Source organism: Salvia miltiorrhiza, chromosome 8, assembly GCF_028751815.1.
Source record: "Salvia miltiorrhiza cultivar Shanhuang (shh) chromosome 8, IMPLAD_Smil_shh, whole genome shotgun sequence".
NCBI classification, from domain to species: domain Eukaryota; kingdom Viridiplantae; phylum Streptophyta; class Magnoliopsida; order Lamiales; family Lamiaceae; genus Salvia; species Salvia miltiorrhiza.
In genome coordinates this window covers 55,159,921-55,217,327 of record NC_080394.1, presented here as the reverse complement: position 1 = coordinate 55,217,327, position 57,407 = coordinate 55,159,921, and the positions used below count along the sequence as shown (strand labels likewise).

Sequence of the window (57,407 nt, the reverse complement as noted above, 5' to 3'; positions counted from 1 at the left end):
TCGCAGGGCGTCCTCTCTTAGGTGGCATTCTGATAGCAATGATGTGCCAATTAGTACACCCTAGCATAATCTAATACAAACCTCAAAAGAATTCTTGTAAATGTCAACTTAATATAACTTGTAAACAAGTCATGACTCCAATGACATCATTGATCATTGATGTAGTAAGCTTTAAGGGTCCTTAGCATCTCAAATCTATGAGTCATAACAATCCTTAAGCATATAATATCTCATCATCTAAATTGGATACTTAAGCATAAGTCATGGAGATTCATAGCGGCTATAAAATCATGAGCTTAAGAATTATTCTATACGTATCACTTATCTTGCTGCCTTCACTATAGCCACCAAAAGATACAATCTAATTTCTTCTATGTTTGCTTCTATGTTCTGTCGTAGTGGTGATCTCATATCTTAATAGCTCTATGTTCATATGAATTCATTCCATAGGCATACTTAATCGTGCTTGCGTAAATCATTTCATTCAATAACAACATTACATAGCTATTGACAGTTACTCACTTTGTTATTACGATAATTCTCACTTTTTGTAAACATTAACTCAAAACTTGGAAGAGCATACCATTTTGCATCGTTGAGTGTGATGCGATGAAGTGCTGAGCTTTGTCGATTGAACTCTAGACTCTTTAGTGATCCATTCTAAGTTTGGCTTAAATAAACTCTTAGGCTCAGAGCAAACGAACTGCTCTGATACCACTCTGTCACGACCGGCCTTAATTAGGGATAATTAAGCCGGGAAATCATGACTGGGGAAGGGAAATTAAGAAGCGGGTTGAGAAAGGGGCGCATAAAAGAATACTCAAAGGACTTGAATACGCGTGAAATATTCCTTAAAAAGGAAAAAGGCATAGGTCGCATAAAAAGGGTACTCAAAGAACTTGTATACGCGTTATATTCCTTAAAAGGAAAAAGGCATCATTAGGGGCTTGGCTAAAACATTATCAGAGTTTGCAACGGAAGGCGTAACTGAAATAATCAGTGTTTACAGCGGAAAACATAACTGTGATACATGTATGAAGACATGTATCCTTTCTGAGCCTACTTTAAGTTCGACAAAAACTCCACTCAGCAACACTTCATCGCCCATCACAACTCAACCTGCACAAACATAAACATACGAAGGGCTGAGTACAAGAGTACTCAGTGGGCAGTGCCAAGCATATAACATAATATCAACAACAAAACACAACTTCGCATAAGAGGCATAAGTTTCTTTCAAATCCTTTGCTCATTAAACATTTCCATATTCATAAATAGCATAAGGGCATTCTTCATCATCAATCTTCATTAACAAACATCGTGTCGTGGAGAAGGCCTTCCCCAACGAACACGGGCATCGCACCGTGAAGGGGGCCTCCCTCAGCGGTCACGGCATCGTACTATTGAGGGAGGCCTCCCCCAATAGACGCTGTAATACTGGCATACTGCATACTGGCATCGCGCCGCTAGGGAGGCCTCCCTAAGCGGACACGGGCATCGCGCCGTGAGGAAGGCCCTCCTCAGCGGACACGGCATCGTACTGTTGAGGGAGGCCTCCCCCAACAGACGCAAGCATCAAACATAAGCATAAACTTATCAGCATAAAGCATTCAAGCGTAAATAAGCGTAATCAAGCGTAAATTACATAGGCGTAAATCATTTAACGTGCAGCATAATAAAGCTTAACTCATTTAAGCGTAATAAAGCATACCACACTTGAAGATCCAATTTGCATTTTAAAAGCATAACACTTGCATAACATTTTATTTACGCGTAAGAAATTGCCCACCTGATAGCAAAGTTTTGCTAAGGTACTGTGACTTCTTGAATAGTTCTTACTCTCGCGCTTGACCTTAATCATGAGAATGTAAAATAAGACATTGCCTCGAGGAAAATTCTCAATTAATGAGAAAGCGTAATTAACTATGCATGAATCTGGTATGCATGAACTAATCTTTTGAGCGATAATTGGGAATTCTACTATTAATCCTCATTAATAGATTTAGCTAATTCTCGTCTAGCGCGGTCGAATAAAACTGTGATTCTTCCTTCCTCATCGGAATATTCTAGTCGTGAAATAAACCTCGCATTTGTACTTGATTGAAAAATGACTAACTCGGCTTTAAACGAGGTGTGACATTGTAGAAATTATCGAGCTTTTCGATAGAAACATCATTACTAGCGTAACCTCAAATAATTAATAGGCTCAAAAGAGAGTAGTCAATTAATTAAATAAACCAGTGGCTTAAATGAAATAAACAATAATGGCTTGCTTTAAAGTCGGAAGTCCAAAAACATTAATTAATAAACTGGGCGGCTCATTACTGATAAATAATTGGGCTCCATCAAAAATTGATACTGCTAGGCTTAGCTCAAAGGAGTAACTTCAGCTCAAGCTTTTAAAAAAAATTAAAGCCCAACTTAAAAAGTCTTCGACCCAAAACAATTAAAATAGGGGTCCAAATAATAATTAATGTGGACTGAAAAGAATTAATCTTAGCCCAAAAAGGCAATTTAATCGGCCAAAATGATGAATTAAACTGGCCCAACGAAATATAAATGGGACTAGAATAATAGCCCATCATAAAATATGCATCAGCCCAACTCCTTAAAAAAAATTCGAGCCCAATGTAATGGCCCAACAGTTCAACTCAAAGCCCATTTGAATTTAATAGTGAGGCCCAAGTCATTAAAATTGTGAAGTCCAAAATAAATAAAAGAAGAGCCCAACAATTAAAATAGAAAGCCCAATATCAAACAAAAGAGGAGCCCATTCCAAAATAAAAGAATGGCCCAAGAAAAGGCCCAATTCTCTTCCTTCTACACCCAACTCTCGGTCTTCACTCTCAAACGTGATTCTCATCTTTCTCTCTCTTTCATCGTAGACCCAAAAACGAGCCATGAAATCTGGAATGTCGCTGCTGCCGACTGGAGTTGCTGCTCTCGACCTTGCTCTCTGTTTCTCTACTCCCAAGTCATCTCCCCCTCTCAATCTATGGAGCGGAGGAAAATCCTTCTCCTAATTCAGAAATCGCCTCAGCTCGACGCCGCTCTACTATGAAATTCCGGCGAGCAGGAGAGTGTCCGACGCCCTCATCGATTCTCCGATGAGTAGTAAATCAGGGTAGGGCGGCGTCCGCTGCTCTCCTCTTTCACTCGCGTACACGAACGAGGGAAAGGCCGAGTTCTCGGTCCTCTTAGCTCAGACGAGAGAGTCACCGCCGTGGTTCGACGCCGTTGCGTCTCCCTGGCCCCCTTCCTCTTCCGTGCGGTTAGCGTCGAGGTCAAGCCGTCATCTATCCCCGTTTAAATGAAACAGGTACCCGAATAAGCCTCCCTCCCCTTCTAAATGCTAAGTTCAATATTTAAGTATATGTGAAGTCTTGGTTTTTGCTACTGATTTGTGAGAGTTTTCTCATTGCCTTTATCTCAAGTGGAGAAATATATATGTAATATTTGATTTCTGTATTATGCTTAGTCCCCTTAAGCATATAATCATTTGTATACTGAACGTGTGACTTGTTGGCTCCAAAAGCATATATACCCGTTTACACTTCTATATTCCTACTCAAACATGTGTCTGATGGTATGATGAGAAGATAGCTGAAATGCATTTTATAGTATTTACCTGCTATGCTTGGTGTTCGTTAGCTGTTTGTTGCTATTGAATTCAATGAGAAATTTAGGCTTGTAATTGATGTTGGCTGCTGTGGTGTTTGAATCGGTGGATAGAAACTGAAATAAATTGCTTATTTGCTTAACAATTGCAGGATGAACTTAATCAAAGGAGAAGAAAGCATTGAAGCCAAGCATTACCTTGAGAGCTTCGGCTGAAACGAACTGGAATTGGTCCTCTGAACTTTCGGATGAAATTAAAATGAAAGTGAATATTGCATTTGTTGGGTGGGGAGCAAGTGGTGGTGGAGTTGATAGTTAAAGGATTGGAGATATTGGAGATAGTGGTGGTGGTTGGCTGAGGGAGGAAAGCAAAAGGTTGGAGTGGTGTTGGTGGAGTAAATACGTGTACATCATTAGCAAAAGATGGAAATAAAAATTTCATCTAAACTTTAATAGATAAAAAAAACTTTTGCTTTTGCTAATTGATTTGGTTGTCTTCTTGATTGATTCTGTATATTTAATTGCGTTTTTGCAATCAAATACTGGCTTCTGCTCATTATTCGTGTATAAATTAAATACGTAGATTTAATTCACTTCACAAGCAATTTAATATCTAGATTAAATCCGTAGATTTAATCTGAGTTGGAGTCGGAATAATTCCTCGACTTCTAGTAGCACTAATAAAATATAAATGCTTCTGTTTTTCGATTAATAAATAACATGACTTTGCTAAGTCAGTTATAACTTGGAAATAATAATTATTGAATGGCTCAATAATCCTCGTCGCGTTTTTCTCATACGTTATAAAAATATAACGCTAAAATAATAACTCCGTTTCTGATAAAAAAAAATAAAAAAAATTAGGACCATAAATTGGATTTATATATAATAATTGCATTTACTAGTTTTAATCATAAATAAAAGAGCGGGCTACTACACATATAGATTCAAACGCAAGGAACCGCAAGTTGACTTGTTGAAGAGTAGTTTCTAGTGAATCACTATAAACCTCAGTCACTACTCTCAACAGTCTTGATTTACATGACAGCAGAGCTGGACTTTCACATATCAGAGTGCGGGCTAGTAATGATGATTCCATAGCATGAAAGAATTGTGGATCTTTATGCTTATCCGCAATACTTTTTTTTTTTTTTTTTTTTTTGATCGGGCAAAGTCATGTTAGATGTTAGTAATTAGTTTCCCATCCACTCCAAGAACCACCTTATCTCTCCATTCACCAAATTCACCTTATATCTCCAATCTCCAATTCGCTCCCAAGAGGGATCGAACCCGGGTCACTTCACTTAAGTGAGGACCCGGTGGCCAGTGGGCTAAGCCCCCTGGTTGCTTATCCGCAATACTGTCAAGAGCTACATAATGGCGCTCGCTATTTGTGCCTGCCGGAGTACTACCTGTCCCCACGAAAGAAAGAAACTTCTCCATGTACACAATCCTTAAACATAACTCTCTCACAGGATCAAGAAGTATGCAGTTTTTAGGCTTCCCATTTAATCCTCTAGTGGAGACAACAATGAGGCTCCTATCAATGAGCTCCTTCATGTAACCCTCAGCAACATCTTCTAACGTTCGGCCTACATGTGGTTTTAGGAATCCCTCACCAACCCAAAGTTTAATGATCCGGGAAACACTAAACTCCTGGTCCGCAGGAAATATTCCCAAGTAAAGAAAACAAGGCTTCAAATAAGCAGGCAAAGCATTATAAGACAACATTAATATGGCATGGAATCCATCTTCCTTCAGCCCTGAACCAATATTTTGTGCAACATGCTCCCAGTATTCTCTCGTCATAGATGATTCTCTAAGTAACGCCCCGACCAAAGTAACTGCTAAAGGGAGTCCCATGCAGTATTTAGCAATTCTCTTTCCAATTTCTTCCAATTCAAGAGGACAATCTTTATGACCAAATACATTATGACATAATAGGTTCCAACTTGAATACTCATCCAAAAGATGCATCTCAAGGGAGTAGCTAAACTGAGAAGCTAATCGTAGGACCCTAGTGGTGATAATGATTCGACTCCCATTGTTATTGTCCGGCAAGAAATATTTTATTTGATTCCAACATTCCACACTCCACATATCATCTAGTATAATTAAGTATCTCCTATCCGTTAGATGTTTGTGTAACCTTTCACCCAATTCGTCTACAGTGGATTCAACTACTTTATTGGTGGATCCTATTAGGCAAGAAAGAAATTCAAGGAGAAGCCCTCTCACGTAATCTTGAGATACACTAGCCCAAGCACGAACATCGAAATGTTCTTTAGTGAGAGAATGTTCATAACATTTTTTAGCTAACGTAGTCCTACCAGAGCCACCCATACCAACAATTGGGATTATATACCGATCAAATGTACCACCAGTCAGCCGATCCAAAAGTTGAGGAAGCAAATCATCAAATCCCACCATAAGATTCCTCTCAGAACTAACACGTCCGGCTCGAGAAGGTGGCGTGGGTTGCTGGACTTGGAATGGCCTCTTCTCTCCAACCTTAGCAGCTTCTTCCTGTATAAGACTCATACGTTGTATAATCATCTGCAAATCCATCGAGAAAACTGGAACGTTTTCCTGCAATCCAGCATGAAGTAGATCCACTACGCGCGATTCAATTACATCCTCTGCTGCGTGAGCAGCTGATGCGATTCGCCTCTCCAAACGTTTAACTTTTCTCCTTGTAATTCCGACGCCCTCTAAGAATTCCAGCAAGAAAGCTAGGTTTAGGCGAAGAGATTGGATCTGGTTGTCGTCGAAACAACTGGAGAGGCGAGGATGATTCCCGATCTGCTCCAGATTATTCATAAGAGAAACAACAGCTGCGTATGCTGCCATCTCTTCCAAAACAAATTAGTCAACGGAGGAAAGTGTTTAGATCTGAGCTCTATTTCTGCAAATTATGCGCAACTTTCAACTCAAGCAGTGTTAAGAGTAAACGCGGTGTGGAAACAAACCAAAGTCGTCTGCTCAATTATTAGAATTCTTTATTTACTTGACAGCTGTTTTTTGACTGGTACGTATAATGTCAAAACGTGCGTGCATAGATTACACTTCCCGTTTGATTCCGTTGATGTGATAAACTAGCGTTTCAGCCGTGGGGATACGTATTTTATTGAAATTTCATATATTTAATTCATTTTTCAAAATATACACAAATATTATTAAAATTAAATACAAGTTATAAGATAATAAAAAAATTCTTAATTTATTTTAAAATTTATCTATTTACATAAAAATTCATAGTACGTTTATAAGTAGTTGAGTAAGACATCAAATAAAAGTTATAAAATTGTTATACAATTTATATTACTACTAAAAATATATTTTAAGATTAACATTTTAAATTTCTCAAAAAAAATATAAAAACAATACTTCCTCTGTCCATGAAAAAATATGACAATTTTGTCATTTTTGTGTCAACCAAAAGTATGACACTCTACTTTTTAGAATATGATTCCACATATTTTTCCTTATCTTTTACATTACAAATACTCCTTTTATTTACAAAAAAAGTTCACCTTAATTCAATCTCAACCACTCATTTCATATAATGGTGGGACCCTTTCTCAAGTGTATAAAAATCACCAACAATTTTTGTGTCAATCAAAAGTGTCATACTTTTGGCGGACAGGGGGAGGGGGTAACATATCAAAAGACAACTGCAACATCTTATTATTATAAATTTTGAAAGACTTCTTTATATACAACATTTGTAGTAGACGAATAACCTACGTTGTCTTTATTACATATCAAGATTTTAGACCTCTTCAGCTTGTAACTCTAAAAACAGCTACATAAAATTGATCATGCCTAAAATAGGCTTTTTAAAAAATAAACTCATGTGAGAAAGTGATTGACCTTGACTTTTGTCTATAGTCATTGCGTAAGAAACTATAATAACAAACTACCGCCGTTGAAACTTGAACGATAGTCTTGGATCAGCTGGTTCCTGTGTCATCTTTGGTATCAGGACTTGATGTTCTGCATTATGGCTCGTGAGAATTTTCCATTCCAAAACATGTATACCGAGTTTTGGGTGCAATGTATAAAGCTGTTGTTTTTTGCTACTGCTTCGGATCCCATTGTCAGTTCTCATCAAGTTTTAGAATCTGTAACCCATTCAATTGTATGACTACAAATATACCAAAAAGCAGATTTAGTCAAATTTTAAAAGAAAAATTTTGTTAAGGAACATCCATAAGTAAGTGGGTTATCTACATCCTACACAAGCATATCATAAAAATAATTTTATAGAAGTCTATAGAAACACAAAATCACAAAGTCTTTACAATGTCACAGACATTGCAATCATGAATTGAAGAAAAAAAGCACCATATAGTAAATGCATGAGTTACAATACTATTGGAGTCAATCATCCAAAAGAATTAAAAACCAGAGGAACATTATAGATGGAAATATAAACTTCAGAAATCATAGATCAAATAATCAAAAGTGTGACATCGTTTAAACTCTTAGAGCCAAGTCAGATATAAATAAAAAAAAAGATACTCGAACAATTTTAGTGAGCTGGATTGTTTAACGAAATATCTACATTTAACTATTTAGAGTGATTTTAGTACAAACTGAGACATTAATTTCCACAATAAATTATTTAGTATTGATTATTATGCATAATTAATGGTGGTAGCTTTTGTTAGATATATTGTAACCGCTTCGAAAATTGTAACTGCTTCATATATTAATCAACCTTCTAAATACATACTGAGTAAAAAGGCGGGAAAAAATTTTAGCCAACGGACCAACTTTTATATATGTATAGATAGATAAGATTAATAAGATTGAAGAGGTGATTAAATAATTCAATTAATTTTAGAGTGATCAATAATTATTTATTTGGGTGATCAGATGTGAGCCGAGTTATCAATCATGTAAATCAAACATTTGATTAAGATGAATTATTTTTATTAATTAATCATACCTTATCATTCAAACTAAACGTCTTTGAAGAGTGTATCACATTTCAGATGATGCGAGTTTGAAGAAAAAGTTGATAGATAATATGTTGAGTAAAACTGAATGATTATGATTGAATTGATTATGGAATTATGTAGAAACGAGTGGTTGTAGTTAAAAAAATTAAAGTGAGGTTATGTCCTAAAATAGAAGTAATACACTCTTATGGGAAACAGGCGAAATGAAAAATGTGACACTCTTACGAGACAGATGAAGTAAAAGTTCGTTTTTTTTAAAGGTTAATAGCTTATAAATACACTAATTATGGATTATATTGATTAATTTTAATTTTTACCACAAACTTAGATTTCTAATGTTAAAAAATATACTCCCTCCGTCCACCAAAGATATGTCACTTTATTTTCGACACGGCTTTTAATAAAATGTGAGTGAAGTTGGTAGTGGAGTAAGGGTCCCAGTTTAAATATGAGTTTAATGGTGTGGGCTCTAATACTAAATATAGATGTGACATATTTTTTGTGGACGGACGAAAAAGGAAATTATGGCATATCTTTGATAGACGGATGGAGTAATTGATTTACTAATTATAACAATTTTAACACAAATTCAATTTCCACCCAAATTAAACTAATGTGACACGTCGGGATATGAATTATGAACAAATCAGACGCTCGCAAAAAAAACGACATCATGGACACATAATCTCAACGTCGTTGTTTTTTTAAAAAAAAAATTAAATAATCAAGCTGAGATATTGACATTGAGATCAATTTCGTTCTATTTGATACTAAGGTCATTAAAAATATAAAAAAATTTAGAGTTATGTTTGAGTTTAATTCATATAGTTAATTTCAGAGTTAATTTATCAAAGTCAACTTTAATTTGACCAGAAATAGAATTCAATGTTAAAAATTACTCTAATCTATACTTTTCAAAGTTCATATTTAAAACTAGAATTAGTCCAAAGTGTTAGAACATGGTATTATCATAATGCATAGAGAAAGATAAAGAGAAGCAAATGATTGTTATTGTATTGCTTGATGATCTTCCGTATTACAATGATACTTATTTATAGGTTCAGAAATGTAGTAAAGTCATGCATAATCTCACTAAAGTCATACAAAATATTTCTTTTGACTTTGCTAAATATTTCTACTTCTAGATGTTGTTTTTCTTGACTTTGATTATTGAGTATTTTCAACACTCCCCCTCAAGTTGAGTGACGAGAATTTCCGATACTCAACTTGGAAAGAACATCTGAAAAAACTTTTGGAGTTTACAGCCTTGTCAGCATCAGTGTAGGCTTGTATCTCGAGATGTCCAGTTTTCCTGAACAGTACTCCATAGTCAAAGGTTCCTTTCAAGTATCTCACAATTCTGAGCGCAGCTTCCATGTGGTCGGCTTGTGGTTGGTGCAAGAATTGACTCACAACCCCAACAGCATATGCAATATCCGGTCGATAAATGCATGAAAATCAAAAGATTCATTTGATTTTGAAATTTTAAATAGTTTATACTCATATTTAGGAGTTCTTCATTTGATTTTGAAATTTTAAATAGTTTATACTCGTATTTAGGAGTTCTTCATTTGATTTTGAAATTTTAAATAGTTTATACTCGTGTTTAGGAGTTCTTCATTTTGATTTTGAAATTTTAAATAGTTTATACTCGTGTTTAGGAGTTCTTCATTTTGATTTTGAAATTTTAAATAGTTTATACTCGTATTTAGGAGTTCTTGAATTGAATTTTGGATTTTTTTTTTTTTAATTTTCAAATTGGGCTATGTTGTATCTGTGGCCCCACAATCAAAAATCCATTTTTTTTATCTCTATCTTGTTTATCACTAGAGATTTGATATGCAACGGAAGTAATTTTAGTATTATGTAGAAAATTGGGGTGTTTCTGTAATTTCTGAAAACTTAGGGGGGCAGATTTTAAAGGGTGGTGTATCTTTTGCAAATAAAGAGAAGAATGAGGGTTTAGCGTCAAAACACCAAACCTTATACCTAATTCCCTTCTCCATCCGCCTCCCCTTCCTTCTCCATCCACCTCTCTCTCATTCATCATCATCACATTGGATTCTTCACAGCCCTTCGATTTCGCCGGCTCCGCCGCAGAGTTCTGGCTCCGGCGGCGGCATTGATCGACGACGTCCTCCACCTCGTAAATGACGCCACTTGCCTGGCGGATGAGCTCCTCAAAGACGGCGTCGTCGTCGTCCTTCACCGACTGCGCGGAATCTGCAAGGAATGCTCTAAAGACCCGGAGATTCATCTCCAGCTTCTCCAGTTGGGTCTTCACGTTCTTCACCAACTGGGCTTCGTACAGCAGTAGCTGCTGGAGCTTATCCAGCAGCCATTCCAGTGCTGCATCCGCCATTAATTGCGTCTCTACCCTCTTCTGCCCAACCGGAGATGTCCGATTTGTGGCCGCCTCCGCTGCTCCCGCAGCCACCGCCGCTGCTCCGGTAGGCTTTTGACAGTTAGCCACGCCGTAGTAATGATTCGGCGGCGGCAGCGAAGATTGGGCGGCGGCGACGACCGAGACGCCTGGGTTCTTTCCTCCGCCTTCTTTGCTTCTATCGGCGGTGATTTGTTGCAACCGCACTTCCGGCCGTGTTGCAGGGCGGAATGTGGTGGTAAGTTCGGTCCCGGTCTCTTCCGATGATGAAATGTTGGTTTTGAAGCGGTTGGTTGCCGACTGCAAAATCTGTAGTCGGGCAGCCTCCCTTCTCATTTTTGAGAAGGCCGATTTTATTTGAGGTATTTGGAACCGTGATGAATGATTTCTGAGTTCCCAGAATCATGCCTGCTCTGATACCATGTTAGAACATGGTATTATCATAATGCATAGAGAAAGATAAAGAGAAGCAAATGATTGTTATTGTATTGCTTGATGATCTTCCGTATTACAATGATACTTATTTATAGTCATGCATAATCTCACTAAAGTCATACAAAATATTTCTTTTGACTTTGCTAAATATTTCTACTTCTAGATGTTGTTTTTCTTGACTTTGATTATTGAGTATTTTCAACACAAAGATCACGTATTTATACACCAATATTTATTTTTATACGTAACTATGGAAGGCATACTTTGTGTTGCTAAAAGAGAATATCGAAAGTAAATTATTACAAAAACTGACCCTGCAATCTGCAAATGATATGAGTGGAGATTCAGCTTCCCATATTTTCGTTACATTATTCAAAGATTGGATATTAAAATAATATATTTTAAATTTTGGAATATTTTTGTACATCTTTCCAATTTTTTCTCATTGAAAATGTAAAAATAAAATTTTTAATCTTAAAACCGCAACGAAATTTATATTCATCATCAATTATTGAACCGGTCCTCATCGGAATGAGATTCAATGTACCACACTTTATGTCCCACTTTGTATGCCACTTTCAATTTTATTTAATTTCTTATATATTTTTTCTTCAATTTCAATTTTGTATGTGTTAGTTTAATTTTGTGATTATTAACTAGGGTTTATTCCATCAATTTAGGGTATATAATTATTTTTTATCATTTAATTTCACTTTTATTAGCTAATAATAGGTTGATAAATTCAAAGTCATGGTATATACTTTTTAAAAAAATTAATTTTTTGAAATAAAAATTAAATATAATTCATAGTATTATAATAAATTTTATTTTTATAAAAAATATTTTTAAAATAATAGATATAAGCATGAGACATAGTGATACACATAAGATTGTGGGACACTGGATCTCATCCCGTCTTCATCAACAAACGTGATGAATATACATAAAATTAAATAACCACAAAGTTGAAATAAAGTTTCCCTATTAAGTTGGAGGTTTGTATGGGAGCCGAGAAACTGCCACATATGCCGACAACCCAAACACTCGCACAAGTTGGTTACCTCGTACAATAAATAAGTAATACTTCTTCTTCCACACACCAAGAAAACATGAGGTTAACTTTTCCAAATAAACAAAGAATCAAAGAAGTTCAATTTCCTCTTGGGTTAATTGCAAATAAAAACCCAATCTATTTTTTGCAAATTGAGAAGGACGAATTTGCTACAGATCGAAAGGTTTCGACATTCACAAAGCTTTAAAAGTTGGGTTTTATTTTGCATAAACGCTTAAAAAATACTCAATTTGCAATTAACCATTTCCTCTTCAAACAACTTCATCACAGATTTATTTATCTTCCTCACATATACATACAATGAAATATATATATCTACAGAATACATATTTTTGTAGAGAGAGAGAGAGAGTACCTGACTTCAGGGTTGATGCAGATGTTGCGGACCAGAGAGAAGCTGCAGATGCCCACAGCAATCCCCATAGCTGCAAACAGTGGATACACCTAAAAACACACACATGCAAAAAAAATCCCTTCAATTATACACCAGATTTAAAAAATTCCATTAAATCAATTCGAAACACCTAAAAAGAATGAATCTTGACACACCTCAGGTCTGATCCAGCGGCTGCCACCCATTTTCAAGATTCTTCCTTTTTTTACTTGAATTTCAAGAGTGACTAGCTAGAGGAAGAAGAAGAAGAAATGGGCTTGGTTGTGCTACTCTAGGATCTTGTGAAGTTTCTAGAATGCGCCCTTGTGATTTATTCAATAAATTTACTTTTACTTTTTTTTTGAAGGAGATGTTAATTATTGCTGTATAGTTGCTCTCTTGTAAGTATACTATTGCAGAATGGATAAGGTTTTTTTTTGGGCAAATTGCATGAAAATACCCCACTTTTTTTCAAATTTGATTTTTTGACAAACTTTTTTTTTGTTGCAAAAATTTGAACGAGCTTTCAATTTGTTGCAATGTCCGGCCCGTTAAATTTTCGGGCCAAATGAATGCCAACGTGGCATTAAAAATGCCACATCACACTCACAAACCCCCCACGTCACCCTCTCTCCCTCTCTCTCTCCACGACCTGTTTCGCCCCCCTCCAAATTCTCCCATCGTCTCTCCCGCTCCCTACTTTTCTCAAATCGCCGGTTCTCATCGTCTCTCCTGCTTCCTCATTTTCTCAAATCGTCGGTCGCCGTTCTTCTGAGAACAAAACAGGTAGTGGTGTCCAAATGGAAACCAGTGCCGCCGCCTGAGAAAATGGGGTGAGCCCTAATTCGCTTGCTCGCCGCTCTTCGGCTAGAGAAAACGTCGGCCCTCAAGCCGGTGGACCCGAGAATTTGGGCGGTGGAAAACAGGAAGTCGGAGATGGTGATGTGGGGAGACCCGAGAATCTAGACAGATTTGGGCGGAGGAGGAAGTGGCGCGACGGGGTTGAAAGGTATTTGGGGCGGCGCCGCCCCTCTGTAAACCCTAACCAAGCAGCGCCGCTGCCCCTCGATTTTTCTTGAAATCCTCGCCGGGAAAAAGGTCGATGATGAGATGATAACATCTCTGAGACCACTCCCCCTGAAATTCTCGATTTTTCTTGATTTAGGAGCATTTTTTTGAAGTTTTTTTTCTTTCTAGAATTGAAAGTTTTTCTTCTTCATTCTTCAATTTTTGATTTCGGGACGGCGTGGTTGTTGGGTATCTGTGGCGGTGGAGGGAGGAAGTCCGGCGAGTTGTTTGGAATTTGGGGGCGGTGACCGTTGCTGTGGAGGTCCCAGAATTCCGGGAGGAAGTGGCGGCGATGTTGTTTGGAGGGGGCGGAAACAGGGCGTGGAGAGAGAGAGAGAGAGAGAGAGAGAGAGAGAGAGAGAGAGAGGGAGAGAGGGTGACGTGGGGGATTTGTGAGTGTGATGTGGCATTTTTAATGCCACGTTGGCATTCCGGGCTGCCAACTAAGATTTAATTTGGCCCGAAAATTTAACGGGCCGGACATTGCAACAAATTGAAAGCTCGTTCAAATTTTTGCAACAAAAAAAAAGTTTGTCAAAAAATCAAATTTGAAAAAAAGTGGGGTATTTTCATGCAATTTGCCCTTTTTTTTTCTTGTTATTGGAGAAGACGAAAGCTGATTGGTTTGTTGGTTGGGGTAGTGGGTGAGATGTGGGGCCCACGCTTGGAACCAATCGGAGATTGACGCGTGCTATGCATGATAGTGATTTCATTTTTTAGTTTATCTTTTTAACCTTGTGTTTTTTTTATAGTGGAATCAAGTAATTTATTCATTCATCATATCCATTTGTTCGTTCTTCCATTATTATTTAATCCTGTTGGAATCTTGATTTTGCTGTAATAATAATAATACTTCTGTATAATAAAAAAATAAACTCAGCATCTTTTTTAGTTTTGTTTGAAAGTCCTTTAAGATATGTCGACTATAATAAACCTCCGAAAATACCTAACAATGAACACACAGTTTCCTCTACATCGCAAATATAATGACAATTGTTTTCTAGGATTATGTTTCTCTTTAATTATAAATTTATTATAAAAAAATAAAAATAAAGAAGACATAAGTTTCTTTCCAATTAAGGATAATATTACTCCATCCGTCCCACTAGACTTGGCACACTTGCCTTTTTTGTTTGTCCCACTAAAATTGACACTTTCCTAAAATAGTATACGGTCCCTACTTTCTCTACTCACATAAAATAAGTGGACCCTACCTACTTTACACTCTTAACCCTTTATTCTTAATCTCCGTGCCCAACTCAAAAGTGCCAAGTCTAGTGGGACGGAGGGAGTATTATTATAAGAAATATGTGAACTTTTTTTTTCCAACTACTCCATCCGTTCCATAAAAATATGCATAGTTTTCTTTTTTCGTTTGTTCCATAAAAACATGCATAGGTCATTTATAATAATAATTATCCCACTAAATATCACAATCAATATGGGATTCTTTCAATGCATGAATAACCTGTTCAAACCATTGTAAAAAATATTAGAAATAGATATAGATTTATGTGTGTGCATGTGTTGTTTGATAATAGTTTAAGATAAAAAATTATAGGTTCAAGTGGTCTTTAAGAGTTTATTTTATACTATAAAATAAATATATACTTGTATGTTCGAAAAATATTTAAAAAAAATATCATAATTTGTGAGATAGATAAGCTTTAGTACGTAAAATTTCATCAAATACTCTATTCGGCTCATAAGATTGTGCATTTTTTGTTATTTTGGGATGTTCTATAAAAATGTGCACTTTATTTTTGTACTTTTTCTTTCTCTAATAAAAGTGGATTCCTTCTTCATAATACACTCATTTAATATTTACTAGCAGTAAGAACGTGCGATGCACGTTAAACATGTGTGATTTTGTACTATGTAAATAAAATTCATATATATTATTCTTTAGTTTTGAATATTTGTATTAATTAATTGTATTTATTAAATTGTCTTATTCATTTGACTATAATTGTAATTTAAAAAAGGAATCAATGCAACTATTAATGAATAAATTTAAATGCAAGAAAGTAATATTCATAATATACCTCTAAATAAAAATGTAAAAAAATCTATGATAAACATCCTGTAAGCATCGTTTTTGATTCATGATCTCATAATAAAAGCTTCTGCAGATTTTGGGATGCGTGATAGGATACAAATTGTTTATTAGGAAGGTGACGCTGTAAGTTGATAACTGCTGGAGAAATATCATTCAAACCAAATTCATAAATTCTTCACATTGCTTCTTGTGTAGATACCCATCGTGCATCTTGAAATTGTTTGATTTCATCAACTTGATGCGGCTCGTCATCTTGGGTTATATGAATGCCACCCTATCATGTCTCTTATAGATATATTTGTACAAATACTTAACAACTATGATACCAGAGCATACCTCGACATTAATATGGCAGTTGTATCTGGACAATAGATGTGCATTATATGGTAGATCCCATTGGTTGTCTAAGTCTACATTCCGAACACGTATAGTTGATTCACTTTTTCTTCTTCTGTAAAGTGGATATCCATCTTTACCTTGTTGTGTGCTTTCACAGTATGGTCGTGGATAATGGCATTTGCATTTTCCTTTCACCATACAAGGATATTTAGATTTTTCTCTCCACAAGGTCCATGCATCATATATTTTTTCACGAATTCAAACAATTCGGAATTGTTTTCTTCATCGGGAAGTTCGACACTTACAAACTTATCTATTTCACTTGTTGTATTCAACTTATACCCAGACTTGAAAATTATCAGCATATGGACATGTGGTAACCCTCTTTTTTGAAATTCAACTACATCAACATGTGCAGCTACATGTCCAAAAATTTTCCTCTTAAATAATTGATCTTTCAAGTCTTGCAGTTTTGCTCGAAATACTCAGGTGGTTAAGTCTGGACGATCTTGAGCTGTTTGACCATCATATAATGCTTTTTGTATTTCTTTCCACTCTGGATTGCAAGTCATTGTAATGAATAGATCTGGTTTTTCAATTTTTTGTACTAATGTCAATGCATCAAGATATCTACGACGCATATCTCTTGGCCCTCCTATAAATGTTGCTACCAACTTCATTCCCTCTTAATTCTCCATACAATTCCTTGATACAATTATGCTCTCGTACTTGATTGGTTTTGACGAAAAAAATCATGTCTTGTTGTCTCTAATTTTATATACATATCCACTATATATTGCTGTAATAATCTTCCAGCTAATAAAAGTATGGATTGTCTTGAATTTCTAATCTATATCTTATAGCAAATATATTCTATGCACGATACATTTTTAACGTTTTCTCTTCTAACACCTAAAAACATAGAAAAATACTATATAAAAATAAAAAAAGTTATATTATAGTGATTAGTGAAATAAAGTAAATATAACAATATACAAAATAAATATATATGTCAACAATTGCTTAATTGTATTAAAGAATCTCAAACCAATTAACAACTATTTTCCATCTAATTTATATTTAGAAATTTAATTAAATGTATTCATTATCACCTAAATACTCTAAATACAAATCAACACTTTATCGATTCATCTCATTCATAGGTAGGATTTATAGATTATGATTAAGTAGGGATTTCATTAAGACATATGCGTAATGAGAGAAGTAAATAGCCTTAAGCTAAGGTGGAGAATAAATATTTACAATTTGTAATTGTAAAATTCTGAAAATCAATTTATATAATTGTTTATATGATTAGTATGCTACAGTTAATGGGTGGGAATGAAAAGAATGTTCTCTACTCATAGCGAATTATAATCTCATGATTCGAATAATATAACTTTAGAAGAATAAAATTATCCAAAAGTTTAATACTACAATTTATCAAATTAGTAAAATCAATTATAAACATTATACAATCAATTTATAAAAAGTTAATAGAGATACCTTGTTCTTCATTGGAGATAATATCGCCTGCAATTATAGTGTTCTTGCTAATACAGTAGAAGTAGAAACAGAATTTGTGTTATGAACCAAAGACGTTGGATCAATCTTTCTAATGTTTTGATGCCAACCTGTTTCGCTCATTGGAAAAAGAAGTGAATATTGCAATGGATCATAACATCCATAATAATGCTTTATTCTATGTCTATCGTCGGAAAGAGCATGAACTACAATATCCCGCTCCAATGAGATATTTTCATTATTTCCCTCAACCCATATAGCTGCAACTTGATCTACATGTGGAGAATTTTATACTCGTTGATCTAAGTTGACATCTTTAGAAATATGAAGCTGAAAATTGCCCATTGAAGGATAATCTTTCAATCTTCAAAAGAATTTTGCATACGGGTTGATCTCTAAAATTTTCATGAGCATCTGTGCAACTGCTTCTGAAAAAACTTGATTTTGCATTATATTAATTCTGTTCTCGACCTCACTTTGTGTGTCATAAAAGTATAGCTGAAAAAACATTGGAGACATATATTGTGGGATCAATCCATGAAAATCATGATAAACCATGCCTTGTGCTGGAAAAGAATAAACTCCCAGATTGTTGCAGATGTACGAAGTAAATGAGAATATACTATTATAAGCACGGATATTCTTTTGAAATTAATAGCTTCTTCTGACTGGACTGTAAACAATTCATCCAACTCCGGAGGAATTTCAGAAAATGCAAGTTTAATTTTTCCATTATCACAACAAAAAGTAGGAGATTCATATTCAAATCTTCTTGCACCATAATGAATGCAATCAGACACATTTTTCAATTCATATAGCAATGAACCTAAATAAATAAACAATATAATTAAAAAAAGAGGGTTAATTCGCTCTAAATCCTTAAACTATAGTCATTTTCCATTTTTCCCTCAATGTTTGAACTTTCCACAAATAACACCCACTATTGATTTTTCCTAATTTTTCCATGACGGATTTTTCGGCCAATTTCGATCACACGTGGAATCGGAATTAACTGACGTGGACACGCCGGATACTTAATAAAACGACGTAGTATCTAATGTACATAAACGACGTCGTTTGTCGCTTCTTCTTCTTAAATTAAAATTAGGGCTCGCGCAAGTCAACCCTCATTCAACAAATCTCACGAATTCCTTGAAATCTTGTAAGGATTGAAGTAAATTTCTTATGCGTTAACTTTAACTGAAGAATTCACAGGTATTGATGGGGTTGAATCGCTCTTTCGGCAGCTCCACCACAAAATACGATTTTGAGAGAAATCAACAGAAGATGTGTAAATGCTTGTTGCCTGCCGTGATTTTGAGGTCGAAGACGACGGCCAATCCGTTCTGACGTTATTATTATTGTGGGTACTATCACCAGTTGAGTTATTAGCTTGAATTTGTGAGCAATTAACCTAAATAGATAAATAATATAACTAAAAAAACATTGATAGTTTATCATAATATATTAAACGTATTTTTATCTTAAAAGAATGTAATACATACAATTCAAAAATAAGATAAATAATATAAATAATAAAACATTAATAGTTTATCATAACGTATTAAATGTATTTTTATCTTAAAATAATGTAATACTTACATTTCAAATCACTTGCATTTCGTTTACGTTTCTTTTGCTTTTGTAGATTTCTTCTTTGTCTATATACTTCATTAACTGCAATATATAAATATAAATATACTCCCTCCGTCCCGGCCAAGACGCTACATTTACCTTTCGGCACGGGATTTAAGGAGTTGTAGATTAATGTTTTAAGTGTGTAATGATAAAGTGATAAAGTAGGAGAGAGAAAGTGATAAAGTAAGAAAGAGAAGGTAATAAAGTGATAAAGTAGGAGAGAGAAAGTGATAAAGTAAGAAAGAGAAAGTGATAAAGTGATAAAGTAGGAGAGAATGTAATAAAGAAATATTTAATTAGTGTTAATTAAGTGTTTAAAATTCCTTATTTTTGCCAAATATAGAAATGTAGCATCTTCGTTGGGACGGCCCAAAAAGGAATATGTAGCATCTTGGGCGGGACGGAGGGAGTATTAATTAAAAAAATATTTTGATTTGTGCTCATGTTGTGTGACATGTGGTGATTATAATATAGACAATTATAATATATATACCTGAAGATGAGCTTGTTTTGCGCAATGTAACTTCCATGCTCATAGTTAGTACTATATAAATTTCAAAATCCTGCAAATAAATATTTATTCTGTGACGCGACAACAATAAATAATTAAATGTCACATCCATCATGAAATATAATAACCAATTCTTTGAGCTCTAAGCTGCTCATAAAAGGTCCAGTGTTCCAAATTCTACAACCAGTTCTATGTTCGGAGCAGAATCTATGATTCTCGTGAGAGGGAAAAAAAAAGGATCTCCTAGGACACCATTTTCTTATTTCAAGATTCTCCTTGTCTCAAAACTCAATTGAACTTCTTTCTTTTTGGATTAAAGAATATACGATCAAAATTCCTTTCACATGCACCCAGGAACACAATTTTCCATGCCTAACATATTCATCCCACAAATATATTCAGATTAGCAAGAAAAAAAGGTTTTTTTTTAATCTTTAGCACTGTAACTACTCCAATTTATAAAGCTGCCGCATAATCCAGCCATCTTAACAGCAAAAAATATCAAGATAGTGAACGTTTCCTCTCATCACAGAAAAATTCAAGTAGATTTCAATATCAGCAAATCAAGGACTTCAAAATCCCAAAAATCGAATCTTTAATTAGCCATGATTAAAGCACTGCTCAACAAAACAGAGATGGGCTCCAAGAACTGCATTCTAAAAAGTGAATATATGCCCGATGCTGAAGACACACGACATAATGGGAACGATGAAGCTGAAGAAAGATCAAGTAGTAGAAAGATAAAACCCCCTAAATCTTAACACAGAGTTCACTAACATAATTCAGTGGCAAATAAAACAAAAACACTAATAAAAAAAAGAAGCAGCTCATATTACAAACAAACAACATGCAGATCGAACCAAACATCACAAGACAAATGGTTACAATCAACAAAAGGGAATGTTAATAATAATTATAAGTATAATTCTAATCAAAATAAATATAAACACGTCCAATTCATTTACCAAAATAATGCTTATTAACAGACGAAGCGAGAATCAAAACTAACCTCAAACGGCCTTCGAAGAGGGGAGGCGGCGACCGGAAAAAGACTAAGAGCAGCGGTGAAGCACGGTGGACCGCAGGCTCAGAGCGGCGGCAAGGTTGTATGCGATGGTGTGGAAGGATGGGTTTGAGGTTAGTTGTGAGGAGATAATGGATTGAGTTGGAGAAGAATTAGAACTTTAATTAATTTTTATTTATATTTAGAGTTTAGTTTAGTTAGTACATAAGATAAAGATTTTGATATATATAAATATATACGGAATTATAGTGAATATCATACGCATTGCACCTCCAAAGTTCAAAAAGTGTCCTTCCATAGATAATTATATGATATTCCTTAATTCACTCAACGTCATTCTCTTTAAAAAAGAAAAAAAAAGTTAAAATCAATTGAAAAAATCGTGAGGGTGATAATTATTAATCTATACTAACAAATTTATATTTTAGGGATAGAATAGGCAATCCATAAGTTGTCCCTTAGATTGTCATTCACTCTTTTTCTATTAGTATAGATTAAAATTTGTGTCATCAACAGATGAGCATATTATTATGGGACAAATGGAGTATATAGACAACTAATTATGAGAAAAGTGAAGCATAAGAAAATAAATAAACTAAATGAAGCATGAAAAGATGGAATTACACCTTACAAATGCATTTGGAATAAATAATTATGGCTGCACTTAAAATTGATTTTTTGTTTTTGTTTTTTTTGCTTGATACGTCACCGTTTGGAGGATCCCAGCCCCCACCCTTCTCTTCACTCTCGGAAGAAAGTTGAAAGAAAGTTTACGAGTTAGCTAAACACAAAAATCAATGTGAGAATTCCCACAAGTAACCAAAATGAGATAGTTTGTGACTTATATAGCCACCAAACATAAATGATGACTTTAGGGGTCAAAAGCCATTGAAATGACAAACACACCCTTACTAATTAGTAATAAAAATAAAAGAAAAATAAAATTGACTTTAGGGGTCAAACAATGGCTCTCTCTCTTTCGAATTCAGCAACAATGACTCTCTCTCTCTCTCTCTTCGAATTCACCTTCTTCCTCATAAATGACTCTCTCTCTCTCTTCGAATTCACCTTCTTCCTCATAAATGACTCTCTCTCTCTCTTTCGAATTCAGCCAACAACTCTCTCTCTCTCTCTCTCTCTTCGAATTGAGCTGATTCCTCATAAATGAAGTTATCTTCCTCAGCCATGAGAATTTCGCATGTTAAGGATTCACCGTACAAATCAATAAATGTGATAGTAAATGCAAATGTTAAGGTAGGTTGGTGAAGAAATAGATGAATATTTGGGTGTGTGTTCATTCTTCATCTCTTTCTTTGTTTTTTCTATCGAAAACCCACGAAAATTCTGAAAAAAGTATCGATTTTTTATTTGGAAAAGCTTGGGTCGGACGAAATTGTTTGGGCATTCTGATTGTATTTAGGTATGTATGTTAAATTCATAGCAAATGTATTAATTGTATGTTTTATTTTCTGATTTTGGTGAGAAAATTTCAGTACACAGTAGCCTCTGCGTAAATGACACAGTTAAGACTATATTGGAATCAAAATCGAGATTTATTGTTGCGTATTGATAAAATTTAGTTTTTTCACGTCTAAGACCACGTTGAGTGTGAAAAATATAAAATAAATGCTTGATTTTGAGGACACAGTTGAGAGATATGAAGGTGTTCTTAGCTACACAGTTGAGCTAAATTGCACAGTGTAAATAATATGCACAGTTGAATAATATACACAATTGGGAGATATGAAGGTGTTCTTAGCTACACAGTTGAGCTAAATTGCACAGTGTAAATAATATGCACAGTTGAATAATATACACAGTTGACTATAATACTTAAATAGTTGTATAATAATAAAATTCACTAATCAATACTATTTAATTTATTTAATTTAGCTAGTTAATTAAATTAATACGTGCACAATAATTGATTCTATTTGTACACGTTTGATCAAAATCAACCGTATAAATGTTGTGCACATTTGACTATATACACAGTTGACATATTATTAATGAATTATCTTAATTATTTCTTATTAAAATTTAATTAATATTTAACTTTGTTAATATATCTAGTTAATTAATTTACTAATTAATCATATTATTTAATTTTATTATAATATTTATTTTGAGCACATTTGACTATAATGCGTACACAGTTGATTCATTTTGTACACGTTTGATCAAAATCAACCGTATAAATGTGTGCATAGTTGAACAATATACACAGTTGACATATTATTAATTAATTATCTTAAATATTTATTATTAGAAATTAATCAATATTTAACTTTGTTAATTTATCTAGTTAAATAAATTACTAATTAATCATATTATTTAATTTTTTATTAATTAAGTTACATATTTATTTATTATTATTATAATATTTATTTTGAGCACACTTGTCAATAATGCGTACACAGTTGATTAAATTTGTACACATTTGATCAAAATCAACCGTGTAAATGTGTGCATAGTTGAACAACATACACAGTTGAGATATTATTTATGAATTAGCTTAAATATTTCTTATTAGAAATTAATCAATATTTAAATTTGTTAATTTATCTAGTTAATTAAATTACTAATTAATCATATTATTTAATTTTTAATTAATTAAGTTATATATTTATTTATTAATATTATAATATTCATTTTGAGCACACTTGACTATAATGCGTACACAGTTGATTTAATTTGTACACGTTTGATCAAAATCAACCGTATAAATGTGTGCATAGTTGAACAATATACACAGTTGACATATTATTTATAAATTAGCTTAATTATTTCTTATTAAAATTAATTAATATTTAATTGTGTTAATTTAGATACTTAATTAAAATACTAATTGAGCTTATTATTTAATTTTTTATTAATTAATTTATATATTTATTTATTATTGTTATAATATTTATTTTGCGCACACTTGACTAAAATGCGTACACAGTTGAGTTTAATTATTGTGCACAGTTGAAAACACATTTACTAATTTATATGCACTTCTTTTGCAGATATGTCATCAAGACGTGTAGCAATTCGCCATGGTGGTCATTGGGAGAGATCCAATTACATAGGTGGTGACGAGGTTCTTTTATTCATGCCTGTGGGTTTGTTATCCTATGATAATCTAGTACGAGGGATTAACGAGCAACTGGATTGTGATGAAAGCGCCTCTGATTATTTGTTTCATTATCTGACGAGCATGAGCGATGGTAGGAGAACAAAAATTGCCTTGAAAAGTGATACAGATTTTTTTCGACTGCTTTTGGAACAGAATGACTATCCAGTAGTCTATGTTGTCAAGAAAGGCAAGCAGCCAACCGGAGATGATGGATGAAATGCTTAGGCTATTTGGCATTCAGATGGGCTACAAGTTTGCTTTGCGGTCCAGGGATATTGCTCTAGAGATGATGTATGGTGGGTTCGAGCAGTCTTATCAGAGGCTCCCGACTTATCTATACTTGTTGGGGGAGCGTAATACTGGGACCATATATGATGTTCAGACTACTCAGACGGGTGAGTTCCGCTACATGTTTTTAGCTCTTGGACAGTCTATTCACGGCTTTCAAAATCATCTTAGGCCTGTCATTGTAGTAGATGGAACCCACCTTAAAGGAAAGAACAAAGGGGTTCTCTTTGTCGCAGTTACCAAAGACGGTAACGAAGGGGTCTTTCCACTTGCAATTGGTCTTGGTCCGATCGAGAATGACGAATCATGGACATATTTTTTCTCGATGCTACGTGCGAGCCTAGGAGATCCACCGGATGACTTACTGATCGTGTCTGATCAACACACGAGCATCCGGAGTGCCATTGAGTCCATATACCCGAATGTTGCTCACGGGTTGTGCTTTTATCATATACAGAAGAACTTGGCGCGATTTGGCCGTCACGTAGCTGAAATATACAAAAATACAGCCTACAGTTATCGACATGAAGTATTTAACTTGAGTTTTGCTGCTTTGGAAGCCCACCACCGGGCGGGTGCTTACAAGAGACTGACAGATATTGGGATTGAAAGGTTAGTTTTTTTATTCACATACTGTACACAGTTGATTCACAGAGCACACACTCAATTGAATTCTTTATACACAGTTGATTCACATAGCACACAATCAATTGAATTCTTTATACACAGTTGATTCACAGAGTACACAATCAATTGAATTCTTCATACACAGTTGACAGATTATTATTTATTTAATAAGGTGGGCAAGATCGAAGTGTCCGGTACGGCGCTACAGTTTTATGACGTCTAATGCAGCTGAAAGTATGAATGCTCGATTGTTATGGGCGAGACGTCTGCCGGTTTGCGCCATGTTGGAAGTGTATCGCTCAACTGTAGAACAATGGTTTGACCAACGACGCGCAGAAGCTTTAGCCAGAGACCACGAGATGACAGAGGAGGCTTTCAGAAAACTATCTTTATCTGTAGAATCGGGTCGTCGCTATACTGTTCGGGGAACAACGACACATGTATTTAAAGTCGAATTAGAGAACAAGACAACCTTTGTTGATCTACAAAGCTGGACATGCGATTGTCGTGAGTTTGATTTGGACATGATACCTTGTCGTCACGCTTGTGCTGCTATACGGTATCTCAGTTATTTATTTCGTATAATGTTTCCAAGTTATTGATCTTTTTTACAATTGATCCTTTTTTATTTTTTGTTTTTATTTTAGGCATGCCAACCTCAACGTCTATGACTTTGTGGGACGTTATTTCAAACAACATGCCTTATTACAAACTTATGCAGCTCGGGTAGAGCTAGTTCCACAACCTGACACGTGGGATGTGCCGACTGTTCGCTATTATTTTCACCACGCCGCAAGTATACGGTGTAGTTGCAATATAAGGGAAGCAAGGTCGTATTCCACAAGGATTGGTGAATTTAAACTTCTTTACACTATTAATAAGTTGTTTTTAATCTATTTAGACAACCAAAGTTCAAGAGGTGTTGATAACTAAAACAAAACTAAATAAAGCAAGAAAAGTAAATAACAATAACATAAACTTAGTGAATAAATTGGGGAATGACTCGAATGAAAGTTATCCTAGGGACTAGATTTCGATGGATCGTAATGAACTTCAATCTAAATCAATATAAATCTTGATATGGCCTACTTATCTAGGGCGATCTCCCCACTAGTTTTAGCCCCCTCCCGGACGACTAAAACAGTAGATTACGGGTCATAATTGCCGTCCCCGGTCAATTTCTAACCTATAACTCCCAAGAGCACAAAAGATCAACAAGCCCTCACCCACCTCTCAACCTCCCGGTTTATTGAGATGATATGTATCAAACTCCTAATCTATTGTAATTATCCTCTCCCGATTCAAATCACAAATTAGAAATGCACAAAAGGTGGCCAACCAATCATACAAGAGATAAATCTAGGACTTGAAAAGATAACAATAAGCACAATCAAGATATATATTGAACAAAGAAATCAATCCATTACAAATCCATCTAATCTAATCCCTAAGATAAGAGATTTTAGCCAAGCATATTCATAATAAAAGCAAATCTCAAGTCATAAGAAAACATAAATAAAGATATAGAGAGATAGAGATTCATAGACAAATCCTATAATCTTGATCTTCAATCATGTAGTCTTGATGAGCTCATTTCCAAGTCTTCCCCTTCTTTATTTGATTTTGGTGTTGTTTTTGTGTGTGGAAGAGAGAAAAAATGGTAGAGAATGGAGGCTAGGGTTTGGGATTGGAGAGTTGGGGAAGATGAAGTGGGTGTGTGTGGTGAATGAATGGGGAAAAAAAGAGAAAAATGGAGTTTTGAGGCTAAAATCGCGTTTGGGGTCCATTTGGGGGAGCCCCGCCCTTTTCCCGCGGTCACGGCCCGCGTCCGCGGCCTTCAAACGTGGGGGATGCTCAGGGGACCCGCGGTCCCACCCCGCGGCCGCGGGTGGTGACCGCGGGTGTCTCCTGAGTCGGGAACAGCTGACCCGCGGTCTTACCCCGCGGCCGCGGGTGGTGACCGCGGGGGTACTGGGCGTTTTGCACAGTCCGCTCGTTTTGCTCCGTTCTCCCTCGTCCGGACTCGGATTTGGTCGCCGTTTGCGCTCACGAATTCCTCTCGAGACGTACTTCAATATCATATCTTCAAAATCCTCCAATTAATCCTTGATTTTTCCTGAAATTACTCCAAAACTACACAAAGATATCAAATCTTCATAAAACTAAATATTCGGGCACAAACAAGCATTCACAAGCAAAACATGAAGGGAAATGACAACAAAACATGTGGAATTGAGGTACGAAAACCATGTTTGTCAACCCCCCCAAACTTAAAGTGTTGTTTGTCCCCAAACGACGAAGAGAAGAGAAATAAAAGTAAACAAACATGTAAGCATGAATTGGTGTCATTTCAAGGGCTTCAACAATTTTTCAAAAAATCTTTAAAAAGTGTATCACAAGTAGAAATGCATTCCAAGAAATCACAAGTGATGAAGAGTTCAATATTATGGCCTCCAAGCTTGAATCCTCACAAATGTGGATGTTTCAATGATGCACTCAACTCTCAAGTGTTTAGATTGGACGTGTTTGCACTCAAATTGAACCATGTATGCAATCTACCATAGGCTTGCCATTTATCCTAACTCTCTATACTTCAATGTGTTATAAATAATGATCAACAAGGGCTTTCATAAGGTTGTAATGAGGGCTCTTTGGTGAAGTGAGGTGTTTTTAGGCAAATGACTCATATCCCACAATCTAACAATCACAATGAACAAGTCAAATTCACCATTTCTCTTTTTTAATCAATCAAAAACCAATATCCCCACATTTCTTCTTTTCACCCTTAGTGATACTTATCATGATATGATTCAAAAGGCAAATCACTCCCCTTTATGCTCTTTTATTCACATTCATTTTTATTTTTTTTTATTTTCTTTTTCTTTTTCTTTTTAAGCTCAAAGGGAACTAGTGATTTTCACTCAATCAAAGCTTGATAAGCAATTTCAATCATTTCCCAAACATTTTTATCAAAGTAACCACTAACAATCTAAGTTCTACCCATCATTGGTTAATTCAAAGAAATGCTACAAGGCATAAAGAGGGTAAACTAGGATCATATGAGAATTTGGACACAATTTAAGTCAAGTGGCTAACAAGGATGGCCTTAAATCACTTCAATATTAACAACACATCTACTTTTATTTTCAAGAGAGGACTCATGGCAAGTTCTAGAGATCAACACACATGCTCAAATGATTTACACTCAAGAACAAAATGAGATTGTAAATGTATGACAATCAAAGGCTCAATTCTCACAAGCTCATTTTCGTTTTCAAGTTCTTGGAGGTACAACATTTAGCTCATTTGTCACAAGTTCAAACTCTACATGCAAAATCAACAAGTGAAACACAACAAATTCTTTTCAAAAACAACATTCATATCATAAGCCCAACACACATTTCATCCAACTCATGTTTTTCAACAATCAAGCTCAAAAATAAAAGACAAGGAAAAGCTCAAAAACATAGACAAAACTAATTATTGTAAAATAACTAAACTAAAGTAACTAAACAAGAAAAAAAAATAAAATAAATAAACAACGGATAAATGAGATAAGTAACCCGTCTTCACCCTCCCCCCAAACTTATTTCACACAAAGGAGAAATAAATTTGGACGAAGAAGAAGAAAATGGCTACTTGTCTCGTACTCACAAGGAAGGTGGAGGCTTAGGCGGTGGCCATTTCTCATCAAATTTGTATGCTCCATCCACCGCGACCCAAAAATATGGTGGCTTTGCAATTCTTGAGACATCACGGGCGTCATGGTAATCTCGTTCACCATCTAAAGTACCACAACACTCAAACAATTCCTTATTAGATAAATCAAAATGAAAATCAAAAGATGAAGATAAATAAAAGTGAAAGAAGCAAGCCTTCATAGAATCGCCCGTGTCGAGGTAAGGATCGACAAAATTTTTGACTTTGCTTTCTTTAAAGCTTGTGAAATCTTCATCTTTTTGGAATTGAAGAGGTTGTGTCGGAAAAGTTGGGCTCTCGACTTCAAGGGGTTTGGAGAATTGATCCTCATCTTCTTCATACTTTTCTTCAACTTCTTGAGGCTCTTCACTTAGCATTAGCATTGGTTCCTCATACAAGGTTCCATTTTGAAGGCTAATGGTCATACACAAATCATCAATTCGCTTTTGATTTTCCATAGTGGTAGCCAAAGACCTTCTTTGCTCTTCTAGCATAACCTCCGATTTTGCTAGACTTTTTTCTATCCAAGCTTGTGTAGCTATGAAGCATTGAAGGAGATCGTCTTTTGAATTTGATTTCTCCTCTTGATAGTATCGATTTCCCCCTTGGAAGCCTTCTTGAGTGGAATAAGAAATTTCATAATTCCAACTATTGAAATGGTCCTCATACTCCAATGGTGATTGCCACTCCATGGCATTGCACCCCATGTCATAAAAGTCACCATAGGAAGGTGTTGGTTGGAAGGCTTTTTGGATCATTGGTTGCCTACAATTTCTTTTGGCTTCCAAAACACGCAACTTAAGTTGCATCAACGCCAATTGTAGTTGGAGTTGCTCAACCAACTCATTCCTTCCATCATCCATTTTTGGTGCCGCTTTTACGGTTGTGGAGCAATTTTCTCTAACAAAAACAAATAAACATATAAATAAACAAACATAAAAACAATATCTAAATTAGATAAAAACAACTTTTCACAATATCAAAAGTAAAAACTCAACCAATCCCCGGCAACGGCGCCAAAAACTTGTTCGCTATTATTTTCACCACGCCGCAAGTATACGGTGTAGTTGCAATATAAGGGAAGCAAGGTCGTATTCCACAAGGATTGGTGAATTTAAACTTCTTTACACTATTAATAAGTTGTTTTTAATCTATTTAGACAACCAAAGTTCAAGAGGTGTTGATAACTAAAACAAAACTAAATAAAGCAAGAAAAGTAAATAACAATAACATAAACTTAGTGAATAAATTGGGGAATGACTCGAATGAAAGTTATCCTAGGGACTAGATTTCGATGGATCGTAATGAACTTCAATCTAAATCAATATAAATCTTGATATGGCCTACTTATCTAGGGCGATCTCCCCACTAGTTTTAGCCCCCTCCCGGACGACTAAAACAGTAGATTACGGGTCATAATTGCCGTCCCCGGTCAATTTCTAACCTATAACTCCCAAGAGCACAAAAGATCAACAAGCCCTCACCCACCTCTCAACCTCCCGGTTTATTGAGATGATATGTATCAAACTCCTAATCTATTGTAATTATCCTCTCCCGATTCAAATCACAAATTAGAAATGCACAAAAGGTGGCCAACCAATCATACAAGAGATAAATCTAGGACTTGAAAAGATAACAATAAGCACAATCAAGATATATATTGAACAAAGAAATCAATCCATTACAAATCCATCTAATCTAATCCCTAAGATAAGAGATTTTAGCCAAGCATATTCATAATAAAAGCAAATCTCAAGTCATAAGAAAACATAAATAAAGATATAGAGAGATAGAGATTCATAGACAAATCCTATAATCTTGATCTTCAATCATGTAGTCTTGATGAGCTCCTTTCCAAGTCTTCCCCTTCTTTATTTGATTTTGGTGTTGTTTTTGTGTGTGGAAGAGAGAAAAAATGGTAGAGAATGGAGGCTAGGGTTTGGGATTGGAGAGTTGGGGAAGATGAAGTGGGTGTGTGTGGTGAATGAATGGGGAAAAAAAGAGAAAAATGGAGTTTTGAGGCTAAAATCGCGTTTGGGGTCCATTTGGGGGAGCCCCGCCCTTTTCCCGCGGTCACGGCCCGCGTCCGCGGCCTTCAAACGTGGGGGATGCTCAGGGGACCCGCGGTCCCACCCCGCGGCCGCGGGTGGTGACCGCGGGTGTCTCCTGAGTCGGGAACAGCTGACCCGCGGTCTTACCCCGCGGCCGCGGGTGGTGACCGCGGGGTACTGGGCGTTTTGCACAGTCCGCTCGTTTTGCTCCGTTCTCCCTCGTCCGGACTCGGATTTGGTCGCCGTTTGCGCTCACGAATTCCTCTCGAGACGTACTTCAATATCATATCTTCAAAATCCTCCAATTAATCCTTGATTTTTCCTGAAATTACTCCAAAACTACACAAAGATATCAAATCTTCATAAAACTAAATATTCGGGCACAAACAAGCATTCACAAGCAAAACATGAAGGGAAATGACAACAAAACATGTGGAATTGAGGTACGAAAACCATGTTTGTCACCGACTTCAGTATCTGGCTACATTATTCGACCACCGGTCATTAAGCGACAATCTGGACGACCGAAAGACAGCAGAGCTCAATCACATCTTGAGAAATCGTCGTCCACCACACCGCGTCAAATCTGTGGCAGGTGTAAAGGCCATGGGCACAATAGGAGATCATGCGCGGCATCTCTTCCTACCGAGGACGTGGACCCTCAACCACAGAAGGGCCGACAAAAGAAGAAGTGCAGTATATGTAAGAGTACGGATCATACGAAGAAAAAATGCCCTCCTCCTCCACAAGAGGACTGTTAGCAATTGTGTATGCATTCAACTGTGTACTCTATTTGAGCGACTGTTATTGTGCACCGGATAACTGTGTATGCATTCGACTGTGTTCTATCATTGTGCACTGTCATTGTGCACCGTATAACTATTCCTTTTTGCCGATTTGAGGGCGTTTGGGCAATGGAAATTAAGAACTTGAACATCCTAAGTTAATTTCAATGGTTAACAAATCAAATTGAATACTTATTTTTAATGAAACACGTGTAAATTACTAAGATGCTATTATATGTACACTAACATATACACTTACTACACTTAAGTTACATATGATATATGTTCAATATGTTTGAGCGAGTGATGGATATGAACACAATTAACTCATTTTATTGAATATAATGTTTACCAATACATTTCAATACTTAATTTCACTTAATTGCATCTCAATTACTAAAATATGCCCCGTTTAAAGGGTAGTTAGCCCGCAGCTGTGTATGCATTCGACTGTGTACTATCATTGTGCACTGTCATTGTGCACCGTATAACTATTCCTTTTTGCCGATTTGAGGGCGTTTGGGCAATGGAAATTAAGAACTTGAACATCCTAAGTTAATTTCAATGAAAATTAAGAACTTGAACATCCTAAGTTAATTTCAATGGTTAACAAATCAAATTGAATACTTATTTTTAATGAAACACGTGTAAATTACTAAGATGCTATTATATGTACACTAACATATACACTTACTATACTTAAGTTATATGTGATATATGTTCAATATGTTTGAGCAAGTGATGGATATGAACACAATTAACTCATTTTATTGAATATAATGTTTACTAATACATTTTAAATACTTAATTTCACCTAACTGCATCTCAATTATCAAAATATGCCCCATTTAAAGGATAGTTAGCCCACAAATGTGTATGCATTAAACTGTGTATTGTCATTGTGCACTATTTTACACAATTGAAGAATCGTACACACTTCAGAATTTGGTACACAAATGAAAATTGGTGCACAGTTTATCCAATTTGTACACATGTAATTTAATTTCCTTAATTAATTAGTACACAGTTCAGTGGAAGACTCGTACACACTTGAGAATTTGGTACACAGCTGAAAATTCATGCACAGTTCATCCAATTTGTACACATGTAATTTAATTTTCTTAATTAATTAGTACCTAGTTCATTCAATTTGACCACAGTTAATACAATTAATACAAATGAAAATTCGAAAACAGTTGAAGACTCGTACACACTTGAAAATTTGTGCACAGTTAATTAGCACAAATGATGTAATAAGTGCATAATTGATAAATTCAAAATATGTGCACAGTAGGTAAATACGTACACAGTAGCTAAATACGTTCACAGTAGCTAAATACGTTCACAAAAACAGCCCACAATCCAAAGCAGAGTTCAACATCCAACCTAAATATCAAATAGTAAGAGAAAATATCCGACGAGCAATACGATGCCTATACTGGGACAAGTATATCTCGTCGATAGCCCCTCGGTGATGCTCTGTGCGCGTCAAGAGACGATCAAGTATCATGGTGCAAAAGGGGCCGCAACTAACCGAGTCCGTCTGACAAAATTGATCACGCGAAGGCATCACGGTCAATGGGATCTCGTACAGTTGCTCCAGTTTGGAATCGTGATGCTGCCAGTAACCTGCCTGCCTCAAGAGTCGGGGAAGGAGACGAGTAATACATTTCAATTCCGAAGTCCGAGCGGCTAATGAAACCCCGACCTCAGTGTCGTACTTGAAGGCCAAAGAATTGTACAACTCTACAGTCCATTCGTGCAATAGTACACGGACGATGACCCAATGACGACCACCGACATTACATATGATAATGACCTACATTACATATAGGAATTTGTGTTAGTGTTTCAATGATAAAAAAATTGACAAAGCATTAGAAATACATACCTGATTCGCCTTCCCCCATTTACTCACGTCTGTCACCAATCCCTTCGGTGGAGTCCAATAATTGTACAGGCTTTTCACACCAATACCAACTCCACTCGGCTTTGGTCTGTGGAGTTTTTCAAACTCAGTATGCAATACCAGCTAAATATGTAAAAATGAGTTAGATTCAACAAAAAATATTTAAATTGCTAAACAAAAGAATATCAAAGATTTTTGATACTTACATTGAAATCACATCCAAAAATTACTGTCGAGTTATCTTTCACCGCCGAAGATATGCTATTTTTCTTCCTTAATCTCTCTCTCATATAGATCAAATACAAATCAATGATCTGCACAGTTAAGCAATTTAGAATGTGCACAGTTGAATTAGAATGTGCACAGTAGAATTAGAATGTGCACAGGTGAATTAGAATGTGCACAGTAGATAAAATTAAAATAATACCGTCCCGGTGAACTCGGCAGAGCTATCCTCAATGACATCAAATGTGGAATTACTCAGCTCATGCCCAGTAGAGATAACCTTAAGAGTTTCATCGGCATCCTTTGATCGAAATTCTTTGTATAGCCTTTTCAACGCAACAGGGGTAGTAGGAGCACAACCAATCGCACCCGACATGTACGGGCTCCTCAACGCAGCAGAGGGCAATTGCACTCGTGGAGCCAAAGCCAGTACTCCGCAAGACACATCCTCATCCGTGGGAAGCATATCTTCCTCTGGATCAGGGGAAGGCTCACGAGTTGGAACCGAAGGCGTCTCAGGCTCGTTCTCGGCCTGCTCCTCCACAACCTGCTCCACGGGCTTCTCCAAATCAACCTCCAGTCGCTCATTCACCACAACCTGCTCCACCTCAACCACCTCCTCGGCAGCCTGCTCCACCTCCACCTCGACCTCGGCAGCCTGCTCCACCTCCACGTCCACAAGAGGACTGTCTGCAGTTGGAATAGCTCGACTCACTGATTGAGTCGCACTGATGGAGGGTGACTCATCAGATCTCTTCGCCACAATGTCAAGAAATTTATGCGCGAGACGGGCAATCCAACCACTCTCCAAGTCATCCAACGGTATGCGAGGAGCTACTCTTCGAGCCAAGCGGTCCAAGTGAGCCTCCTCGTCATCTGCATGCTTGCATGGCAATCCATGCAAGCAACAAGAAGTAGATGGTTGTGGTGGCTTTGGAGAATGTGTCCTCTGCCACTTCTCGGCGGCTGCACTACGGCGTGAAGAATCGCTGAGTCGGCGGGTGGACTTACGTGCAGTCTAACGCCCTGGCTCCTTTCTTCTCTTCCTATTCGGTCGCTCTTCTTCAGACCTCTCAATGATTTCAATGTCTTCATCAACAAGTTGTTTCTTTGCTGCATGCCTCTTCGAGGGCTCAAAGGTAACCGCCATGTGATCATCTCTCCTAACGCTCACATAGAACTCCTGGGCTTCCTCCATAAGAGTAGGAACCATAGGCTCAATCGTCAGCTACACAAAATCAATGAAATGTGTTAACAATTATCAACTGTGTATCAAGTAATCAAATGTGTAACAATTATCAACAGTGTATCAAGTAATCGACTGTGTAACAGTGTAATCAATTTTGTGTCACTGTGTAACAGTGTAATCAACTGTGTATCAAGTAATCAAATGTGTTAACAATTATCAACTGTGTATCAAGTAATCAACTGTGTAACAGTGTAATCAATTTTGTAAATGTATTCAACTGTGCAACCGTGTATCACTATCGAAAAACATAACAAAAACTCAATACCAATAAAACAACTTTAAGAAAGGTTACCTGACGATCGAAAAACTCAGAAAAATCATCGGAAGGAGCAGCATGTGTGTCCCAATGCTGACAACGAGGAATGCCCATTTCGCTGTCACGCTTCCCACAAGTGTTTCCCAATTTTGGTATCACCTCATAGGACCATATCTGCAATGCCCACACAGGACCGAAGATATGATACGTCTTTCTACTATTCTTGATGTAGTTTGGATGTTTCACCACCACACTCAATTGATGGCATAAAATAGAGAAAGTGTAGGATCCCCATGGAAAACTCGCCCAACCATCTTCGTCCTCTACTAAGGCCCATACCCAGTCATCAATCCATATGCTATCTCCACGACAAATCAAAAGGTTATATAGGCATAGTATGTTGGCAGCCTTCAACAAATCCTCCGGATCCTTCAATGATCCGGCATTGAAGTCAAATTCCAGGCCGCAAACCCTCACTTTTTTGCCTTTATAATGGCGCGTGTAGAGGCTGCTCTCGGGGACGACATGGTCATCTTTATGGTCGAAGCCGGAAGGGCCGAACCTAAGACCCGTGACCAAGGCGTACTCCTGGGCGGTGAATCTAATCTCACGTCCACCCACAAAATATCGCTTCTCGAACTCTGAGAAGCTTTCGTCAGTTATTTCCCGAGCAATAAGCTCGGACAGCGCATTATTGGCGCTAGCCAAGCGCCTCAACTGGACCAGCCGTCCAAATACGCCCTCTAGAAACCTTTCTTCTAAGGCATGACCACCAACGTCGTAGAGTTTTTTCCTAATTCGATTGACCACCTCAACTCGCACATAAAGATTTATGCGCGCTTGGTATCCTTGCATTTGTTGCCTAACCCATCGAAATCGGCGCTGCAATGAAAAAATAACAACAATTAAGCATAATCACTTCAACTGTGTACAAAAACGTGTAACTATGTACTCACAAGTTCAACTGTGTACTAAGTATTGATTGTGCCCTCATTTGATTCAACTGTGTACAAATTTCAATTGTGTACAAGAAATAAATTGTTCATTATTCGATTCAATTGTCCACAAAATCAAGCATAATCACATACATTGCTTAAAAATTACCCCCAAATAAATTACCCTATTCAACTGTGTATTAAAAGTGCAACTGTGTACAAGTAATAAATTGTTCATTACTAAGTATTGATTGTGCCCTAATTTGATTCAACTGTGTACAAGTAATAAATTGTTCATTATTCGATTCAATTGTCCACAAAATCAAGTATAATCACATACATTGCCTCACAATTACCCCCAAATCAATTACCATATTCAATTGTGCCCTAATGTATCAATTGTGTAGAACCAATTTCATTAAATCAATTGCAATATCTCTTCAAACACCACATGCATTGTAACACAAATCATCTAAACAACACCAAATCCTCATATTACAAGTTTACAACTCTCAAATAGTCAAATTCGACCTGAAAATAAAAACCAATAAAAATTGAAAACTCACTTCTCCAATGGCCGTTTGCTCTTCTGATTGTTGCTCCGATGGAGCAGATGCCGTCGCCGTCGTGGATGGTGCTTCAACAGCGGTGGTGGGCTGCTCCGATGGAGCAGATGTCGTCGCCGTCGTGGATGGTGCTTCAACGGCGGCGCTGGGGTGCTCTGATGGAGCAGATGTTGCCGCCGCCTGGGATGTGGTGGTGTGCTCCGATGGAGCAGATGTCGCGGTGGTGTTGTGCTCAACCATCTTTACCCAGAGAGAGGCGAGCGGCGAGAGAGAGCCCAGACGCGAGAGAGAGGCGAGCGGCGAGAGGCGAGAGGCGAGTGGCGAGAGAGAGAGGCGACGGGCGAGAGAGAGAGGCGATTTCTGGGAGGGAGAGAGTTGGAGAATATGAACCGCGAAGAGAGAGAGTGTGTGACAATGACTGCAATTCAAATCATGTACTCTTATTTAGGCTTTAGTTTTCTTTTATTTTTATTCAATAATTAGTAAGGGTTGTTTTGTCTTTTCAATAGCTTTTGACCCCTAAAGTCATGTTTTATGTGCGGTGGCTATATAAGTCCTAAACTATCTCATTTTGGTTACATGTGTCTTTCTCCCAAAATCAATTTACTGCCATTGCTGAAACTTGAAAGGAAGATTACAAGTTGAAGATGGCAGCTTACGCAGCTCTAGTTTCTCTTCTCAACACCGTCGACAACATCCAAAATCATCCTCACCTTTCTCATTGCTTTCTCCACAAACAGATTCAAACTTTAACCGCAAAGCTCGATTCCTTGCTAGCTTTTGTGGAGAAGTACACTTCTCAATCTCATGGAGAGTTGGAGAGCCAAATAGCTTCAGCATCTCACGCCGCTGAAGATGCCATCGAATCTCACATTGTGGATCATATTCTCGCCGGATCTGCCGAGAACACCCCGCCGTCGTTGCTGGATCTGCAGAAATCAATACAAGAGATGGATTCCATCGAAGAAAAGCTGAAAGAGGAAACTAGATCGGAAGATCTGCAGCCAACGTATTCGACGCCTGCTCCTCCATCGACCGAAGCTGTCACAGCTAGAAAGTCAACTACTATGGTAGGATTTGAAGAGTATTGGGAAGAAGTTATGGATAAGCTTACAAGCGACCAACGCCAGCGACAAATTATCCCTATCACCGGTATGGGGGGAATCGGTAAGACTACTCTTGCCAGAAATGTTTATGAAAATTCAACTATTGTACAGTGCTTTGATGTGCGTGGTTGGGTTACTGTCTCTCAAGATTACAGTGTTAGGAAAATTCTCTTCGAAATTCTGTCCAGTTTAGGAGAATCCACGCGTGAAATGGATGAGAGAACGGAATATGAATTGAGTGAGAAGCTTCATAAAACTTTGTTTGGTAGGAAATATTTGGTTGTGCTGGATGATATATGGAGCATTGATGCTTGGAAGAGGGTTCAATTTTTCCTTCCTGATAATTACAATAAGAGTCGGATGATTGTGACTACCAGGCAATCGGATGTGGCTAAAGAGTTTAGCGACTCTGCACTTGCGCTGCAGTTGCTAGGTGAGGATAAAAGTTGGGAGTTGTTTTGTCACAAAGCATTCGAGCAACGAGATTGCCCTTCTGAATTGGAGACAGTTGGAAGGGAGATTGTTCGGAGGTGCAAGGGGCTCCCTCTTTCAGTTGCTGTGATTGGGGGGCTTCTTGGGAGATCTTCCATGACGAGAAGATATTGGGAGATCGTGGCAGAAGATATTAGCTCGGCTCTTGATTCTGCTGGGGATAGTCAATACCAGAACTTATTGTCTTTGAGTTATAGTTACTTGCCCGCTTGTCTAAAGCCATGTTTTCTTTACTTGGGAATATATCCAGAAGATCACGAGTTTCGTGTTTCCCGACTCATTAAACTTTGGATTGCTGAAGGACTTCTGAAGCCGAACAAAGAGCTGAACTTGGAAGAGATTGCTAGAGGTTTCATAAAGGATCTTGTTGATAGGAACCTCATTTTGGTTTGTAGTGTAGGGTCTAATGGGAAGCTCAAAACTTGTAGAATTCATGATCTCCTGAGAGATATCTGCATAAGGGTTGTTGAGAAGGAGAAGTTCCTCAGCATCATCACCACGAGGGTGCACGACGCTCCAAGAGACATGAACATGGAGCGTCGCATTGTGAATCACGGGAAGTATTCTCCCGGTGGAGTTCTTGACACTCTGGAATCCACAGCACTCGCCCGGTCTCTGATCTGTCAGAGCCCAGCTCTGCTTCCATTCAAATCTCGAATGCTGAGAGTGTTGGTCGAGGCCTACGGTGACTCTCTAGCTCCCACTTTCCAGCAAGTCAATTTGAGGTTACTCGCCTATGAATCTGTCCGCGCACCATTTGGTTGGATCCGAACCTACGAGCTCCCCCCCTCTGTTTCCCTCCTGTGGAATGTGCAGACGCTGATAGTTGACAGAAGCATTGACAAAGTTGTCGCGCCATCTGAGATTTGGGAGATGCAGCGGCTCAGGCATCTCGAGTTCTACAGAATCTGGCTTCCTGATCCTCCTCCCAGTGAAGGCGGATGCGTTCTGCAAAACCTACGGACAGTTAAGACCGCGTTGGACTTCAAATGCAGCGAGGAGGTCTGCAAGAGAACGCCCAACATCAGGAAATTGAAAATCTTCTATCAAGATTTCTCTGAAGAGACTCGAGAAAGTTCACATTGTCTCCACAACATCTGCAGCTTTGACAGACTTGAGTCACTGTCGTGCTGCTTCCACACAGTGCCAAACCGCGATGATTTGCTGCAAAGCTTGAACTTCCCAAGCTCACTCAAGAAGCTGACGCTGCAATACTGCGAGCTTCACTGGGACGACCTAACAATCATCGGTGCATTGCCCCATCTTGAGGTTCTCAAACTGAAGTGCCAAGCTGTCAGGGGGCACCAATGGTGCCCAGTGGAGGAGGGATTCGCCCGTCTCAAGTTTCTCGAGGTTGATTCGTGTTACTTGATTAAATGGGATGCGGATGACTCGTGTTTCCCAGTTCTGGAGACGCTTGTTCTTGGCGGGTTGTACAAACTGGATGAGATCCCTGCTGATATGGCAGACATAGCAACGCTGCAAAGTGTTTGTGTGGTCGAATGCAGCGTTTCTGCGGCCATCTCGGCGCTCAGGATACTGGAACAGAAGTTGGATAACGGTGACGACGACCTTAGAGTTCGGATTGGGTTTAGGGAGAAGGCGGAGCTTGAGGAGTTCAAGGAGAAGATGAAATTTTATGACCTTTCAGACCTTAGTTTTCAAGTTGATCGTCTGTAATTTTATCCTATTTCTACAGGGCTGAATAACTCTACAATAGAGTGTACTTCACTCTATTGCAGAGTTAAAATGTGGAGTTTCTTCATTTTTATTTCCAACAATCAATTTTATATTTCACTCTACAATAAAATATTCCATTTTTATGCTTTTTATTTTTAAATTATTTTATCAATTTAATTGTTACACTCTGTAAGTCCACAAAAAATAATCACTTTTTGTCATTTTTAAGTCTGTCCACAAAAATTAATCTATTTTCCATTTTATTAATATATTGATAAACTAATAGTTTATTAATTTATTGATAAATTAATACCTTTTTAATTTATTAATTTATAATGTGTAAAGAAAAATGAAAGATAATATTTAAATTAAATAAATGGATGTAATCGTCAATTCATTGTGACTGATATTACTAGAGATTCTAATGATGATCAAGGTGAAAATGATTCAGCAATAGATTCATATTTTTACAAGTTATCATAATGTTCATAATTGTAAATTTTAACAACTAGTATTAATAATATTAACAGGAGCTATATTATTCATAAAGGGATTCTCTGAAAAATTTTACTTAATTAAAATTAGGGTTAATAGTGTTTTATGTTCCGAACTTTCAGCATTTTCCATAAAATATTCCGAACTTTCATTTTCTATTAAAAAGTCCCGAACTTTCAACTTTTTTCATAAAATATTCCGCAATACAAAATTTGGTGACAGAAAGATAACTTATCTCGCGCGGATGAAATATTTTGAAAATCTTCATTGTTGAAAAACCATATTAGGAACCATCATTGGTGGAAAATGTTGAAAGTTCGGATTTTTTTGTTATCTTTCCATTACCGAATTTTGTATAGTGGGACATTTTATAGAAAAAAGTTAAAAGTTCGGGACTTTTTAGGAGAAAATGAAAGTTCGGGATATTTTATAGAAAATACTGATAGTTCAGGACATAAAACACTATTAACCCTTAAAATTAAGGGTTAATTGCCGGAAAAACCATATACTTTTTCAAAATTTGGTTTTTTCCCATGACAAAAAAAACCTGAACAGAAATACATAAATTGAACAACTTATTGCATATTTCCCCCGCGTCTGTTTTCCGGCGATCTCCGATGGAGGTCCGATCCAACGTGGCTGCCACCTAACCATAATTTTCCACCTCACCCTAACACCTAATGTTCCACCTCACCTCAACCCAAAACCCTCACAGCAGCCCTAAGCATCGAAAATTCTCCATCTTCTTGCCACGGCCTCGGCGAATTTGAGGATGTGCTTGGTGATCCCGCAGGTGAGGCCGCGGAAGAGGGTCTCCGGAATGGTGGGGTGGGCCGGGAAGACGGAATCCAAGAGATTCCGCTCGGCCGGAAACTGGTCCTTGGCGAAGGTGGTGAATTCGGATGAGATCGGAGGTGATGTCGGCGTCGTCGGCGGTGTATTCCTCCAGCAGCACCTTCAATTCCCCCTCCAAATACGACATGGCGCGCTGCACCACGCTGCCGGCGCGGTTGATCGTGTAGGCGTACTTGTAATCGGATGCCAAATTGGCCAGCGAATTCGACAACGACGTCACGCGATCCACGGCGTCCAGGAACCACGCCGCGTCTTCCTCTCTCAGGCGCCTCCATTTCACGTGGCTCTCCATCGAATCGTAGCCGTCCATTTTCTCCTCCACGAGCATCAGGAATTTCTCCATGACGATGGGCGCGGCGTCGCCGCCCGACTCCAGCGACGAGATGTAGCGGTCAAAAAATATGAAACGACGTCGTTTAATTGCCGGCGATGACACGCTGGAATTCCGATTGCCACCTCTGATTCAATTTCGCCGGAAAACGGACGCGGGGGAAATATGCAATAAGTTGTTCAATTTATGGATTTCTGTTCAGGTTTTTTTTGTCATGGGAAAAAACCAAATTTTGAAAAAGTATATGGTTTTTCCGGCAATTAACCCTAAAATTAATGATCTTTTGAATTGACCAAGATTGAAACATAAGAAATTTATTAATTTATAGAGTTTTTTTTTTAATTTATTGAGTAATATTTTAAAAAGAATTTACTATAGTTGTAGAATCAAATAGACCAAATTATTAATTGAAAAATGAAATATAATAGATATTAAACATGAAAAATAATCAAGATAAAACAATCTCAAATATGTCTTTATCAGGTACTAGAATGCAATGACAAAAAATCACAATTCATCAATTTGAAGACGATAGCTTGCGAGGCCCTCTAGTTCCAGCTTTGCCCTGAATTCCGCCACTTCCTTCTCTTTTCTGAATCCAACTCGAATTACACAGTCCTCCTTCAGCATTCGAGCTGCTGAAATGGCTGCAGAAATGCTGCATTCAAACACAGAAATATTTCCAAGTAGAATTCCCGCATATCCTATTTCAGAAGGAATCTCATTCAGCCTGTACAATCTACGAAGAACGAGTTTCTCCAACCTAGGAAAGTGGCTAGACTCTGAAAACCAGTAAATGAGATAGCAGGAATCAATTTCAAGTATCCTCAGAGAAGGGAACTCCCCTTCAACAGTTTCCCACTTGGCTCCTCTAACTGATTGGCATTTCAATTTGAGAACTTCAAGATTAGGGAGCGAACCAATGACTGACATGTCATCCCAGTGAAGCTCACAGTCTTGCAATATCAACTTCCTGAGTGAGATCGGGAACTTGAGGTTCTGCACCAAATCATCCCGATCTGGCACTCTATGGAAACAGCAGCTTAGTGATTCCAGCTCGGTAAAGTAGCCAACATGATCGATACAGTACCAAGAATTATTCTCACCTTCCCCTGAGAAATCATCATAAAAGATTCCAAGCTTCCTAATGTTTGGCATTCTCTTACAGACCTCTTCACTACAGTTGAAATCCAGTGCCGTTCTGAGTGTTTGTAGGTTTCGTAGAACTAGGAGATCATCATCATCACTTGCAGGAGGTTCAGGAAGGCGAATCCTGTTGAAACAAAGATGCCTAAGTTGTGGCATCTCCCAAATTTCAGATGGTGCAACAACTTCCTCAATGTTTCCATCCATTACTAACGTCTGCACATTCCACAGCAGAGATATAGATGAAGGAAGCTCGTAAGTCCGGATCCAACCAATCGGGGTACATATAGATTCAAAGGCAAGGAACCGCAAGTTGACTTGTTGAAGAGTAGTTTCTAGTGAATCACTATAAACCTCAATCACTACTCTCAACAGTCTTGATTTACATGACAGCAGAGCTGGACTTTCACATATCAGAGTGCGGGCTAGTAATGATGATTCCATAGCATGAAAGAATTGAGAATCTTTATCACAGTCAAAAGCTGAATAACGGCGCTCATTATACATGTCTGCCAGAGTCCAACGTGTCTTCATGAGAGAAAGAAACTTCTCATTGTAAACATTACTTAAACATAACTCTCTCACAAGATCAAGAAGTTTGCAGTTTTTAGGCTTCCCATTTAATCCTCTAGTGGAGACAACAATGAGGCTCCTATCAATGAGCTCATTCATGTAACCCTCAGCAACATCTTCTAATGTTCGGCCTACATGTGGTTTTAGGAATCCCTCACCAACCCAAAGTTTAATGATCCGGGAAACACTAAACTCCTGGTCCGCAGGAAATATTCCCAAGTAAAGAAAACAAGGCTTCAAATAAGCAGGCAAAGCATTATAAGACAACATGAATATGGCATGCAATCCATAATCCGTCAGCACTGAACGAATATTTTGTGCAACATGCTCCCAGTATTCTCTCGTCATTGATGATTCTCTAAGTAACGCCCCGACCAAAGTAACTGCTAAAGGGAGTCCCTTGCAGTATTTAGCAATTTTCTTTCCAATAGCTTCCAATTCAAGAGGAACACCTTCATCTCCAAATACACTTTGACAAAATAGGTCCCAACTTGTACTATCATCTAAAAATTTCATCGCAATGTAGGAGAAGCTTAACTGAGAAGCTACATCTATTGACCAAGTGGTGATAATGATTCGACTCTTATTGTTATTGTCCGGAAAGAAATATTTTATTTCATCCCAACATTTCAAACTCCACATGTCATCTATTATAATTAAGTATCTCCTACCCGTTAAATATTTGTGTAACCTTTCACCCAATTCATCTACAGTGGATTGAACTACTTTATTGGTGGATCCTATTAGGCAAGAAAGAAGTTCAAGGAGAAGCCCTCTCACGTTGTAATCTTGAGATACACTAGCCCAAGCACGAACATCGAAATGTTCTTTAGTGAGAGAAAGTTCATAACATTTTTTAGCTAACGTAGTCCTACCAGAGCCAAACATACCAACAATTGGGATTATATACCGATTAAATGTACCACCAGTCAGCCGATCCAAAAGTTGAGGAAGCAAATCATCAAATCCCACCATAAGATTCCTCTCAGAACTAACACGTCCGGCTCGAGAAGGTGGCGTGGGTTGCTGGACTTGGTATGGCCTCTCCTCTCCAACCTTAGCAGCTTCTTCCTGTATAAGACTCATACCTTGCATAATCATCTGCAAATCCATCGAGAAAATTGGAACATTTTCCTGGAATCCAGCATGAAGTAGATCCACTACGCGCGTTTCAATTACATCCTCTGCTGCGTGAGCAGCTGATGCGATTCGCCTCTCCAAACCTTTAACTTCTTCGCTTGCAATTCCGACGCCCTCTACGAATTCCAGCAAGAAAGCTAGTTTTTCGCCAAGAGATTGGATCTGGTTGTCGTCGAAACAACTGGAGAGGCGAGGATGATTCCCGATCTGCTCCAGATTATTCATGAGAGAAACAACAGCTGCGTATGCTGCCATCTCTACCAAAACAAATCAGTCAACGGAGGAAAGTGTTTAGATCTGAGCTCTATTTCTGCAAATTATGCGCAACTTTCAACTCAAGCAGTGTTAAGAGTAAACGCGGTGTGGAAACAAACCAAAGTCGTCTGCTCAATTATTAGAATTCTTTATTTACTTGACAACTGTTTTTTGGCTGGTAGGTATAATGTAAAAACGTGCGAGCAATAGATTACACTTCGCGTTTGATTCCGTTGTTGTGATAAATAAGATTATTAAGATTGAAGAGGTGATTAAATAATTCAATTAATTTTAGAGTGATCAATAATTATTTATTTGGGTGATTAAATGTGGGCTTGAATTATCAATCATGCAAATCAAGCACTTGATTAATATGAATTATTTTATTAATTAATCATACCTTATCACTCAAATTAAACGTCTCTTAAGATTGTATCGCATATCAGATGATGCAAGTTTGAAGAAAAAATTGATAGATAATATGTTGAGTGAAATTGAATGATTATGATTGAATTGATTGTGGAGTTATGTATAAATGAGTGGTTATAGTTAAAAAATTAAAGTGAGGTTATGTCCTAAAATAGAAGTAATACACTCTTATGGAACAGACGAAAATGAAAAATGTGAGACAAATGAAGTAAAAGTTTGGATTTTTTTTAAAGGTTAATAGCTTATAAATATACTAATTATGGATTATATTGATTAATTTTAATTTTTACCACAAACTTAGATTTCTAATGTTAAAAAATATATAATTGATTTATTAATTATAACAATTTTAACACAAATTTAATTTTCACCTAAATTAAACTAATGTGACGTCGGAATGTCAATTATGAACAAATCAGACGCTTACAAAAAAACGACATCATGAACACATAATCTCAACGTCGTCATTTCTTTGAAAAACTAAATATCAAGTTGAGATATCGATATTGAGATCAATTTCGTTCTATTTGATACTAAGGCCATTCGAAATATAAAAGTTTTAAAGCTATGTTTGAGTTTAATTCATATCGTTAATTTCAGAGTTAATTTATCAAAGTCAACTTTAATTTGACCAGAAATAGAATTCAATGTTATAAACTAGAGAGAAGCGAGAGAATAGAGAAGAGAATACGTATTAAGTGTATTCCATATGGAGGCTAAAGGCCTCTATTTATACAAGTAGGAAGCTAGGGTTTTAGGGAGGTTTCTTGGTCAACACACATAAGATATATCTTATAGATATATTTACAACACTTCCCCTTGATTGACCAATCCCTAAAACAAAAAAATGTTGCCTCATTAAAACCTTGCTAGGAAAACCCAATGGGACAAAACCTAGTCGAAGGAAAAAGAGTACAACTGCTTCCCCTGTACTTGAAATCATTGAATATCTTTGAGTCGGCGCATGCCGATCTCATGTATCAACTTTCTGAATGTCGATGTTGGTAATGCCTTGGTGAATAAGTCCACCAGATTTTCACATGAGCAAATTTGTTGCACGTCGATATCGCCACCCTTTTGAAGGTCGTGTGAGTAGAAGAGCTTGGGAGAAATATGCTTCGTCCTATCGCCTTTGATGTATCCTTCCTTGAGTTGTGCGATGCAAGCAGCATTGTCTTCATATAAAACAGTTGGTTTGGCCTTTGATGAAGCTAACCCGCACGACTCTTGGATATGACTCGTCACATTTCTCAACCATACACATTCTCGACTTGTTTCGTGGATTGCAATGATTTCAGAATGATTTGAGGATGTTGCAGTCAAGGTTTGCTTCACGGATTTCCATGATGTAGCAGTTCCACCACATGTGAAACGTATCTAGTTTGTGACTTAGCTTTATGTGGATCGGATAAAAATCCTGCATCCGAGTACCCCACTAGAGTATTATCAGATTTTTCTTGATAATATAATTCAAGGTCAATGGTACCCCTTTAGATAATGTAGAATGTGCTTAACACCATTCCAATGCCTCAAAGTGGGTGCAGCGCTAAATCTTGCTAGAAGATTGACAGAAAAAGCTATATCTGGTCTAGTATTATTAGCCAGATAAGTCAACGCTCCAATTGCACTTAGATATGGTACTTCAGGACCATGTATTGTTTTACCCTCTTCAATTGGTCGAAATGGATATTTCTTAGTATCAATAGATCTAACGACCATTGGTGATGAATGTGCATTATCCATGTAAAAGCGTTTTAACACTTTTTCTGTATATGTGGATTGATGGATAAACATTCCTCCACGGATACGTTCCATTTGCAAACCAAGACAAAACTTTGTCTTTTCCAAATCTTTTATCTCAAATTCTTTCTTCAAATATTTAGCAGCTTTATTGAGCTCTTCAGGAGTCCCAATTTAAATTTAAATAATCAACATAAACTGCTATGATTGCAAATCCACTTTCGGTTTTCTTAATGAAAACACAAGGGCATATATCATTATTCTTGTATCTTTCTTTTAAGAGATACTCGCTCAGTCTATTGTACCACATACGCCCAGACTGTTTCAACATATACAACGATTTTTGCATTTTAATTGAATTCATGCTTTTGGGTTTTGACTGCAATCCTTTAGGCATTTTAAATCCTTCGGGAATTTTCATTTATATGTCATTTTCTAATGACACATATAGATAAGCAGTTACTACATCCATAAGGCGCATATCAAGCCTTTGTGACACAGCCAGACTAATCAAAATCTGAAAGTAATAGCGTTCATTACGGGAGAGTATATTTCCTCATAATCAATTCCTAGTTTTTGTGAGAAACCTTGTGCTACGAGTTTTGCTCTATATCTCGTAACTTCATTTTTCTCGGTTCTCTTTCTAACAAAGATCCATTTGTTTTCAACATGGATTTTAGATTCCGGAGGTAGGGCTATATATTCAAATACTTTCCGGTTATCACAGGAATTTAGTTCCCTTTCTATAGCTTCTTTTCACTTTGGCCAATTAAGTCTCTGTTTGCATTCTGCAACAGATTTTAGTTGAGGATCCTCATTTAAAACATGACGAGCTATATGAAAGGCAAATATATCATCAACAATGATATTTTCTCTCTCTAGTATCTGATGTAAATAATTTATTGAGATCTCATGATTTTCAGATACTTGTAATTCTTTAGGAATTACATTGCTTTCATTGGTTGATTAGTCATTTTCGTCATTGTTTGGTTTCCATCTTGCCCCTTTCTTTTTCTAGGCATAGAATCTTTGGAACCAACTGGTCGACCACATTTTTGACGAATTTTAGACTCATTTGCTGCCAAATTTATTTGTCCTTCAAGGACATCAATTTTAGCTGGAGTATTTGCAGCATATATGTGAGATTGTGTCACTTTTCTTGTATCTACAAAAGCATCAGGAATTTGATTTGCAATCTTGTGCAAATGAATGATCTTTTCAATTTCTTGTTCACATTTGTTTGTTCTAAAATAAAAATGTGATAAGTTTTTCTCATTTCAAGAGAGTTCCTTGTGCTTTTCTGGATGTAGATTTGTTCCTCATAATGTTGGAAATGTCATTTCGTTAAAATGACAATCTGCAAAACGTGCAGTAAATAAATCACCTGTAAAGGTTCTATATACCTTATAATCGAGGGTGAATCAAATCCAACATATATCCCAAGTCTTTGTTGGGAACCCATTTTTGTTTGTTGTGGGGGTGCAATTGGGACTTGAACCGTGCAACCAAAAGTTCGTAATTGAGAAACATCAGGTTCTCGACCAAAAATAATTTGCATTGGGAGTATTTATGATTGGCTTATGTCGAACTAATGTTGCAGCATGTAATATGGCATGACCCTAAACAATAGTTGGGAGTTTTGATTTCATAAGTAATGGTCTAGCAATAATTTGAAGACGTTTAATCAATGATTCTGCTAAACCATTTTGAGTATGGACATAAGCTACTGGATGTTCAATCTCGATTTCAATAGCCATACAATAGTTTTCAAAATGCTTGAGACGTAAACTCACTAGCATTATCAAGACGAATTCTTTTAATTGAATTGTCTGTGAATTGAGCTCTTAATTTTATGATTTGGGCAAGTAGTCTAGCAAATGTTGCATTTCTAGTAGAAAGCAAGCATGCATGTGACCATCTATAAAAGGCATTAATTAATACCATAAAATATCGAAAAGGTCCACAAGGTGGATGTATAGGTCCATAGATGTCTCCTTTAATTCTTTCTAAGAAATATGGAGATTCAGTAATATCCTTCATATATGAAGGTCTAATGACTAACTTGCCTTGCGCACAAGCATCACATGGGAATTCATTTGTAGAAAGAACCTTTTGATTCTTATGTTGTGCCCATATGAATTATTGATTATTCAGCGCATCATAGTTGCTCCATGATGTCCAAACCTATCATGCCAAAGCTTAAAGCTTTTGTGTCAATGAACTTCACGTTCATGACATGGTTTGTCTCAATTGCTTTTATGAATGTATAATACATTACAGAAGGTAGTGATGCTAATTTTTCTTTTGTCAGCTTATAGCTTGAAACAAAAGAATTTATGCAAAGATATTCATTTCTACCTTCCACATAATTGTCTCGATGTGGTATCCATTATTACGGATATCTTTGAAACTTAGTAAGTTCATTTTAAACTTACTAGAGTACAGGGCATTTTTAATATCTAATTTAGTATCATTTGGCAAAATGATACACGCTCTTCCGGAGCCTTCAATGATGTTTGATGCACCTGATATTGTGTTAACATTATTCTCATCTAATGTCAAAACTTAAGGAAATACTTCTTCTTTTGAAGAATAATTTGTGTATTGTCACTATCACCAAGACAAATATCATAAGATTTCATATGATGTTAGTGTATAGATGTTTATGCCTTGTTAAAAACCTCTCCGCAAAAACCTTAAAGGAAAAATTCGGTAGAGGAAAAGAGTACAAGACGCATATATTACACTATAGTTGTCTCGTTAAAAACCTTAACTAAGAAAACCTCGTAGGAAAAAAACTTAGTAAGGAAAAAAGAGTACAACCATTTGGCCTTTAGGGCCATTTGACCTTCACGGTCTAATTTTCAAAAACATGTAATATATGTTTCTATTCAAGAGCATGTAATATTCTTCAGGAATATTACTTGTGCTACTTTAATAGCATCAACTAAAGATCTTGAATGTAATATTATTCAGAACACTACTTGTGCTCAAGGTCTAATTTTCGTGAGCATATAATATGAATTGCTCTTCAAAAGCAAGTAATATACTTTAGGAATATTACTTATGCTACTTTAATAGTATCAATTTAAGATCTTGAATGTAATATTCTTCAGGAATAGTACTTGTGTTATTTAAATAACATCAATTAATTTTCAAGATCATTTTGAAAAAAAAATAGAATGTATATATATAATATATTTCAGAATATAACATGTTAAACCTCGAAATAAGAGCACAAAAATCACGAAATTTTGGTATGAAAATTGATAACAATAAACTTCACAATAAACTAATTTCTATATCAAAGTAATTTAATCTAGTCGACACAAGCAATTGATCAAATCTCAATTGATCTAACAATGCAGTGGTTGATATAGAAAAAAAATAATAATAATTCATATCCATCGATAATAAAATTAATTGACTAATTGCATTGATAAAAGCAATTAATTTAACCAAAATATTAGAGAAAATAAACAATTGATTAAATGCATCTCATATCAATAAATCGCAGTTAAATTGAGAAATAATTGATTTAACTGGAATACAAAAGCAATTAAACAATTGATTAAAATCATGTCATAGAGATGTAAAGCTAAAATGATTTCTCAAGAAGTCTCTATCACCACATACATCTATATCACTGTGTTGCCGTGAGTGTATAAGTCTCTCTATATAGAGATGTAAAGTTTAGACACATACTGTATATTATTGATTGAACATATGAATGGATGTTTGGAATATTGTTAACTATTGCAATAAAACTCAAGAAAACGGAGACAATATGCATTGAGTAGTAAAAAAAACGGAACAATTTGCAGTTGAAACGTACATTATTATTATTTATTTATTTTCAACCAATGCAATAAAAAAAACGAAAAACAATTAAAATTTACATTCATAACAGCATTCTCACATTTGCAATATTCTGAAAACAATCAGAATTCCGTTTCTCGATTTGATTTAGAACACATAAGTAAACAAACATATGAATAAATTATATATCTCATGCTTATGAATCATACGAATTACAATTGGGTGCATGAAATCAATTAATCAAATAAAGCATCTCCTCTCAAAATAGATTTCACGATTATCAAGCCATCAAAAACCTAAAACTCTTCTTCTATAAAATCATAGTACATAATATGAGAATATAGAGATGAAGTTATTTAATTAACTACACTCTTATATGATTCACGATGAAGTTATTTAATTAACTACACTCTTATATGATTCACGTAAAATCGACACATATTGATAGCACAAAAATTAAAACAGAATTACCTGGAAGATGAGAGAATTAGAACTATCGTGCTGATAACGTGTTATAAACTAGAGAGAAGCGAGAGAATAGAGAAGAGAATACGTATTAAGTGTATTCCATATGGAGGCTAAAGGCCTCTATTTATACAAGTAGGAAGCTAGGGTTTTAGGGAGGTTTCTTGGTCAACACACATAAGATATATCTTATAGATATATTTACAACACTCTAATCTATACTTTTCAAAGTTCATATTTAAAACTAGAATTAGTCCAAAGATCACGTACGTATTTATACACCAATATTTATTTTTATACGTAACTATGGAAGGCATACTTTGTGTTGCTAAAAGAGAATATAATCGAAAGTAAATTATTACAAAAACTGACCCTGCAATCTGCAAATGATATGTGTGGAGATTTAGCTTCCCATATTTTCGTTACATTATTCAAAGATTGGATATTAAAATATTACTGTATATTTTAAATTTTTGAATATTTTTGTACATCTTTCCAATTTTTTCTCATTCAAAATGTAAAAATAAAATTCGAAATCTTATAAGCGCAAGGAAATTTATATTCATCATCAATTATTGAACCGGTCTTCATCAACAAACGTGATGAATATACATAAAATTAAATAATCACAAAGTTCAAATAAAGTTTCCCTATTAAGTTGGAGGTTTGTATGGGAGCCGAGAAACTGCCTCATATGCCGACAACCCAAACACTCGCACAAGTTGGTTACCTCGTACAATAATTTTGTCTTTAATTACTTTCACAACATTTTCGCAATTTCGGATGCAATCCGTGCCGGCGAGAAGAAGATCGTACGTCGCCGTTTCGTATTCTTTTATGTTCACCTCGCCTAGGCCGCTATCGAGCGATCCTATGACCCAATCGTACGACGATTTGCACTCTTGTAGGGCCCCCTTCGAATCGGGATCCGTGCTGTTTCTCTTGAGTAGACCTTTGATGTGACGGCGCGTGCTCTTCGACTTTGAAATTCCCGATTTTATGATCCTGACCGACATGTCGTATAGGTTCGTCACCGAGACCACTTTTGGTTCGGATAGGAGTACTCGCTCGCACAGTGTGACGCCGAAGTCCTTTCTGGTGGCGGCGCAGATTTTCTTGATTAGGGCGGATGAGGAGGCGGCGTGGCCGGGTGTGGAAAGTAGGAGTAAAATGGAGGGTATGAATATGACCATGAGACTTGAAGAGATTGGAGAAGACATTGTTAGTTTTGTGAGTGATGAGAGGTTTCAAATTTTTGTTGGAGGTTTAATTTTGAGATGAGTTTGTTGTTATATATATAGTGTTGGTTGTGTGTGATAGATATAGGGAAGCCTTTAATAGGGAAGAAGGTATTCATTGACTATTTCTCTTGTAAAGTTGTGATTTAGTGAATTTTTTTTGGCATATGTAATGTTGGAGTAATTATAATGTCAAATGGCCTAAATATGCAACATAGGATTAGGTAAGAAATGGCATATGCAATGTAGGAGTGATTATGGCGCATATGCAATGTAGGAGAAATTATGAAATTACATATGCAATGTAAGAAAATGGCATATGCAATGTATGAGTAATTATGATACGTTGAAAGTTGAAATATCATTTCACCGCTGATTTATTTATTTTGAGCTCATTTATCAAATCACATTTCGAATTTACAAAACCTTCACTAATTTATTTCTTAATAAATTGAAATTTTTTGTTTGAATGATGGCATGATTTTTCCGATAGTTAATCTTGGGGTTGTTGAAGGACCTGTCAAACCAAAAATTCCGAGGTAAGTTAATTTAGGTTGATTTACCAAATTTTCAATTTCAAATAATTTTTTTTAATCATTGGAGCCATTGATGAGAGGAATCATATGTTGGATTTTGACAGACTTGAAGATAAAAATAGATTAAAATCATAAATGTATCCCATTAATTCGCAATATGACCTTGAAGTAAATAGAAAAAAAAAGGGTGAAATTTTGAAAATTGTCAAATCCTAATAAAACTCTAACCCAAACTAAGGGGTGATTCTATTTACAGCCCCTATTTTACTCCTTATAACCTCTTTTTTAAAATACTAATAATAATTAATTATAAATTTACTATTTTACCCTATATTCTATAGCCCCAAATTAAATTAAATTTTAAATTCATCATTTCTATTTCTTTTAGCCATAAATTTTTGAGGTTTCTCTATAGCCCGATTTTCTTGTAATTGCTAATTGTTCATTGTTGAAATCGCCCGTGAAGCCCGACTCCTGGAATTTGCCGATGAGCAAATTATGCAAGAATTTGTTGTTACCAAGAACATGCAAATCCAATTCCTTATTTGTTTGCGTTTCTTTCTGTGCGAAGCCCTCCCCTCCCCATCAATCCCGCTACCAAAATCCTACCCAGAAGATAACTGTTATTAGGGTTTGCAACATAGCTGAAATCAGAATTTGTTTCAATCCTATTTAGTTTGTCGAAACTACCTGTTTTTTAAATTTGTTGAGGTTTGAATTGTTGGGATTCAATTTATATGGTTCTGTGCTTGATTTCTTTGTCTTCCTACTGATATATATGTATAGTCGTATAGCTATAGTGTGAGATGGATGTGAATCGCTTCATTTGATTCTATATTTTTACTGAATGGTAGATTATTTAGTTTGAGAATTGATGATTGTGTTGTAGAACTATAGAAGTAATTTCTTTTCGTATTTTGAGGTTGGATATCCCCGGTTGGAGACTTGGAGGTTTCAACAATGAACAATTAGCAATTACAAGAAAATCGGAATATAGAGAAATCTCCAAAATTTGTGGGTAAAAGGAAATTAAAATGATAAATTTAAAATTTAATTTAATTTTGGATTATAGAATATAGGGTAAAATAGTAAATTTTTAATTAGTTATTATTATTATTTTTAAAAAGAGGTTATAAGGAGTAAAATGGGGGCTACAAATAGAATCACCCCAAACTAAGCTTGCATTTTGGGCCTCGAACGTTGGGCTGGAAGCACATAAGCCCAGTTTAGCGAAGGCCCAATACAGTTAAAAGGCTCCAATCAAATATAGGGATTTTTTAGAGCCAATTCATTTAGCATTCGTATTTTAATAAGTATTCATTATTTTATCTTAATATTTTTTTAGTTTATTAAGAAAACTAATTCAGAAAATCAAGTGTACGGGTGCAATTGTGTATAGCAGTGACAAGGTCGAATCCACAGGGACTAATGGTTATCAATGCCTACTCTTAATTACTTTACTCTATCTGGAAAAACGAATTTTAAAGGTTTGATTTTTGGAAAACAAACTTAAATTAAAATAAAGAAACACTGAAAAGAAATCAAGCTGTGAAAATGCGAAGTATCAGAAGAAAAAGAGTTTCCCAAGGCAAAGGTTTCAACAGATTCTCCTAACTAACACCTTTGATTCAATTAATGAGATAATTCCTAAGGCAATCTCAAAGTTAATTCATACCCACTCCCGTGGCATACAAATCGTTGATTACATGCAAGGCTACCATTTCTGGATCACACTTCTAACATGTAACTCCTAAAAGTTCCTAGGATTAACGCCCTCACAATTATTAATTCCCTTTAGAATTAAAATAAATGTGTTCTATGTTCTTAGTTCAGGTAATAATTATCATCTCCCAATCTCAAATTAAAACCTATGATTATGCTAAATTGGTGATCAAGCAATAAAGCAAACAAGATAAACAAGAACATAAAAAGGAATAGAAATCTCAATTAATTGAATCAACAGTCAGAAATTCGAATCATGTTTACTCCCTAAACCCTGGGAAAAAGAAAACTAGCCACACATAGACATATGACTAACAATCAAAATCTCAATAAAACTAATGAACATTAAATAATGAAAAACCATAGAAGTCGAGAATCTTCAGTCTTGCTCTTGCTCTGTGTCTCACAGTAAGTAAAAGAAAATGATAAAAAGTTGATAAAAGGTTCAGAGAATAAGTTCTTGGGGAGTATTTATATGCCCTAGGTCTTGTAGCTCTCAAAAATACCCAAAATCGCTAAAAAAACGAATTTTGGGCGGAAATACGGCGACTCGCGCGGCCACGTCGCGCGGCCGCATGGATGGCCCGCGTGACGAAACAGAACTCCTGACAGCTTTGCGCAGTGATTTTGTTTTGGCTCGTTCTCTCTCGTCCGAACTCCGATTTATGATCCGTTTGCACTCACGAACTCCTCTCGAGACGATCTACAACTTGTATTTCAGCCAATGCTTCCAAATTCTGCTTCATTATTTCTGAAAATTCGTTCAAACACAAGAAAGTAACAAGTTCTTGACCATAAACGAATATAAGCTCAAATAGACCATCAAACACACAAAATCCTCACAACTAAGTATCAAAAATGACACAACAAGAGGTAAAAATGCATGTTTATCAAGTAGGAAGACAATATCAATCAATGGATATTATTAAAGGGTATATGACTAAATTTTTTAATCTAAATCCCCATATATCACAAAGCTTGGAGTTCGGCCCTTTATGAATTGAAAAAAAAAAAGAATTATTTGTCCAATAAAACTGAAAATAATTATTGTGAGTGGCGATTAAGACGTCGGGCTCTCACAACTTTGGTGTTTCCCATTATGTTTCACTATTAGTGTTTTAGATTGTTTTTTTTTTGGGTTAATTACGCCAAAAACCATGAACTTTGGGCCCATTTCCAAATTTTCCATGAACTTTGATTTTTATCAAATTTTCCCTGAACTTAAAGGCGTGAACAATTTTTCCATGAATTTCAGCTCCGGTAATACTCCGGTAAAACTCCGAGCTGAGATGGCAATTACGAGCTGAGATGGCAATTACGGGCTGACATGGCTCTTACACGCACACACACTGATACACACGCAGACACCTCCCCCTCACATCGCCACCGCCTCCCTCCTCGGCAACAGCCGTCGCCGACAACATCCATCCCTCCTCCTTTTCCCTCTTCCGTCCTCTCCCTCGCTGGACCGAAATCCCCAAAGTCGTAACCTGCGACCTAACAGCAGCACACGGAGCCGCCGCCTTTGGCTCTCCTTTTCCCAGCCCGGCGCGACAGCAGATCCGCCGCCTTTGGCTCTCCTTCTCCCACCACCACACCAGATCCGCCGCCTTCATCTTCCCCCTCGCGCCACCACCACGCTAGATCCGCCGTCTTAATTTCAGAATCGCGGCGGCGGTGCATGACCTGGTGGCGAAGATGTGGCCCTAGGACCGCCTCCCTCCTCCCACCGCCGCGCCACAGATCTTAATTTCAGAATCGCGGCGGCTGCGGCGTTCAGAACCGCCCTTCGTCCTCTCCCCCAACCCCGAAAATCTGAGTCCGGCGAGCAGCAGACCCGAGGCTGCCACCGCCAAGCGGTCCCGATGACGTCTAGTGAGTTTCCCGGCTAGGAAGCATGGTTGGGGCTCAAAACGACGTCGTTTTACCCCCCAACTAAACGACGTCGTTTTGATTCACTGCCGGCGATGCCATGTCACTGCCGGCGACGCCATGTCAGCATTCAATTTGGGGATTCTTGAAAGTCATGGAAAAATTGTTCACGCCTTTAAGTTCAGGGAAAATTTGATAAAAATCAAAGTTCATGGAAAATTTGGAAATGGGCCCAAAGTTCATGGTTTTTGGCGTAATTAACCCTTTTTTTTGGATATATTTTGATTAATTTGATTTAGTTTAGTTCTACGATTATTAATAACTAGGACTCACTGATACAAGATCTACATTTATTTTGTATATTTGATTTGCATTTCGCTAGTCAAAAAATAACTAGGAGTATAATTTTTCAAATTGTAATAATTTTTAATAAATATTACTCCCTCCGTCCACCAATTAAAGCCCTACTTGCCCTTAAATTTTTGTCCACCAATTAAAGCCCTATTGTGCTTTTTGTACCCTTTTACCCTCTCTCTTTACTTTAAATTACTACCCTTTGTCTAAAAAATTTATTTTCCAGTTTTAAGTTTATTTATTTATTTATTTTCTGAAAATTTTAATTCCAGTTTATTTATTTTCTGAATTTTTAGTTTATTTATTTTTGAATTTTCAGTTTATTTATTTTTCAATTTTCAGTTTATTTATTTATTTATTTTCTGAAAATTTTAATTCCAGTTTATTTATTCATTTATTTATTTCCGGTTTATTTATTGTTTATTTATTTTCAAATT

General features: G+C 36.5%; 4 protein-coding genes and 2 long non-coding RNA genes across 8 annotated transcripts; 1 reads left to right on the top strand and 5 right to left on the bottom strand.

The window, feature by feature from the left end:
• Window positions 1-887: 887 nt before the first annotated feature.
• On the bottom strand, window positions 888-2,361 carry LOC130999270 (uncharacterized). Its single transcript, XR_009093463.1, has 2 exons — window positions 1,790-2,361; window positions 888-1,119 (listed from the first exon to the last, which is right to left on the bottom strand). It is a non-coding gene; the product is annotated as an uncharacterized LOC130999270 (long non-coding RNA).
• Window positions 2,362-4,988: 2,627 nt separating this feature from the next.
• LOC130998717 (putative late blight resistance protein homolog R1A-4) lies at window positions 4,989-6,468 on the bottom strand. The gene is made up of 2 exons (XM_057924127.1): window positions 5,092-6,468; window positions 4,989-5,030 (listed from the first exon to the last, which is right to left on the bottom strand). Exons 1-2 carry the CDS (start codon window positions 6,466-6,468, stop codon window positions 4,989-4,991), a joined length of 1,419 nt encoding a protein of 472 aa, XP_057780110.1.
• Window positions 6,469-7,398: 930 nt separating this feature from the next.
• LOC130999269 (uncharacterized) lies at window positions 7,399-13,287 on the bottom strand. Of its 3 annotated transcripts, none has more exons than XR_009093461.1 (3): window positions 13,025-13,271; window positions 12,831-12,919; window positions 7,399-7,765 (listed from the first exon to the last, which is right to left on the bottom strand). XR_009093461.1 is itself a non-coding variant. In XM_057924776.1 (3 exons), the coding sequence occupies exon 3, from the start codon at window positions 11,302-11,304 to the stop codon at window positions 10,339-10,341; it is 966 nt and encodes a 321-aa protein (XP_057780759.1). In that variant the 5' UTR covers window positions 11,305-11,376; window positions 12,831-12,919; window positions 13,025-13,287; the 3' UTR covers window positions 9,574-10,338. The 3 variants fall into 3 exon arrangements, 1 of the variants encoding a protein (XP_057780759.1); XR_009093462.1 differs by having other exon boundaries at window positions 7,399-7,742; XM_057924776.1 differs by lacking the exon at window positions 7,399-7,765 and adding an exon at window positions 9,574-11,376 and having other exon boundaries at window positions 13,025-13,287.
• Window positions 13,288-18,851: 5,564 nt separating this feature from the next.
• Window positions 18,852-21,435, bottom strand: LOC130999268 (uncharacterized). Its single transcript, XR_009093460.1, has 4 exons — window positions 20,997-21,435; window positions 19,970-20,039; window positions 19,441-19,515; window positions 18,852-19,252 (listed from the first exon to the last, which is right to left on the bottom strand). It is a non-coding gene; the product is annotated as an uncharacterized LOC130999268 (long non-coding RNA).
• A 265-nt stretch (window positions 21,436-21,700) lies between these two features.
• On the top strand, window positions 21,701-40,152 carry LOC130999267 (putative late blight resistance protein homolog R1A-10). The gene is made up of 2 exons (XM_057924775.1): window positions 21,701-21,810; window positions 37,326-40,152. Exon 2 carries the CDS (start codon window positions 37,370-37,372, stop codon window positions 39,998-40,000), a length of 2,631 nt encoding a protein of 876 aa, XP_057780758.1. The 5' UTR covers window positions 21,701-21,810; window positions 37,326-37,369; the 3' UTR covers window positions 40,001-40,152.
• Window positions 40,153-42,188: 2,036 nt separating this feature from the next.
• LOC130998716 (putative late blight resistance protein homolog R1B-16) lies at window positions 42,189-44,795 on the bottom strand. The gene has a single exon (XM_057924126.1). It carries the CDS (start codon window positions 44,793-44,795, stop codon window positions 42,189-42,191), a length of 2,607 nt encoding a protein of 868 aa, XP_057780109.1.
• Window positions 44,796-57,407: the final 12,612 nt, after the last annotated feature.

Excerpts from the sequence above, each read along its gene's own strand:
- LOC130998717 (XM_057924127.1), bottom strand. The coding sequence starts at position 6,468 with ATGGCAGCATACGCAGCTGTTGTTTCTCTTATGAATAATCTGGAGCAG. Across the intron at positions 5,031-5,091 it reads ACTGCATACTTCTTGATCCT|GTAGTACTCCGGCAGGCACA; the intron begins GTGAGAGAGTTA and ends TCGTGGGGACAG.
- LOC130999269 (XM_057924776.1), bottom strand. The coding sequence starts at position 11,304 with ATGAGAAGGGAGGCTGCCCGACTACAGATTTTGCAGTCGGCAACCAAC.
- LOC130999267 (XM_057924775.1), top strand. The coding sequence starts at position 37,370 with ATGGCAGCTTACGCAGCTCTAGTTTCTCTTCTCAACACCGTCGACAAC.
- LOC130998716 (XM_057924126.1), bottom strand. The coding sequence starts at position 44,795 with ATGGCAGCATACGCAGCTGTTGTTTCTCTCATGAATAATCTGGAGCAG.